Here is a 72089-nt window from a genome sequence, read left to right on the forward strand (position 1 = left end):
AATGAATAATTGCTAGAGGCACTCTGAACAAACACTCAAATAATTTGTCGCATTAAGTGTTTATTCATGCATATTTATACAAAGTACAAACATTCTTTGCCCACCAGTGACTGACGCACAAAGTAAGCTGTTTTCTGGTTGTTTAGGGGTTTAATATTCATCTGAATAGAGCCACGTGAAACAGACTGCTGTATTTCCTCTCTGCTCTTGGGTTTTGTTAGCATATACTCGTTAAAATATGATAACGAGCTTATTGTAGCGCTGTCATGATCTTCTGACTGTGACACAGAGGTTTACGTATGATTTATTGTACGTGCAATTTCCATCCATTATTGAGCCACACTTTGAGAAGGAAGGAAAATATCACTCACAGACTCTCATTTATGTCTTTTTTATTTGAATTATTACTGTTAGTGTTATTATTAGCATCATTAGTATAAGCTTAAGTAAACATCAAGTAAACATGCATTATTTACAGTCGTTCTTTATCCCCTCCATCGTCGATATGCAAATGTTACATTATACACACATATTCACATCAGGATGATCGAGAGCTTCAGAAACCAACATAAACAGTCTGGATCTGTGAGATCAGCCCCAAAGCAGCGTCTGAAATTCACTGGGGTGTCACTGTGATCGATAACATGACGGTGATGGATCTATATAAATAATGGGAGAGTAAGGGGACAGCCTTGCCATCAAATACGGGTCAGTTTGCAGGTTAGAACTGAAATAGAAGAGCTAAACAAATTCTGTTAGTATATTGTTCAGGTAACTGTGGTCTGTTTTAGGTGGATTTCTAGACATATGAAGTCTTTGGCTTACATGTTTGGCCCTGTCATAATCATTCTCTCATCATCCTATTCGCAGGAACAGAGATTATTTATAAGAAATGCATAAAGATTTCACATGGAGTGTGTTAAGCTGCTTTCTAATATTGGTGTAAATATAATTAAACCTTATAGGGATGCTAATAAAATCATGTCACTCAGTACGTTTACATGGACATCAATACTCAGATTTTAATACGATTAAGACAATACTCTGATTACCTGAATCCAGCTAAAATAAACACAAACCGAATTAAGACATGTGTAGTATTCCTATTTTAGTCTCAGTATAGACATGTAAACACCTTAATCACATTATTACCATCGTGTAGGACTTTTCGCCGCATTTTGCGACAGGACACACACACGGCAGTGATCAACCGTAAAAGAGTTTCAACACCGCCGTCGTCTGTATGCGTGTACAAATAATTAACTGCACTTGAAGCTTTCATAAAATTAAAAATTAAACACCCAAAACTGTATATGGCATCATCACGAAGACAAACTATATGTTTATACGTGAAATTCTGGAGGGGACGTCGGACTTTTAATATTTAGAATTTGTTTTTAGATTTACAATTTTATTTTTAATTTTAGCTAAAGTTTTAGTATTTTATCTAGTCAGAATGACTAGATACAAATATATTTTATCTAGTATTTAGTTTATCATTTTATTGTTTTTTAATGTCTATAGTTTTTTTATTTAATACATTTTATTTTTATTTGAGTTATTTTAGGACATCAAGTCAAACTAAATGAAAATGAGAATTATTTTTTTATTTTAACATTTATTTCAAGTACTGAAAATGTTTTTCTTTTTTAAATGTTTTTAGTTTTAGTTAATGGCAATAAGCCTGATATGCATATACAGTAAATGAAGAGTTATTGCATTAATTCTCAACGTGGCAAATTAAAAACAACCTAAGAATAAACGCAAAGTCGTCCCATAAATATAAATTTGCACGTCAATATTAATGTTTTATGACACTGAATATTACCCTAAAGTGGTAAAGTAACATGCATTAAATTGAAAATCAAGCACTTTGTAGTTTTAAATTTTGAACGGAAGGCATTCGACGTGAAATTAAGGATCCGACTGCATGCCGACGACAAACCCTCAAAACATCTAAATGAAGCCAATTAAAAGTTACAAAAATAGCAGATCTATTTGAGAGCATCGACAATCCCAAATTAAAAACCGTTTCAAAAACCTAAACGAGGTCCAGAAAGGAAAATCCATCCATTCTTCTGATCGTTATGACATCAAATGTTAATAAAAAACCAATAGCAAATAAAAGATGAGTATTCACAGCTTAGAAAAGAGATCTGGATCGTGTCAGAAAGGCGCGATAATGTGGCACTGCCTGTGCTTTTAAACAAAACACAAGCGTAATTTCTTAAAATACATCTGTATAACACTACAGTTAAAACCATAACCCAAAGTGTTCAATCCAGTTTAGTACGGGCCATAATGCATCCGACGAGAGCTTAAAGCAAAGATGCACGTCCCAAAGCAATTCAATGTATTCCAGATAGTTTAGCATCAGTCGCCACACGGAGTCCGTGGCCTTTGGTCTGGTCTGTATCCGTCCCGTATAGAGTCCACAAACACCTCTGAATCATTAAAGCCAAGTCGCATAAAGAGTTTACACGGCCCCTGCGATCCATCGATCCCGTAATGTGCAAGACAGCGCCAAGGCCGGAGGATTTATGGAAGCAATAAATGGGGAGCGATGGCTTCTGTCTGCCCTCAACACCATAACTCAAACTCGAGAACCAGATACGCGAGGAAGACGCATTAGAGGCATTACAGCGTGGAAAACACAGACACGAGTGAATAAAAACAGACTGTGATGGACTAAAGGAGAGCAGTCGGTGTGCTTAAAGGGATAGTTCACCTAAAAATCACGATTTACTGGCCCTCATGTATCCAACGACTCTCGAATCTCATTCACACTTGTGTATAATTCAAATATGACGAGTTGCACTGGATTAAATGTCAACTAGGGCTGCAACACACACTTATTTTGATACTAGATTATTAGAATGGTTAATCGACTAATCATTGATTATTTCACCGATTAATCGGTAGGCTTTGATCAATTATTCCTTAAAATATTGAGTTATACTGTACATATTCATATACATATAGAGCTGCTTGATAGCAGAAAATCAAGTTTTAATTCTAACTGAAAGCAAAACTGACACCGTTTTTTCATGTTTAATACTGTAAAGCTGCTAGCAGTCTATTGTAAGTGTTATAAATAAAGGCAACAAATAAACATGCACTACGATCAGATGCTTTTTGTTCAGTCATTTTTGCTGTGCTTATTTTATTATTAAAAGGAAATGCACAGCATATATTTACATATTCATCTAAACACCGCTCTCAGCTAACAAGAAAGTATTGCTTGCGTATATAAAATTTATTTTTACCCCTAAGTGAAGAATGCAAAAGAACTTGGGGCCTTTACACATGACAGCATTTTTCGTTTGTAGTTTTGTAAAACATTTCCATGCTCTACTGGTTCCGTTTCAATTGCATGTCTCATAAGCTTGTCTTCTTCTATTAGACCGATGAATTAAAGACTTACACTACAGTGCCACACTGGTTAAACCGCATTATTGCAGGCCCTTATATTAGGTCATGAGATCAAACGATTCCACAAAACTAAAATATTTAATTGTTGAAGTTGTCGATAATTTCATTAACTATTTCAGCCCTAACGTCAAGGATGAGACCGATTATGTAAAACCTGCAGTCATATTTGAATTGACTGCAAATGGAAGTAAGATTTCGAACAGTCATACAGGTTTTCAGTGGACGTGAGGGTGAGTAAACAACATTGTTTTCCTCTTTAAAGAACTACACCTTCAGGATATCAACTTGTTAGGCCCTTTTTGATAATATTTTACTGCATTGTACTGTTTCATTGACTCCCAGCCAATGATGAACACTCACACACACAAATGCACATAAAAGATGTGAAAACTGACAGTTTATAACAATCACATTCACACAACTTCAAATACTAAAATTTCCCCCTATTTTTTCTCTTGTGATAAAATCTAGTGATTTGGGGATGTTAAAGTCAACAAAGTCCCAGCGATGGTGCTTCTTTATCAAATCATCATTATTTGCTGTAACCGCTATTTCATTAACATTTACCAGCATTAAATGACTCATAATTATGGCCAATATTTCAGAAAAGCTGCATTAGCTACAACAGCAGTCTAAAACAATGATTAAATAGTTACTTGACTACTGGTTAAGATTAACATGATCTAATAGCACACCGCCAAGATGATTTCAATGGAAAAGTTTACTGAATTTTGATTTCATGTTGATTTTGAGTAATCGGATGTTGATTTTGAGATTTCCAGTAATCGGATGCTAAAATTCACGTGCATTTTCCTCAAATTTTCTTTAGTTATTCATAGGATTTAATCATGGGAACCACTGTGGAGATCCAGGGTCAAACATCCACCATCAGCCACAACAAACGCCAAACCTGATGCTGACACTATCAGTGAGATTCATATATGGGACAATACGGATACTGAACACGTCTCCACACTATTTTACAGGTTGTGTTCAATGCAAGTTAATCTCTGTCAACAGCATCTGTAGCACATTAAAGCTGGTAAAACTCCGAATTTCAAACAATAATCAGTCAGACCATTTTCCATGCAGAAAAAGCGACTCACAGGAATTATGTTCCTATTTTTATCCACCTAGAAAAGTAATCCAATCCAAGAATGACAATAATAGGGATTTACTGAATAATCCAAAAAGTTGACATTTCTGCTTTTGCGTGCTGCTCTGTTTACTGCCATTGTAAGTGCTATGGTAAATGTAGTAATGGAGATTATAGCACAAATGATAATTATAGATCTATAGTATTGGCAGATACCATTCTGAATAATCGGTATCAGAATTTGTACCGGTATCAGCAGATATCATTCTGAATAACTGGCTGTCAGTATCTGTATCGGCAGGTATTGTTCTGAACAATCGGTTAGTGGTATTGGTATCTGTGTCAGCAGATATCATTGTGAATAATCTGCTATCGATATTGACAGATATCATTCTGAATAATCGTATCAGCAGATATCCTTCTGAATAATTTGCTATCGGTATCGGCAGATATTCTGAATAATCGTATCGGCACATATCATTCTGAATAATCAGCAATTGGTATCGGCAGATATTATTCTGAATAATCAGCAATTGGTATCGGCAGATATTATTCTGAATAATCAGCAATTGGTATCGGCAGATATTATTCTGAATAATCAGCTATCGGTATCGGCAAACATCATTCTCCATAATCGGCTACTGGTATTGGCTGAGAAATTTAATATCGGTGCACCCCTAATTATTCTCCTTCTCTGTTGGGTCTCTACTGGTCTTTCAGACACACGCGCACACACTGTCGTACTCACTAACACAGAAATTATTCAACATGATGTGCTGCTTAAAAGTACAGGTAGTAGGTCCAGTAGAGCAGATTAACAAGGATGAACGACAGCGGGAAGGTTAACCGTGAGTAGTTGTCTATATAATGTGGGTTTTCCACATGACAGCAGTTAATGGATCTCAGGATCTTCCTCAGGGCGGAGATGTTTTTAGCACAGCGGCTAAAGAGCTCCGCTGGGGCCTCGGCAGTCTTGGGTTCGCTGGCGGTTGGGCTGGAGGGCGCAAGGCCAGACTCTCCGCCGGCGGTGGGTGCTGGAGATGGAGAGTCTTTGCGCCGCTTTAGCCTTGAAGAATTGCTGGCGATGGTGGTGACCATGCCGTTCATCTCCTCCTCGCACTCATGCATGTGATGACCGTACTGACAGAAAGAAAAACAGAGACGAGAGAAAATGAGCTATTAAATTCAACATGAGAATCAGTAAGACCAAAAGTATGATGACATGATGTCAACAATAACAATAAATGATTACAATGATGATGATGATAATAACGATAATGACTATAATTTACATTTAAAAAATTTGTGAGTGGTTCTTATCTATGCAAAAGTCAAATTAAAACAATAGTTTACCAAAAATGTTAATTTGCTGTTAATTTACTCACCCTCAGGCCATCCAAGATGTAGGTGACTTTTTTCTTTAGTAGAACAGTAAAGAAGATTTTTAGCTGAAATTGTGGTCCTTGGTGATTCAAAAAATGCAAGTTAATGGCTGCCATCTTTGAGAATAGAATTAATGCAAAATTAATCCCTGTGGCTCCTGGCAATATATTGAGGTTTTACAAAGAGAAACGATTTGTCTGTGCAAGAAACTGAAAATTATTTACAACATTATTATCTGTAATCCAGAGACTAAGGCAATCGTGTGTCCGGAGTGATGTCAAGTTCATGAACGAATCACTCTTTTGAACTGATTCTTTTAGTGAACTAGTTGAACCGATGAGCCACTGATATGAGCATGTGTGAACTGATTAGGGGTCGACCGATATGTGTTTTTCAGGGCCGATACCGATTATTACAGACCAAGTAGACCGATAACCGATATATTGAACCGATATATATGTCTGGTGTAAAAATGAAAATGAATGTCAAAATTAAGAATAACAAGGGCTCTGACAAAAACGGCCTTCCCTAGTGTTGGTTGCACTTCTTACTCTTGTCTTCCCCCATGCATCCATCTACAATAAGGGTAATATATAAAGAGAGAGTTAAAAGTGGGGCCACTTCTATGCTTCATGATTAAGCCTATGAATACTAAATACTAAAGCTAAACAGCTTGGGGAAATGTAAGTATTTGGCTTCAATAATTTACATGTTAGAAATGTATGTGTAATAGCATAACCTCTCATAATTCTACATTAATTATTTTCGGTTGACTAAATCATAACCTACAAGAGGTGACTATTCAATTCATCATCTAATGCACATCAATTGATTAATTTAAAAAGCGCAATGTATATAATACGTGTAAATAATTTAATTGTCTTCATAGCTCCATTGTAGAAGTTGCGAAGAAGACCGCAACTATTTTAATGAAACTATAACACTAATAGCCTGTTATAGGCTCACTTGGTTCAATAGCCTATTGAAATGTCCCAATTTCCGTCATCCTAATCTTGGCCTATGTGACAGTAACTTAATCTTGGCCTATGTGACAGTAATTTAATCTTGGCCTGTGAGACAGTATCTTAGTCTTGGCCTATGTGACCGTAATTTCCATTAGTTTTCATTTACAGAGCAGTGCAAATGAAGGCATAAAACATTCATTTAATTTATCTTTTAATCAAATGACAGTTGAACTTCATTTAATTTTTTAACACTATTAAAATTAAAACATGTAAGAAAGAGCGTATTGTGTGATTGTTCTTTTAAACAAAAGTTGTAATAATTGTAGTAGCATTAGTAAATAAACCAAACTTTTATTTTGACGGGTTGCCATGAGGACCTCTTAAGTTTCTGTAGCCTATTTATGATATGACGATCGTTTTACTCAAACGAAACAGTCAAATGCTCATGAAGTAACTCTCAGAGCAGTTCTGGGGATGATGTTCATGTATTTATGTCCTCATTTAGTGACATGGCAGATGCGGACTTCAGTGTGTGTGTGTGTGTGTGTGTGTGTGTGTCAAAACCGCGCGTCTGTGCCTTTCACATATACAGAGACACGCCGAACATGCAGAATTCATATTTAAATAGTCTTTTTGCAGCTTAATGTTTACAGATAGTCCATATCATGAGTCGATTTAAGTGTACTGACCTACGTTTGATTAATTCATCCAAACTTTGACTAATTCCGTGACTCCGCGTTATACAGTAAATTCCATATGACTGGATTCCGCGATTCCCCCTGCGTTTCCCCCATCTCGGAAACCATAAATAGATAAAATTGAGGTTTTTACAACTTCAGTGTAGTGGATTGTAATTTATTGCAACTTGTGCAAGGTCTGCTGCTGCCTTTGAGAGAGAACTGATGCGTGATGAAGCAGCACCAGTTAGCAAGCGCTTTCGGTGTGAGAGTGCCTTTAGTCTTCCACATTGATTGGTCGGACTCCTGACTCTACAAATCAGATGCGCGGTGGGCGGAGACTGCTCTAGGCCACAGAGTGGTGAGTTCCGACAGGCTGCATCAGAGCCAAATAGCGCGTTTCAAAATTAAATAATTTTATCGGCACATCGGTTTTGAAAATGACCGATGCCGATTATCATAAAAATGCTTAATATCGGTGCCAATAATCGGCCAGGTCGATAATCGGTCGACCCCTAGAACTGATCACTTGAATGAAGGGGCCAAATAAAAGTTTTTATGGTTTCTCATTGTTTACATAAAAGCGTGAGCTGATGAAGACAAGTTTATTCACTTTATAGGCTTTAGACATGTAGAACAACCGAGTTTCACATCACAATTGGGTGCTTTAAAAATAAAAACAGTGTATACATGATGTCATTGCATGATTATGTAAACAAACTAGTGAATTAATTGAAACGAACGTTCCGAAAGAATCAGTTTGTGGAAAAGAATCAGATATCAGCGTTTGCCTGAGGCTCTGGATTACAGGTAATAATGATGTAAATAATGATCAGTTTCTTGCACAGACTGATTGTTTTGCTTCATAAGACCTCAGTATATTGTCAGGAGCCACTGAGATTCATTTTGCATTTCTTGCTATGCTTTTCTATTCTCAAAGATGAGCAGCCAAAGACTTGCATTTTCTGAAATCACCAAGGCAAATGATTTCAGCTAGTACTCAAGAAAAAAAGTCACCTGCATCTTGGGTGAACTGTTCTTTTAAGACTCAAAGTACAGTATGAGCAGTAATGATGCTTACCTTAGAAAACAGCACAGATGATGATGAACACACTTTGATGTTGATGATGATGATGATGTTCCTCTCTTACCATTAGCAAGTTGTTGCAGTCGGGGTGGTTTAGCGTGCAGAAGTGGGCCACTGCATACTCTATCAGCGCTCCAAAGATGAAGCTGAAGCAGATGCCCAGGTACACGTCAATGGCCTTGATGAAGCAGTTGGCGTTGGGCAGAGATGTCCGCGCGCCCATCATAAGTGTGGTCATAGTCAGGACGGTCGTCACGCCTGTAACACGCACCAATAACACACACAGAGTCAGCTGAGACACTTGTCTGCCCAGTTCTGAATAGGGCTGAAACGTTTAGTCGACATTATCGACAATAAAAAACTGTCGACAAATATGTTTTGTTGTCGAGTAATTGTTTGATCTCATATGACCTAATGTTAGAGCCTGAAATAATGCGGTTTGACCAGTGTGGTGCTGTGTTCGGTACACCAGTAAAGTCCAGTCACATCACACTTAGTACTTTATGCAGAAATATCAAATCAAAGTCTACTGATCAACCAGTGAAATAATCGATGATTTATCGATTAATCGGTCTAATAATCGTTAGATTAATCGATTATCAAAATAATCATTTGTTGCAGTCCTAGTTCTGAACTGTTGAGTGTTTATAAGTCATAACACAATCAGCTTTTGCTGTTATTATATTGTATGTGTGGTTGTTAGGATTTTCTGTGTAGTTACTACACTGAAAAAATGGTGTAGATTTACAAGTCAAGTCACCTTTATTTATATAGCGCTTTTAACAATACAGATTGTGTCAAAGCACTTAACAGTATCAAATTGGAGGATTGAGTGTCAGTAATGTATAATAATAAGATTAAACACTCAATTTTCAGTTAAAGGCATTTCATTATTGAATTCAGTGATGTCATTGTCTAGCTCAGTTTAGTTTAAATAGTATCTGTGCAATCAAACTGATGATAATCGCTAGAAATCAAGTGTCCCCAACTGAGCAAGCCAGAGGCGACAGCAGCAAGGAACCAAAACTCCCTCTGTGACACAATGGAGAAAAAAACCTTGGGAGAAACCAGGCTCAGTCGGGGGGACAGGTCTCCTCTGGCCAGACGAAACCCGCAGTTCGATTCCAACCCCAGCCATGTCAGATTGTGTAAAGGGCTTATCTGATTCCCGTGGTCTTGTCCCGATGGGGCATTTTAATTGCTAATTTAATGTATTTGTTATATTTGTGTTTTATTCATTATTTGAAGTTTTTCATTTATATGATTTATTCATTTGCTATAATTGTAATGTATAGTTTAATGCATTTATTGTTTCTCAGTCTATTTTTAAAATATATATTTGTTTGTTTATTATAATTTTAATTTATAGTTTAATTCATTTAATATAATTCTGTTGTATAATATATATATATATATATATACAACAGTATTTATATACAACAGTATATATAAAATACTATTTATTATTTAAAAATGTATTTATTAATTTTTCATATTTGTATATTATTTTTTTAATTAAAATTGAATGTATTAATGTATAAAATGTGTCACGAATCCGGTCCATGAACTTCCGTTCACTCACCACCAGAGGTCACCCGCTCACCTCATGGACTCTTGCACTACACTACTGTTGCACTTCACCATTGGACTACAGTTCCCATCATCCATTGCACTGATGACACACACACAGCTAACTGCACTGATTACACAGCTGATCACACAATCACACAAGTTTTATAAGCCTTGGACTTCGTCTCTGTCATTGCTGAGTATTGTATAGCGTATATCACTCTCCTAGCAATAGCTACTCTACAGAGCCCATTTAGTTGTCATAGTCTTGCCTTGTGTGTTTTCTAGTGTTTTGATTCTTGCCCGTGTTTCCTGGATTTACCCTTAGCCTTGCCGTTTGGACTCTGTTTGCACCTCTCTTGGACTACTGCTCGTGTACCTGGATTATCTCTCTGCCTTGCCCTGTTGGATATTGTTCGCCAATCATAGACCCATGCTTGCCCTAGGTACTCTTTGCCTTGCCTGTGTTGTACCTGTTTGCCATTGCATGAACCTTGCTTGTTTTGTGACCACATCCCTGAATAAGAGCCTTACAAATGGATCCGCACGTCTCACATCTCGTTCTCCCCGTTACACAATGAAACAATTTTCACTCTGAAATTGTAAGTAAATGTTACTGGCAAGTAGCACACTGAATGTGATGAACATGAAATTTTGAAGTAGAAAACCTGAAATAGTATTTTCTTTTAAAACCAATAATCTTTGTTTTAATTGTATCCAATCAATCGCCATATAAAATGTCTTAGTATAAGGACCTAAATTATGTATATATCTTTCTTCAGTGTAACATTCTAGTGGAATAGTTTGAGCATGTCTCTACACATTTTATTTTTCTAACATATAAATTGCACAGACAATGCAACGCATTACTGTACCTATGCAGATGCGAGCGGGGACAGATGACTGGCTGATCCAGAAAGAGACCCAGGACAGCACCACCAGCAGGCTGGATGGCACGTACGTCTCCAGGATGAAGTACAAGATGCTCCTCTTCAGCTCGAAATGAAAGATCAGCCTGGGATAATTTCCTGGGAAGAGATTCAAAGTAGTTATGTAAAATGTTAATGCTGTCTGTCCAAGTAAAAAATCTTCAAGGCCATCAATAAATCAGAGATTAAGAAGTTATTGCAGTGGTTTCTATGGCCAAGTACACACTGTAAAGTTTCAGGAGTGACAACCTTATCATTAGGGGCCAAACGCCGAAGGTGCGTAGGCACCTATTGTATCTGTTAGCGTTCTTTTTATTTTTCTTCCGCTGTGGAAGTCTATGGCAGCCCATAGAACCGATTGTGAGAAAGTTGTAAAATTTGGCACACTGATAGAAGACCGTCTCAATACTAACCACAGCAAATTTGGAGTCTCTAACTCAAACTCTCTAGCGCCACCACTTGTCCAAACTTTCACTCATGTTTATGCTAATAACTTTTGAACCGTAAGCCACAAAATGAAAATTCCTTTTTCCTCTGAATCCTCAATCAAGGATTCAAGTCGAATCAAGTCCAAAATTCAAAAATTGTAAGGTTTCGTTTTTTTCGCTATTTTCAATTGTTCGTTAAACATACTTTTTTGAACTCGTCCTAGACGGTTCGTTCCGATTTTCACCAAAATTGGCTCAGATCATCTTCAGACAATGCTGGCAAAAAGTTATGGAATTCAAGATGATTCGCTTAGCAGTTTTCGAATAATGAGCGAACAAATTCTATGAAAAGCACGCAAAAATGGATGCAAGGCAATATATCTGCAACGGTTTGGCATATTGAGACCAAACTTGGTGTGTGTTATAACAAGCATGACCTGAGGCTACCTGCAGTGTTTCGGCGCAGTGCCACCTAGTGGTCAGGAGAAATGAAAAATGTCTATTTAATTAATTAACTAATTTACACCCAAATTTAGCTGCAGTGTGTACATAGCCTATGCCACTCTTAAAATAACAGGAATGATGGTAATTTTGAAATATGAGAGCAAATTATTGTTCTGGAGTCACTGCTGAACTCACAAAGCAATAATCTGCCATCAAACAAGAACCATGGCCATTTCAGTGCCATTTCTGATGAAACTGGTGTTATTATCTGGCGTTGTTTAATAAGCTGCTCCACAGACATTAAATGTGTAACTGCAGTGTGTTTGTGGTGTTGTTTACCCGTCTCATATACGGCCTCAGATTCTGAGGTGTAATGATCCTCTATGGTGTACTGAGCCAGTCTCAGCGTGTCCAAACCGCTCACAGAGTCGTTCCCACGTGCCCAGTAAAACATCACGTCATTGACATTATAACCCCCTGTGAACAGACAAACAGCATCAACAGCACATGTAAAAATCACACTTCCATACGTGGGAAACAGTGGCGGCTGCTGGTCTTTCAAAGAGGGGAAGCTCATTTTCGGCCTACATCATAAAAATTGTCCATTTATTTATACGTAAATTCTGCCATCGTGTGCGGTTTGCTAGCTGGCTAGTTCACCGCCTGGCCTACTGTATGAATGAATGAATGAACAAACGATCTAAAAAACATTAAACTCGACGGAGGAAATGTGGGAATTAGGTTAAACTGAAACAAGGAATGTGGTGTATAATTGTGTGAAATGTATAATGAAAACTGGCCAGCAATTTCGCCAAGCAAATATCAAGAAATAGGTTGCAGCAGTTTGTCTTTTGACTACACTTGCAAAGTCCACTATGGGACTGAGCTCGAATCAGTGTTGCCAACTTCTTATTAGACTACTAATTAGCATATCCATTACGTCATCGCGTCATATTGCCTTTTACATTTGTTTGTCTCTCTGTGCTCATACTGTATTTTAATGCAGCAAAATTCTCAATAAAACTGTTCTCCTTTATATATTTCAGTCAACGGGATAAATATGAAATAGTGACTGAAACGCAGCCCTTTAAGAATACATAACCAGCTCTCCCTCCCAAGAAGTTAGTCTGCACAAAAGTCCTAATTTATAATCAAGCCGTCGTCTGATTAAATCAAATAATATACACAAGATAAGACAAGACAATTCCTGTGCTGTGATTTCGGCTATATTTGCATGTAAAACTAGAGAAGCAACATAATATCTATTTGAACTGAACGCGCTGCTCCTCTCAGCCGCTCACTGAACAGAGAAAGAGGTGCGTGCGCGCTGACCTCGCGTCGTTGCGGCAGTACCAGCGATCACAGAGACTCGCTAAGGTTTGTCAAAGAAGTCGCTAGATTTGTCGCTAGTCACTTTTGGGGAAAAAGATCGCTAGGGTGGTCTGAAAAGTCGCCAAGTTGGCAATACTGGCTCGCATAGCTTCAGCATCAGCGACTTCTTATAGGACACAATCGCTGTCAATCAAAAGGAGATGCAGTCTTTCGACAAACCCTCCAATCATCACGCAGAAGCCCGGAGTCCAGCCCCGCCCACTCCTCCATTCACCCCCAGAGACGCTGAGCGTCCGGGGGCGGGACATAATCGCAGCATTTATCCAATGACCATCTAGTTTTGAAGCACTGAAAAAAACTGTTCAAAGCAGCCCCATAGGAGTCAATGGATGCTGGGCTTCAACAGGCAAATACACTGATGCTACGGGAATATATGAGAAGGAAATCAAGTCACCTGCTATATGTAGCTGATTCTGAACGAACTCGTCTTTGAGATGAACGTGTTCTAACGCATTTTTAATCAATAAAATGTTAACACAATAGTACATGTTTGACCATTAATTTTTTGACATTATAGGGGAAGCTGAGCTTCCCTTGCAGTCTTAAAGAAATCCCCACTGGTGGGAAATAAATCAGATATGTCTCATCGTATATTGCATGTTCAAATTACCTTTGAATCATATGATACAAAGACAATTTATGAATTGCAATATAACAGTACAATAAGTATTACACTGAAATGGGCAAAAATATACACTACCGGCCAAAAGCTTGGGGTTGATAAGATTTTTGAATGTTTTTGAAAGTGTCTTCTGCTCACCAGGGTTGTAATAGCATACAAATAAATAGCATTTATTTGAAATATAAATATTTTGTAACATTGTAAATATCTTTACGGTCACTTTTGATCAATTTAATGCATCACTGATAAATAAAAGTATTAATTTCTTTAAAAAAATGAAAATAATAATAATCCCAAACTTTTGAACACTAGTGTATTTGTTTTAACATTAATCAATTCTCACACTTACTTTGATCAGTGAAAACAAAACTTCGAAAGTTAATACTTAAGCAAAGATGCAAGACTAGAAGTCTAATGTTTTTGTAGTTTGAACAGATTAAATTATATTAATACATTTTCTTATGACGTTATTATGAACAAGAGAAGAGACTTTGATGCATGCAGGTCAGTTCTGGAGTGATCTGATAAGGGACACATTGCGAACAAATTGTGAATGCAGTTTAATTAATTCATATATATTTATATATTCAGATATTGAGCATTAGATTTCATATTTTGAAGTGTAGTGACTATCAGATAAATGTCCACATGTATGGGTGTGTAATATCAGTATGTTTGCTCTTGGTGGCACTGTGTGACAGTAATCAGATACTGTGTGTATGTGAGATGTGTTTTCTGGATCCGTGTGACGTTCATTAATGTGTGCTCACTCAGACTCCCTGAGGACAGTAACAGCACGTGACGGAGGAAGATAGGAGTGTCTCTAATCACACACACAACTGTGAGTCACTGTCATCTCACATTATATATCTGTACAGTAAACCGTGATTTAGACTTTGCAATTAAGACATGCAATATGCTGCACTGCAGGGAATGGGTTCTGTCTTGATGTGGTTCACTGCATGGCACGAGAATATAACGTCTAGATAAAGACTTTAGAAAGCCCCATTTGAAACAAAGCCTCCTTTGAACATCTCAATCCACCAATTCTGCATATGAAACCATCAGGCGCAAAGATGGAGAATCTTTCATTGTGCCGGTCTCACAATTTATGTCACATGTCATAAATATTTGAGTTCAATTTCAGAAGCGTTTGACCTGTACATCGACATGAAGCTGAATACTCGACATTTCCAAAAATATATTTTTTTTTTGGAGGAAGTCAGATTGCATGTAATGTCTGCAAAATGCATAGATGGTTTAATGTTCAAAATATGCCATGTGTGTTCAGACAGGTGATGTACAACTTCAGGAAGAAATCTGTGACAGTCTGCTGGATATTGTGTATTGGTATTTACTTCATGCTGCCATTTTTGGCTGTTTTCTTGAAATTGCACAACGCAACTGAAGAGATCAGGGAGCAAAAGCCATTATTTTTAAATTAACTGTGGGAAAAAAAAAACAAACGTAAAAGTGGGGAAGGAGCAGTGCATTATCAAATCAAATCAAATCACTTTTATTGTCACATCACCACAGCACATGTGCCTTCGTGAGTGAAATTCTTGTAAACAACAAAATAACAAATAAAACATAAGAAAAACTGCAGAGTTTTCTTGGAGCTCGCAACACGGCTGCCATGCTCGGCGCCATCTTGGTGCATACATTATGTTCATATAAAAGATTGTGCAGATAATTGTCATTGGAAAATGTGTGCAAAAAACATCTGGTCTTCTACAGTTTGGGACAAAATGTGCTAATATATATATATATATATATATATATATATATACACACACACACACACACACATATAAATAATGCGATAATAATAATAGTGCGAAATAATCTGACCTTTCAGAATTTGGGAGAAAATGTGACAAACCAAAATTAAATAATATTTTCATATAAAATACATTTAAAATTTGCAAAACAAAACAAAGAAACAAACAAATACAATTGTGGGAAAAAAGTATTAAAAAATAATTCACTTTGCAAAATCCCTGGAATTTCTGAGTTTTTGAGAAAATGGGTTTAAATCGTCATTTCATGAAAAACTCAGTTTACACATTTAAAAAAGGCTAAATAATGATGAATTATGTTCACATGATTGTTCAAATAATTCAATAATGTGAAAAATCTAGCCTTTTTAGTATAAATCATATTTTTATGAAAAAAATATATAGCAAAATAACTGCATATTACGTTTATATAAAAATCTTTGCTACTAATTTTCTTTGGAAAACCTGTGCAAAAAAATTACAATTTGGGGCAAAATTGTCATGAAAATAATGCCACAATGCAAAAACAACAATAAAAATGTTAACACTACAATAAGGTTAATTAGTTAATATTAGTTAACTACATAATATATTAACTACATTAGTTTAACATGAACTAAGAATTAAAAATACTTCTACAGCATTTATTAATCTTAGTTCATGTTAATTTCAGCATTTACTAATGCATTATTAAAATCACAACTTGTGTTTGTTAACATTAGTTATAACTGTGAACTAACATGAACAAACCATGAATGACTGCATTTGTATTAACGAACATTAAATTGTTTAAGAAACGTATTGCTCATTGTTAGTTAATATATATATATATATATATATTTGTACATGTAAAATGCATTAAGAAATCGTATTTTGTCTTCAGATTTCTGGAGTGAGATACGACCCAGACATTTCTTGAAATTCACCCATGGGTGTCTGCAAGCAGCTCTCCGTCGTTTCATTAGAGAAAGACTGTGCGGTTTGCGGGTGACAGACTGTGAGACTTCAGAAGCTCCTCTAACCCTCCTACTCTTTATGCTCTGCTCTTGTATAAGCACCTGCAGAAGACCTGGAAGAGATCCACATCCAAAACTCACAGGCAGCTAGAGATGAACGAGAAGATCAGAGAACGGCAGACGGGCGGAGAGATGAAGAGAGAAATATAAAGTCAGCAAGAAGAGAAAGCAGCTTTAGGGGCCAAACGAAAGCAAATCAGGTTCCATGGGAAACTAAATTGACCCAAATCTAGTAGCTGTCACACACACTTCAATACAGGAGCATCTTGGACTGATTTCTGTCTGTCTGTAATATGCATTTATATAAATGATCTTATGCAACCACACATCAGATATCTGCATTGCATGCAAGTGCATGGAAAGTAAACAGTTGTAATGCGGCGTGTTTGGATGCAACCATAAAATGTTGTTATAAAATATGAAACAGCATGAATATGAATCATTGTGCAGTTATACGAGTACAGATGTCACAAACAAGAGCCTAAAAAGACTTTGTTTCCAGAGCAACATTTTGGGGAAGCAAAAGCTGGAAATGCGTGTGTTTTCTTACAGCTCTCCAGTTGTAAGGTGCATGTCTGTTTGTCCATGGGATATTTGGTCAGATCCATGTTACAGGCCACAGTCGTGGTGATCCTACAGAGAAAAACAAACACTCATAAACACTGATATGTTCTCAACATTTCTGATGTTTAATGAAAGGTAAAGAGGCACAGATTGCAAAACATCCCATCTGTAATCAGTATTTTAGTCTTGCTTTCCAGCAGAAATATCTCAACAGCATTAAACCAAGCAATTAAAAAATCCATGTTTTCTGTGCTTGTTTGTAGAGCTGCACAATTTAATAAAAATGTTTTGATTCTATATACACATATGGCTAAAATAATACTAATATTACTACTACTAAAAATAATTATAATTTTTATTATTATTATTATTATGTAAAAATAAACAAATGTATAATAAATAATTTTATAGCATTTATTTTGGTATTTATTATTATTTGTTATTTACTATTTCTAAATAAAAACAACTAAATAAACATCCTCTAAATATTTATATAAGATGCAAAACTGAATTCAGACTTATTTATTCAGATTTTTATTAATAATTTTAAACTAGAATGTTTTATTATTATTATTATTATTCATTATTTCTAAATAAAAACAACTAAACACCCTCAAAACATTTAACTGAATTCAGACATTTATTTTAAAATTATAAATTTTTAACCAGGTTTGAATGTAATATTATTATTATTATTGCTATTACTACTACAACTACTACTACTACTACTACTACTACTAATAATAATAATAATAATAATTACTGTTTATATTAGTATTTTTATAACTTTTAATTTTTTACTTATTATTGTCATTATTAATTATTAATAATATAAAAAACACAAATTAATAATAATACATTATCTTTTAAAATTATTTTAGTTATTTATTATTATTATTATTAAAACATAAAAAATTAAAATATATTGAAAATAACAATAATAATATTTTAAATTATAACGATGATGATGATTATTATTATTATTTTTGTTACCAAATAAAAATGTAAAGATTATTAACTGCATTCAGATTAAATTTCAGTACAGCATATATATATATATATATATATATATATATATATATATATATATATATATATATATATATATATATATATATATATATATATATATATATATATATATATATATATATATATATATATATATATATATATATATATATATATATATATATATATATATATATATATATATATATCTGTGCTACAGACCAGATAAAGCCTCACCGGAGCGCATAGAGAACGGTTCCGTTGGGAAAGATCCGGATCAGCCGGTTCTCCACTGTGATGTCGTGGAGGAAGGACTTCTTGGAGTCCACTATAAAGGTGTCTGGGACCCACAGCAGCTCCACCAGGCGCCCGTCCAGACTTAAGCTCTTATTGCCTTCAAACACCAGCCGCTCATCCGTCCAGCGCTGCCGGAGGAAGATAGTGGCCGTGTAGTCCTGCCCATTCAAGAAAGGAATGAGGTACTTCTAATACAACAGCAGACCATCCGAAACGATTTAGCAAACAATTCAAAAATACATTTTCACATTCTATGAACAGACCAACATTAACTGTGTGAGATGAGCCAAAGTTTAATAGTTGAGGTTAAGAATATGAACAAACCCTTAACTTTAGTACAAACAACAACAACAATAATACATATTCATATTTTGAATTATTATCATTTGTAAAAATTATTATTATCATTATTAATCATGTAAAAACTTTGAAAATATTTTAGTTGATAAATAACAAATATTTTTGTTATTTATTTTTTATTATTATTTTAAAATATTACTACTACTACTACTACTACTACTACTACTACTACTAATAATAATAATACAAATGCATAATTTATAATATTTAATATATATATTTTTAATTATTATTATTAAAAATAAGTATTTAAAAACTGTTTAATTTTATCATTACTATTTGTTTTAAATTATTATCCTTACTAATTGTGCAAAAACAGACTTTAAGAATATTTTAAAAAACTAACAAAAAACTAAAAAAATACTACTACTACAATAATAATAATAATAATAATAATAATAATGATGATTTTTAAACATTAATTGTAATTATTTATTTATTTATCATTTAAAAATATATCACAGTTACACTTTATTTTACAGTACATGTACTTACATTGTGCTAACAGGAAAGTACTGGGAAGTACAAGGTTACTACTTGGGTTAAGCTTACTTGAGGTTACTTGAGGTTAAGAATTTGAACAAAGCCTTAACCCTCAAGTATGAGCAATAACATAATAAATGAATAACACTTATTAACAAGCACATAATTTATTATTCATGTAAACTATAAAATACTATAAAACTATAAGATATTTTCAGTTCAAATCACAGGTGTGGTGTGCGTTTCTCACCATGTTGATCTCTGATATCGTATCAATGCTGGCGATGTCTAAACTCATGCCCACCGTGACGGGACCATCTGCAGAACAGAGACAGAGAAAAGGCATGTAAACACTCACAGCTCTGCAATCCATCATAATTCAGAGAATCGCTGCTAAAGACAGAAACCTTGCGAGTGAACCTGCTCATTAAAGCTGACAAAGCATGTGTTTTACTTCTAAAAATCTTGACAACAGTGATTCAGAATAACGTAGATGATTGGGGTCAAATTAGCGAAAAATAGCAACGACTTCAGTGGAATGCAACAGGATTTTGAATATCTAATCCAACAAGCTCTCCTCATGGTTTTCCTGACACGGCTCTTTCTATGGCTATTTTTACACCTGGTTTGAGCTGGTGTCCACATGCCTCTTTTTACATTACTGTGTCATCAACACGACTCTCTCAGCTGTTTACCGCTGAAACTATGACTCCGGAGTAGACGGCGTGTTATTGAAGTATTTGTCCCTTTGGATTCGCCAGCAGAACTTCACATGCTCGCGTTTGTCTGCTGAGAGATGCGAGTGGAAAGGCAATTTACTCTGAGATGAGCAGCTGTGAGAAATGCATTATGCTGTAGACTGTGCGACAGGGAGCATGCAAAGATACAAACAATTGGACCTCAACAGTGGATTGATTTCATACCAACTACTGGAGTTAACTGCAGGTTTGTCTCATTAAACAGCTCTTACATTTCATGTATTTGGCAGACGCCTTGACCTGCATTGCATTCAAAGTTTAAAGTCAATTAGTTCATGCATTCTTTAGAAATAAAAGCTTTATTTTTTTAAGAACATTTGAGAAACCATCTGGTTAAAGAAAGTTGTTTTTCACATGCATCACACACAATGTGCTCAACATGGTGCAAAGTCAAAACAAATTCACTTGTTAAATATATTTGCAGAAAAGATGCGTTTAAGAACATATCCTAAATGTTCAGAAATAATGTCAAATTAAAGCTGCAAGCAGCTATGAAAGGGTCCTCGCACCCGGGCTCACCGCCATCACGTGGCCATATAGGAAAACAGGGAACAGCGGGCTTTTAAACAGCAATATGCTTTTAAAGTGGTAAATATAGGAGGAATATGTCAGTCATTTATATGTGCCAAATATCCTGCTGCCAACAGGAGGCGCTATGATTATAACTGAATATTGGCATGTAGATGTCTTCAAACCAGGACTCCTACCAAACATGTGAAGTTTAGGGCACATCAGACATTGCATGTTTAAGTTAGTGTGAAACAAGTCATTTCCTGTTGCCAGCAGGTGGCGCTATAACTATAACTGAATCTTGGCATGTAGATTCAGACTCACTCCATCGGTGCTCGGGCCCTAATAAGAAAAATGCTAAATATTTCTTAGCCAAAGTGTAGACTTTCAGTTTTAGAGGTCAACTGAAAGTTAAGACAATTCAACCTCCAAATGATGGTCAAAGAGAGCTGGATGAGGTTCCCCTGGGAGACATCGGATGGTCTCTGCGTTTATGCGTGGTGTCTGGCGTCTGAGACCAGTACGCCCCATTGGAGTTCCTTCTTGGAACTAGTCATCTTTGAGGGTCTAACGGTAGCCCCATTTGAGCCCTTAGAGCCAGTTCCAGAACGGATTCTGACTCGCAAGGTTACTCTTTTGTTGGCGCTAACGTCTTTAAAAAGAGTTGGAGATTTGCAAGCTCTCTCTGTCAGCGAGATGTGTATGGACTTCGCCCCGGGTCTGGTCAAGGTGACCTTATGGCCTAGTCCTGGCTATGTTCCTAAGGTTTAATCCGCATCGTTTCGCTCTCAGGTGGTCACACTTCACTCTTTCCATCCTCCTCCCTTTGCTTCAGGCGAGGATGAAAGGCTTCACATGCTCTGTCCTGTCCGAGCTTTGAAGACCACGGAGCGCTCCAGACATTGGAGGAAATCTTCCCAGTTGTTGGTATGTTTAGGTGCTGGCCGCCGTGGGCTTGCCACATCGAAGCACAGAATTTCTCACTGGGTGAGGGACGCAGTTTCACTGGCTTATGAAGTGCATGGTCTTTCTTCACCTCTCAGCGTTCGGGCGCATTCTACTAGGAGCGTGGCTTCCTCTCAAGCTCTTTTTAGAGGGGTCCCCCTAGAGGATATTTGTGTAGCAGCAGGATGGTCCTCTCCGCACACTTTTATCAGGTTCTATAACTTGGATCTTGACACGGCTCCTGGTTCCCACATTTTATCTGCTTCAACCAGCCGTGTATGCTGTCTGGTTTGTAAACGGGCCAGATAGAGCAGCGTTTTTAGCTTGGCGTGTTTGGTATGTCGTTCCCAAAGCGTCTTAGCTTACGCAGCATTGAGTAAACATATGAAAGAGAACATCTCCGGTTACTCACATAACCCTTGTTCTCTGAATAGGGAACGAGACGCTGCATTTGCTGCCAAGCTCCTCACGCTACCGACAGGGGCCTTTTCGGCAGAAAAATCTTAGGAGCAGATGGCGCGTTCGCCAGTATAAGGAGGCGACGTAAGAACGTCGAAGACGGCATCCGCACCATCAGCCAATGAATTGGCGTGATTCTATAATGGCTTCAGACAATCGGCACGCCTAGGGGCGTTTCCCAAAGCGTCTTAGCTTACGCAGCGTCTCGTTCCCTATTTAAAGAACAAGGGTTACGCAAGTAACCAGAGACGTTTTTTGAACATTAAAGCATTTCAACATATTCTGTCCAAATACACAAAATAATGATCTTTAAAAAAAGCATCATATGACCCCTTTAAATGTAATTGTGCTGTATTTCTTCAAAAACCGGATTGTAAAATTGAAATTTTATAAGACATTTGTACAGACTTTGCATTTTGTCTTCCAAATAAAAATGTTAATCTACCATCTTGAGCATGCTTTGACATTTTATTGAAGGTTTTTAATTGGAATAATTTGTAAAATAACAGTGTTTCTCTGTAGAGCATTTAGTGCTTAAAATATGTAAAATAAGGGGTTTACACCGTAAAAAAACGGTAAAATTAAAGTAAAATATCGTAATTGAAACAAGGAAAATTCTGTAAAATAAAAGTTTTTTCTATATACCCTTTAATGAAAATTTCTGTAAAATTATTGTCTTTGTACTTCATTTCAATAAAGATATTTTACTTTAATTTTACAGTTTTTGTTGGGCAGCCGTATCTGCCAGCCATTTTTTCTACGACTTTTTTTTTTTTTTTTTACAGTGAAATGTTTGCTAATATTTTTTATTTTTATTTTCAAAATTGTGATAAAAAATTAAAATAAAATAAAATTTGTGGCAAAACACAATCTGATAAAATCAGAAAAATCACCCAGCCCTAGTCTAGCTAACTCAAAAGGGTAACTTATGGTAGTTTGACTAATTTAGGTTAAAAAGAGCTTAAGTTATGAGTTGACAAGCTACAGTTTTAAAGTAGTTTCCTCTACACAGAAACAGTGGAGTAGAGAGTGAAGCTACAGAAAACAGCCCTCAACTCATCAATAATTTACAGCAGGAACAACAGTAGGACAGACACACTGACAGACAGAAATGGGTTTACTGCGTTTCTCTGACCTGTGTGTGCTGCTGATTTACTAAAGCCATTAGTCTTGACCTCTGTAGGGTCTCAAGTTTATCTTGTATGAGACAAAGTTATTATCATTAACTGCAACAAAAAAAAAAAAACATTTAAATAATTTATCACGTAAAAAATAACAAAGTTGATGTACTACAATATGAAAGACTGTTTCTGCCACATGATAAAAAGGTAATTGCAACATTTTATCTTACAAATCTTATTTAAATATTTTTTAGAAATGTGATTTATATGGCAAAAATAAATCTTAAAAAAAAAAAGAAAAAAAGAAATGTGATATATAAACAAACACGCAATTGCGAGAACAAACGTCAGACTTGTGAGATAAGTATTTTAGTTTTTATTCCCTGGGTGAAATAAACAAAATAGAATTGCAAGATGTAAACTCAAAATTGTGAGGAAGTCAGAATTCTGAGTTTATATCTCGCAATTCTGAACAAATAGTTAAAAAGTCGTAATTACCTTTTTTATGCTAACTAACTAAAATTAAGTAAACTATAACTAAAAACAAAAAATTATAGACTTTTTTTTTTTTTTTTAAGGCAACAAAGCGCAACAAAGTTACTAAAACTTTAACCAAAACTGAAATGAAAACAGAATATAAAAATACAATCTAATTCAAAATATTAACAAAAAAACTATAATAGTTTCTGTATGTGTATATTTTATTATAGTATGTGTATAATTGTATGCATGTGTGTTTGGGAGCAACACAAGCTTGATTGCATGTTATTGTCTCAGAGAGTGCTATAGTGCTAATTCAATTAAAAAGTCAGTTTTCTCTGTCAGGTCGACTGCGGTCACGGTGGAGAAACAACAGAATCTTGCTGAGAAGGTTAGTTGAACTCTTGACATGTTGTTTATGTACAACGAACATCTTTATTGACTTCTAAGCATCTTTCTCTCACTTTCTGATTGATGATACTGTGGCTCAATCACATTTAGATTCTCATTTCAATGTGTAGCATAACCAGGCATCAATTAATCTGTTTTAAATGAAAATGTGGGAGTGAATCACCGTTCAGCCCACATATACACGCACATGCATTAAACATCCATTATGTCCTTACTGTCAAAGAAAGGCCGGAGGTATTTGTTGTATCCTTTCATCAGCTTATGGATGGTCGGAGGAAGAATCTCTCCCTCTTTCACCTCGGCACTGAGCAGAGAGTTCTCCAGAAACCTGTGGGAGAAAAACAGAGGAATATGAATGAAGAGAAAGAAGTCCTCTGCACTCTCATTATTTCAGGGCATATCGCTGATGAACAGTTTGGTTTCAGTGTGAAATCAGCGGCCCACACTGATAACAGTGTTCAGATCCCACAACAACTTTACATTAAGAGACAGAGACAGAGAGAGAGAGAGAGAGAGAGAAAGAGAGAGACAGAGACAGAGAGAGAGAGAGAGAGAAAGAGAGAGACAGAGACAGAGAGAGAGGGAGAGGGAGAGGGAGAGGGAGAGGGAGAGGGAGAGAGAGAGAGAGAGAGAGAGAGGGGGAGGGAAAAAATAAGCTAATTTTCATAATTGGATTACTTTGATCCGTCAGTGTGGAGGACCTGAAAACATACCATCAGCACTCGGATTTCATCACGTTTCGCTTTTACACACAACAGCAAAAATACACCTGCACCTTCAGCAGAAACTAAAGCGCATTTACGACGCCATAAATGATTTGTGCATGTGTGTGACATGTACAGTAAATATAGCAAAGCACTGAGATGTGCTAAAAACTGGCTACAGAAAAAAAAAACTGTGCTTATCGTTAGTTTCATTATCTGAGAATGTGTTTTCGATTTGAATTGAAAGTTTATTTAAATGTAAACATTTCTAGGACTAGGGCTGCACAATTTTCTTCTGATATAAATCTGTGCTTGTTTGTAGAGCTGCACAGTTTGGCTGAGATGTGATTATATATTATTATGGCTATACTAATATTACTACTACTACTACTACTAATAATAATAATAATAATAATAATAATAATGAACAAAGTAAGAAATATTGCTATTTTAATATAAATAAAAAAATTGTATTTAAACAATTTGGCCACAATGTAGGATTTTATATTAATATAAGAATAAGAAGAATAAGAACAAGAACAAGAAGAAGAACAAGAAGAAGAACAAGAAGGTTATTATTATTGAAAAAAAAAAAGTATATTATTACTATTTTAATATTTGGCTGTAAAAAAAAACACAGTCTGTACAAAATTTTGTGATTTCATATGGCTATAATAATAATAATAATATTATTATTATTATTATTATTATTAAAACAAGTAATATTATTACTATTTTATTATTTCACTGTAAAATTAAAAATAGAGTATTTAAGAAAAATAGGATCATAATCATTATATTTTACATGATAACTATAAAAAACTACATTTATGGCTGTCTTAATTTCTTCATTTTCAAACGTTAAACAATCAAAATTAGACCTTAAAGCGTCTTTTATATAGATAAGCGCTTCTCATTACAAGTTTGTGAAGATGGTTGGTGCTCATGTGTTAAACACAGCGCCGCACTTCACACTGAAACACGCACTGCGTATTTTTATTTCATGAACTCACAGCCTTTGTGATTTGAACATTTTTTAATCAAAGCATGATAAAGATACTGCAGATAAAGGTAAGGCTTAATGCGTTTAAGTTGCTGTTATCAAAAATAATCCAAGTGCTTGTGCTGACAGCCTGAGGGGTAAAGGAAAAAATGCAGAAGACTTAAATGTTTCAGAGCGTATGAGGAGAAAACAGGCTACTGGCTGAAATCAAACATTTATATTTGTTCCAAGACCAAATCATCTCCATATACAACTCACACTACAGTCGCTTACTGTACTCGTTTGTGTCTATATTTAATATCTCCAAAGATAAATTTCAGGACAAACATCAGGACAAAAAGAGAAAGTTGAAACAAATGATAACTCCATCGAGCTGTGGAAGAGCAACATCTGAGAAACAGAGAATTTCCCGTTGTGCAGATAAATACTGGCTGAAAATAAAGTAGGACAGTGTACAAACAGCCAAGAGACACAATCCACATCGCTCTCGTTACAAAACCAACCCTCGTTTGCTCTAGAAGTCTTCTCTGCCTCATTATTCAGGTGTTTAACGGGTGTGACACCTGACAATCCATCCACAGCAGTGTTCAGATGGATGTCTGTGAGTGAGTGAGTGAGTGAGAGAGAGAGAGAGAGTGTGTTTGAGTGAGTGAGTGAGTGAGTGAGTGAGTGAGTGAGTGAGTGAGTGAGTGATAGTGGATACGGAGTGTGTTTTATCACACGTGCAGGAGTGTTTGTGTGTGTGTGTGTGTGTGTGTGTGTGTGTGTGTGTGTGAGTGAGTGAGTGAGTGAGTGAGTGAGTGAGTGAGTGAGTGAGTGAGTGAGTGAGTGTGTGTGTGTGTGTGTGTGTGTGTTTGAGTGAGTGTGTGTGTGTGAGAGTGAGTGAGTGAGTGAGTGAGTGAGTGAGTGAGTGAGTGAGTGTGTGATAGTGGATACGGAGTGTGTTTTATCACACGTGCAGGAGTGTTTGTGTGTGTGTGTGTGTGTGTGTGTGTGTGTGTGTGTGTGTGTGTGTGTGTGTGAGTGAGTGAGTGAGTGAGTGTGTGTGTGTTTGAGTGAGTGTGTGTGTGTGAGAGTGAGTGAGTGAGTGAGTGAGTGAGTGATAGTGGATACGGAGTGTGTTTTATCACACGTGCAGGAGTGTTTGTGTGTGTGTGTGTGTGTGTGTGTGTGTGTGTGTGTGTGTGTGAGTGAGTGAGTGAGTGAGTGAGTGAGTGAGTGAGTGAGTGAGTGAGTGAGTGTGTGTGTGTGTGTTTGAGTGAGTGTGTGTGTGTGTGTGTGAGTGAGTGAGTGAGTGAGTGAGTGTGTGTGTGTGTGTGTGTGTGTTTGAGTGAGTGTGTGTGTGTGAGAGTGAGTGAGTGAGTGAGTGAGTGAGTGAGTGAGTGAGTGAGTGAGTGAGTGAGTGAGTGTGTTTTATCACACGTGCAGGAGTGTTTGTGTGTGTTTCTCTGCCAGGCCTGTAGGTCAGAAGAACCTCTGCAGCTCAGTTTCTGACAGTGATTTGCTTTCATTACACAGTCAAGACTAGGGGTGAGAGAAAATATTGATTCTACAATGCATCGCGATTCTCTCTTCAACGATTCTGAACATTTCACAATCGATTCTGAGCTTGGTTTTTACTTTATATATGCTTCATTTATGCCGTTTGGAATGCAGTACATATTAGATGGTTAAATGCACTTGCATCTCCGAATACTTTTATAATACAAAACTGATGTAAACACAGTCAGTTATGTTTTCAGAACATCTGATATGTGGAAACAGATGCGTGCATTAGTGTGAATGCATCCTATTAAAGCTGCCACTGTGTATGACCTCATCAGTAATAATCAAATGGCAATAATGCGGAGGAAAAAGAACCATAACTATGATTGTCTGTAAACTTAAATCACTCTCAGATACTGAAAGTACTTTTTGTTTATCCCTTTTTTCCCCTTAATTACTTTATATTTGCTAGTATGTTTTGAAGCTATATTTAGTTGGTTAAATTCTTAACAATTGTTCTGATTTATTATTAATTTGTATTAATTTTAAAAAGTAGCCCGCTTATATAATTTAATAAAAATGCCCAAAATAAATTTGATATCAAATGAATATGAAAATGTAGCCATGTGCCGTGATATTGAAAAGTGAGGATGCAACGCATCGTGATATCGAACTGAATTGAATCATTGACACGATTGTCGTAATCAAATCGAATTGTGAAACGGATTCATACCCCTAGTCAAGACGAGAAAACTCAACATGACCTTCGCTTTCCCCATATCATGGTAAACCTTACGAAAACATCCAGGCCAGGGCACATTTCACCTCAAAATCAAAGTAATATGAATAATACAATTAAAAATGCATTTATATTTATAAAAATAAAGAATTAATCAGAAAATGAAGCCTATTTGGCATCAAAAGATTTTTTATTTATTTGTTTGTTTGTATTGTTACCTTCTGCATAATTAGGATTTTTTAGGACAATAGATATAAAAAATAAAGTCACAATGTAGAAAAAAAAATCTAATGGTCCTAAAATAGTCTATTTTCCTCAAGATAAAACTTCTGCTTTTGATTTTGGGTAAAATGAGCCAGACTTCATGACGGTTTTTTTGTAAAGCACTCATTAAAAATAAACACAGCAGCACTTCTAACAGACAATCTGACAGCTCTTGTTTCTTAATGATTAAATTTAGAAAAGAGAGGGATGCAAAAGAGTAACAGCCAATAACTTCAGACATGAAAGGAGCAGTGAAATCCACTCATATCCACTCATATCTGCTCATATCCGTCAGAATGATGAGATTCTGTGGTTGACAGCCGCTCATCTGAGGGTTTGACTGTATGATCACGCTGCAGCATCAATGAAATGCCTTCACTTCTACTGTTAATGCTATCTGAACATCTGAGGTCACACAGGGTCACTTTCACATGTAATTGGGACGGATTCATCTGCAAAAAGGATTCATTCCTCCAGAACCAGTTGGAATGATTTGGCAGACGGCTTTAAGTAGATGCATGCATTTGTATTTGCATCGAAATAAACCTGCCAAAAACAGGGCGGTATGGATGCATTGCAAAAAATGGATCTCTACGATAAATCACTTCAAGAAATGTATAGTATTTAATGGAGGAGTGCATTTATTCTCCATATCTGACCTGAATGTACAGTATTGCTCCAGCACAGACATGTAAAACAGAGCCTCATCCTCCTCACATCATCAGTCTCTTCTGGCTTCCAGTCCTCATCTAACAGGCTGGTTTGATGTTGGAGGTGCTGAGGAGGTCATGAGCATCAGCAGCGACACACTGACAGCCCTTTAAAAACACCTGCGACGCGGCATTTCACACAGAAGCCACAAAACCTGGGGTGATATGTTTTTCTTTAGCAGATGTGTATGGTAAATTATAATATATGTGTGTGTGTGTGTGTGTGCGCATGTATGCATGCATATATATATATATATATATATATATATATATATATATATATATATATATATATATATATATATATATATATACCGGATCGATAAGCAGTATCGGTAAGAGTAGTAATACCGTTAAAACCTTAACGATACCCATCCCTACTCGTGAATAAACCCAACCACCCCTATAGATGAAAGTTTCACATTCCATAATCCCTGACCGATAGAGGAGCATCTTGGCGGCAAGGATTTAATAATAATAATAAATAATTTGTTACATTTATATAGCGCTTTTTCGGGGCACTCAAAGCGCTTTACATAGAAGGGGAGAACCTCCTCAACCACCACCAATGTGCAACATCCACCTGAATGATGCGACGGCAGCCATATTGCGCCAGAACGCCCACCACACACCATCTTATTGGTGGAGAGGAGACAGAGTGATGAAGCCAATCAGTGTATGAGGATGATTAGGAGGCCATGATGGTCAGAGGCCAATGGAGGGAATTTGGCCAGGATGCCGGGGTTACACCCCTACTCTTTTTCGAAGGACATCCTGGGATTTTTAATGACCACAGAGAGTCAGGACCTCGGTTTAACGTCTCATCCGAAGGACGGTGCTTTTTACAGTATGGTGTTCCCGTCACTATACTGGGGTGTTAGGACCCACACAGACCACAGGCTGAGCACCCCCTGCTGGCCTCACTAACACCTCTTCCAGCAGCAACCTAGTTTTCCCAGGAGGTCTCCCATCCAGGTACTGACCAGCTCAACCCTGCTTAGCTTCAGTGGGCAACCAGTCTTGGGCTACAGGGTGATATGGCTGCTGTTAAATCTTTAACAAGACTCAAACTGACAGGATTTTTTTGATCAGGTAGGGTACAAGTGAAGAATGCGTTCATTCAGAGCCACGCAGATACGTTCACTTCTGCATTCAAGGCATTTTGTGCAGATAGCCTATAAGTCGTAATATTAACGTTATGTTGTATAAATAACGAAGCGTATGACTGCGTATGACGAATGACTGTCTCTTGGTAATGTATTTTGCCCCGCCCCCAAAAATATGATCCGACTATCAGTCGACTATCGGCAAGACTCAAAAATACTGATTCGACTTTGTAAATCCTGAGTCGGGGACACTCCTACTTTATTTTATTTCAAGTAACAACTTTATGGTTTTATTTTAAGTTCTGTTTTAGGTTTAAGTAATATATACATGCACTTCTGCATTTTTATGGCCTCTGAATTAAGACCTTTGCAACACAAACACACACAAAATCTTACCATGGTAAAATACCAATCTATTTACTGTTACTGTTTACTACTGTAAAATCATCATAAACTGATGTCAGTAATTAATTACTGACTGGTAATTACTGAAGGCTTGTTACCCAGAATGAGATCATGTGTTTGATGGCAGTAAAAGCTAGTTTTAAATGACCTCAGAAATTGATTACAGATGTTTGTAAGGAAAACAAACACTTCAAAGTTGTACAACTTATTGCTACAAAAAAAAAACGGACCCAATAATGTCTATATATGACCTGGAGAAAAGCTTTAGGCCAGTATTTCCATTCATCTCAATAGAAGAAGCTCATCTGGGGTTTCAAAAAGAAAGAAAAAGCAGCATTAAAGAACTGTGTGAGGAACAAACCGCAGCTTCAGCCTTTACAAACCACACACTGACATTATTCAATAAAAACATTATTCAAACTGATCCACAGAGAATTATCTGTACAAATCGAGTTTGATGTCAAGCATGCTTAAATGTTGTAATGTGACATATCTGACAACGTATATTAGGCAGGAGGAAGGGTCAAACAATACCAAAATCTACAACTCAAGTGTTTTCTCTCATCCTCTTCCTCTCCCATCATTCATCTGATTCACTACAGAAAGCACACGACTCTGTCTGGTTTTCACTGTTCTCAGCAGATTCCCTCGTCCACGAAGAGGACGATGATTGCGTTTTCTCATGATTCCTTTCAGATCTGAACAGAACTCATGTTCCTGTGGTTCTGGATGGATGGATCTGATGAGAACAGCTAATCAATGTAGAGCTGAAGATTCAATCCCACCTGCAGTTAACGCTTCACACACCCTGAATTACAGACCGCAGGCTCTTCTGCCATCACATTACTGACATAAAACAGCCATTATTACTGCTCATTAGGGTGATATATCATTTCATATTCATCCCTGTTGACCCTGAGGATGTTTTACATCCATCTATCCTTCCACCTATCCATCCAGCCGCTGCTAATTAGATTCACAGTGATTTCTGATTCTTCAACAATTCAAACAATATGCATTTGAGTCACTTCAACAGCATTTCATCGTTTCATTTGAGAAAACCAGTGTCATATACACACTGAAAGTCAATGATCTTCACTACAAACCCAAAATAAAAGTTTACATGTTTGGTTTAACCTGAAGAAATTATGACAAGTGTAAAAGTAATAATGATGTGTGTGTGTGATTTATGAAAACAAATTTATGAACACCATTTTTCTTGCATTTAAACTGGAAAACATAAACCTCTATTGTGCAGACCTGTTTTACCAAAAAACAAAAGGAATAGTTAATTTCATTTTATTACAATTTTAAAGCTTGTTTTAACTGTTAAAGTTGTATGCATTCATTACATTAACACCTTTTTTAAAAAAGATAATTTGTATTACATCATAAAACACAGAATCCATTTAAAACGTAAATAAATATATTGTTAAAATTTTTTTTGAAAAAATAAAAACATTTCATAAGGCTTGCACTTCTGAAATGATCACAAATGCACTGATTTGTATTAAATCATAAAACAGAATTCAGACAAATTAAAATATTTCTTAGAGCCTTATTATTATTATTGAAGTCACAGTAAATCATTCAATTGTTTAGAATTTTTTAATTCAACATTAGACATCCCTGATTATTCAATTGAACCATTAAAAAAAACGGAAATCACAATTTAGAATCTCAAACAGATTTCATAAGGCTCTATTATTGTTAATTGTTAAAGTTTTATGAATTTAATAGATTTTTTGATTATTAAATTAAAATTAAACCATTAAAGCAGAATCCACAAATGAAAATGGATATAAACAGTACAGCAAACTCTCCACCGATTAACACATTTCTATTTTTATCCTGCTCAACATTCATACATTCACTCTGCTCTTGGCATCATAAATGACCACACATGTGATCTGAACATCTACAGCTCAGACCTCTGCTGTATAACAAACACTCTCAGGACATGCGCTCAAGAGCGCTTCTGTAAGTCAACAGGCTCAGAAACATCTCTCAAGGGCGACAGCTATGAAATTAAATCTGAATGGCCTGGAATCAGTGAACAAACAGACACAGATAAGAATACACCTGCTGCGAATGCACTCAGACAGCTGCAGTGGATTGATTACGCCTCGTTTGTGCATTCTGATGTGTGTGAGCTGTTTGCGGACGCCCTCGCGTTTGCCTGTGCTGTCGTTATCCTCCGATACCATTCAGACACTCCTTGAGGACTCGTAGATTAGAGAAGATTACTGTCGCTCCTCTAAAATGGCTAAAAACACTGACAAACCATGTGAAGTGTTCAGCATGTCACTTCATTCTCATTTGTCCGGATGTGATAAATGTCTCTTACTGTCATGCATTTTAATCTGAACATCTAGTTTTGTGTCTCTCTGAGCAGCTAAATATAAACACGTGGCTGCAGACCTTCAGACATTTAGATGAGAATCAGCAACATCGGTGTCTTACATGACAGTGATTCTCAACAGAAATGGGCCACTTATTCTATAAACACAGACGAAATCATGGAGTCCAGTAATTTACTTATAACACTGAATTAGATTGAATAAATTCAGTGCTGTTCGCTGTACAATGTAAAACCCTGCAACAGTTGTTTTTTTGTTTTTTTACTGTTGCACAGTTGAATGTTCTTCTTTAATAATAACAATAATACTAATACAGTTTATTAAAACATTATTGATTCAAGGATATCAATTTTTTTCTTCCATGTTTTATTTTATTTTAGTTATTTATTTTTTGCCAAACAATGAAAGGAATTGTTTAAATTTAATTTGACTACATTTTAAATGATTAATTAAACTGTTAAAGTTTTATGCATTCATTTGATTAACACAGTTTTTAATCTTTATTAAATCATAAAACACAGAATCTAGAATTGAAATTTGAAATTGGGGAAACAAAATTTCTGGAAAAAAAAAAATCAGGGTGCTGTTATTTTTACAAATTTATTAAAATGTTACAATTTACATTTAATTAAACCATAAAACTTAATCTAGAAAATTTAAAAAAGAAAACATGGAATTTGGGGAAAAAACTAATAATTTCAGAAAAAATAAAATATTTAATAGCTCACTACTATTTTTAAAATTGTAATACATTATTAAATTGTTAAAGTTTAGACATCATTTTGGTTATTAACATTTAGCCTAATTACACCATAAAAAAACTAAGTCTAGAAAAATTAAAATGGATAAAATGGAATTTGGGGAAAACTGAAGAATTTCAGGAAAACAAATTCTTACAATTTTGTAAATTTAATTGATTAGACATCTTATTGATAATCACATTTTAATTAAACTGAATAAAATTAAAACTTCATTAAAACTGAATCAAGTTAAAATGGAAAACATGAAATTTAGGGAAAAGAATAAAACTGATTTTATAAGGCCCTACTTCTAATATGATCACAAACTGATTACAGCTACGTTCCCAGATTAATGCATTTAAATCTCCTCTAATGGCACCAGATAAAACTATGAGAACTAAAGTTAGAGAAGAGTTCAGAGTGTTTGGCTGTTCAAAGAGATTGATCTCTAATGTCTCTCCATTTACAATGAGGTTAGAATAAAGCATGAGTGATGAGCGAGAGTGAATTCCTGCCTGTTTCTCACAGCGTGTCAGAGCTTCTCGGACTGTGTGGGAATCCAGCTCTTCTGCTGATGGCCGAGACGAGTCTCCTGCAATATTACACATGTCCTTGAGGACACAGACAGCCAGTGCAGGAACGAGACGGCTCCTCAGGACAGAGAAGAGCAGGAAGACTCTCAAATCTGCTGGGAAATATCTAAAGATTGCACTCGGTAGACGAATAATGACACGGCATGAATCATCTGAATATTTTAATGAGTCTTGAAGCAATATTGTGTGGATTCACGTACTTAAGTACAGGTATCTCCTCACTTCTGGTTTGCTGTATTTAGTAGCGCTGCATCACTATATTACTATTGCTTATGTTCTTAACTAGGGATGCACGATATGAAACCGATACCGATAACCGATAATTAAGTCCTTCTCGTGGCCGATGTTCATATTTTTATATTATAATTTTCATATAATCTGCAGTTTGTGCACCCAGGAGAATATAAAATCTAAGATTCACTGATTAAACTGATATTTTAGTAGCTCTGGCCTAACTATAGCAAACATCAGTCCTGACTCTTCAAATGTTTTTATTTTTTGTGTAAGGCACCACAATACTTTGTAACAGAAATGGTTTAACAGAATTATGACAGAACTATGGTTTATCTGCAATTAACAACTCATTAACAACAAATTGATATTCAAATATTTCATGCATAAAGAAATGCATCTATTCAACGTTTTTAGTGCACAAGGATGAGAAAGTTATATAGTCTTTAAGCAGTGTTGGGAGTAAGGCGTTACAAAAGTAATGCATTACAGTAACGTATTACTTTTTGCTGTAACGCAGTAGTGTAAGGCATTACTAATCAATTTTCAGTAATATTTTACTCTGTACATGTTCAGTAATGCTTGCATTACAACACACTTTTAGCCCCCAATTATTATTATTATTATTTGAAATTTAATTTAAAGTCGGGCTCCTACTTTATGTCCCTAGGGCCGGGCCAATATTCATATCATAGTTCAGACGCGGGCCGGGCCTCGGGCCTGTTTTAGGCTTCTCCTTATCTTTATATTTTAGACATTCATCAATTATTGATGAAAAAAAACTGCTACGCTGGTGGAAACAACATGAGTCTGTGCTGCCGCGACTGTCAAGAGTGACTCGACGGTGTTTAGTGTCCCACAGCAGCAGTGAGTCGTCAGCACAGATGAAGAGTTCTGCTTCAAATACACGCAATAAAGCAAAAGTAATTACCATGAATGTGTCCGTGGGAAATAGTAAGGATTCGCCATCTCCTCGTTAGACGTGCCTTTAGAGAGAAGTGCATCTTCACGGATAACGATTGTATTAAATAGTTTTTGTTTTTATTTATTTTGTTAAGTAGCAATTTAAAGCTTTCTTTGGATATATTTATCATGTCTGTGAGGCATGTATTTCGGTTCATTTTTGTGTATGCAGTCCGTGCCTCAAAACTTTCCATCTCACTAATAAACATTCTACGTTTTATAATTATTTGTTCCTCAGTCTTTACTGATTTTCAGTTTTGTATAGGCCTACCATATTTAAAATTTGTAAGTTATCTGTTATTTTATATTAGGCATATAGCATGGTGAATTTGTATTTATTTTGTTAATAAAAGTTAGCTATATGTTCTATGTTGTATTTTGTTGTTGCTTGAATTGAATTGAATTAGTTAATTTAAAAGTGAAAATAAAATGCGCCCGGTGCTTTTACAAGCTATTTAAGCAAAGGAAAGTGAGAAAACAAGCGAACTAAAAACAAACAACTGCTTGACGCCGAATTGCCACTAATTTAAAAGTGAAAATAAAAACGCGCACAGAGCTTACAAGCTATTTAAAACCGAAGAAAAGCGAGGAAAAGAGAGAAGACTCAAACGACGCCCAAATTGTCCTCCTCTGCCACCGAGAAAAACTTCCAGACCGGCGAAGACATGTTCGCAAATGATGACGTAATGAGCACAACACATGCTGAGAGTCACTGCAGTTTAAAGCTGCAATCACTTGCACTCGGAAATATGAATCTCAGATAAATCAGACTGATTGATTGATTTGCCAGCAAGCATACTTTATCGGATGTAGTTATCGGATTTAATTTATTTATCGGAGCAATAAAAATGACGTCATTTTCTCTCATATCGGTCGATAAATATCGTGCATCCCTATTCTTAACAAATGAAAAAAAACAAAAATCTAATTGAGCATGCAACTATGAAAAGCAGCGCAATATCCAAAAAACACATGCAACACTTTAGCAACGCACTGACAACCACTTCATGAAACTCAGACAGCATCCAACCTCCAAATGACATTTGCTGGTTAAGGAACATCACACAATATTTCTTCCACGTTTTATGTTGTTTGCCAAAAAATGAAAGTAATTGTTTACATTTAATTTAAATAATTTTAAAAGATCAATTAAATTGTTAAAGTGTTATGCATTCATATTTATGCAGTTTTGATTATTAACATTTGATAAAACTATAAAAAACAATCTAGAAAAATTTTAGAAAATCTAGAAACAGCATTTCTGAAATAAATAAATAAATAAATACATTTTACATGGCACTGTTATAAAAAAAAAAAAAAAAAACGCAAATTATTCAAAGTTTTATTAATTCAATTGATTAAACATCCCTTTTTATTTTTAGCATTTGATCAAACCATAATAACTAAATCTAGAAAATATAGGAACACCAAATTTCTGAGGGAAAAATTTATAATTGATAAAATTGTAATACATTAAGTATGTCACTAATTATTATTTTGGTAATCTAGTAGTCGATAATTCTGATGATTAATCAAGTAATTGGATCTTTTTTGTGATAATAAATATAGACCTACACCAACAATAGACTTTAAAATGACTTAAAAGCAATGAGGCAATAATAACTGGTTCAAATAAAATATCAAAAGCAAGTAATCATATGGTTTCACTGAATATGTTAATATTCCTAACTTATTTACATTATGTATTGTATCAAATGCCTGTGCCAACGGCCTAACAATTGTTTTTACATTTTAAAGGGTGATCTAATCCTTGTTTAATATTGACTAAACATTTAATTGCCCACTTAATCGTTAATATTTGGCCATTTCTTTATGATAGAAATGCTACAGTCATTGGTGGGATGTATGCAACCTCCAAGTCACATTTACTACAAGTAATGAATAAAAAAAAAATAACAATGCAATTTAGACGCTCTGTTAGTGAGCATTCAACTAAAAGTCTATTAAGCGAACCCAGCAGGAGTGTGGCGCAAAATAACCCCTTTGTGATTCACAATATAGGAAACAATAGCCGCCTGAATGCGTTTCTGAACACGCTGAGAGCGCTGAGTTTGGACACACGACAGCTCATTTTTACAGAGGCAAATGAAAGATGGTGTGCAAGAGAGGTCAAGCATTCAGTGGGAATATGTTCTGCTTATTAATTCAGCAATAACTGCCTCCTTTATGTCAGTAAGTGCTCCTGAGAGAAATCATTACTACATTCAGCAGTGTAAATATCCACCAAGTGCTGTTCATAGGGGAAAACGGCTGACGATTTGTCTTTATGGTTGGACTGCATTCGTGAGTTTATTTATGGATTTTTTTTAAGCTGAGGGAATGTTTTCTGGGAAGTTGTGCTCAAATCATGTGGAGAAACGTTTGTGGTGGTAGACAAAAAAAAAGTATATATATTAAAAATACAGAACATATCTAAGTAATATACATGTCAAATACATTTAAACCCTGAAACAAGCATCTATAGCAGTGAAAACACACCACACCTTGTCCTCTTTTCACACCATCTGCCTTAAGAAATCACGGAAAAATAATAACAGCAACTTTTGTGAAGTGAGTAAATGAGAACCATCTATGTTTGGCTGCATTTGTGCGGTGCATTAGAATCCCTCAGGATGGTTGCTATGGCAACTGCTCTCATTTTAAAACTTTCTGAGGGGAAAAAAAGTTACATATTTGAGGATCATTTATAGAAACGGGAGCTTGGAACGGTTCGGATCAATTTGGTACAAACCTCGCAGAAACAGGCAATTAAGTTAGCATCGCTTGCCAAGTCAAGCTTCACGGTTACTGACTGAGTTACTGAGAGTTAAGTGATAATAAACCTCCTGTATAAAGTTCATCAGGTATATTTAGTACCAGAATAATCAGATGACATTAAAAGATCACAGCGCAGCACCAAAATTATCATTAATTGTAATTTTGTCATTATGCTTCAAACCACTAGGTTTTAGCTATTTGTCAGAAATATTTTAATTACTTAAAATATGATTAAAATTTAGGATGAGCACTTTATTCTTTTATATATTTTATTAAGTGCAGGTCGGAAAAAGTATGTTATTTCATTTTTACATAAATATATCTATTGCACTAAATGACGATGGAACATTATTTCTCCCATATTTTGACATTTAAATTTCACAAAAGGTATTTGAAACATTAAAATAGACACTTTACTTGATTTAATATGCTTTCTATGTATATAAAATCATTTTTGTAAATTTAATTGGATGTGGACTTCTTGTCTTTGACCCGTTTACATACAATAATAATAATATCGGATTTATACAATAATGATCTATACAATAATAATGATATTATATGTAACAATCATGTTAACAATACATATTCTCTGCATCTTTATCAAAAACAACATATATACAAAATACAGTATGTTTTTATTTTTTGCTGTAATTTAAAAAAAAAAATCATATATTTATTTATATACACACATCACTTGTAAATGAGTCCCTTCAGCAAGTGTTCAAGTAACACACAGAAGAGCTTAATATAAGAATACAGAGGCTTTGCAGGTCAAAATGTGATGAAAACCTATTGCATCATGAAACCCTGTGAGAAGGAAACACTAGTAACAATAAATCATCATGTATAATCTCAGAGAGCGCCTTGATGCAAAGCCATATGAGTTTCACTTCAATATGCCTGTTTAAAATTCTCAAGGTGCCTATAGAAATTGGTTTCTGGTTAATTTAAGACGTATGTAAGAGGGTCAAAGTCTGCTAATCTAGTGAAGAGCTTCATGTCTTAGATCACTTAACAAGAAGTTAATCCATGACTTCATGCGTGTAGTGAATTGAGCCGCTCTCATGTGCGTATGCTCGTATGTGAGCGAGTGTATGTTCATGTCTTTGAGTGTTACGCCGCACATGAGTAGCTTTTAAGATTTCATTTCACATTAATCCACCTTATCTTTGTTGGCGTGTGTCTGAATCCCTCGCTGAGGCCGCAGGCAGTATTTGAGAAGCTCGTTCTCGGCCTGCGGGGAAACTCGCTCATGATGTTCTTCGGTCTCATTTAGTTTGGTTTTACAATGTTCATGATTTTACTGCACCAACGATAATGTATGACAAAGATCGGCTGACTGAAGCACTGAAGGAGATGTAGTTAAAAAAATATTAATTTTGTTTTTCCTACAGAGAACGAAACATTCGTCTGTGGCCACCAAGCCATGGTATCCATCCTCAACTATTACATTTATTCAAAACGACTTACATAAGAGAAACAAAAGCAATTCATGCTAATCTAGTAATACAGATGGTGCTAAAAAAGAAAACAAACCTGTGAAACATGGAAAAAAATTCAAACTTTGAACTTTGTTTTCACAAAACAATTTTATAAAAAAAGAAAAGTAATCAATCAAATTAAACCATGTCCTGTAACCAAAACTACGCTTAATTCATATAAATCGTATCATTCCTTCTACACTACTATTCAAAGGTTTGGGGTCAGTGAGATTTTAAGAAACTTCCACTCATTAAATTGATGAAAAGTGACAGTAAAGACATTTGTAATGTTACAAAAGATTTCTATTTCTATTCATCTGTGAATCCTGGAAAAAAATGCATCATGGTTTCCACAAAAATATTGTGCAGCACAACTGTGTTCAACATTGATAATAATCAGAAATGTTTGTTGAGCAGTAAATCAGTATATTAGAATGATTTCTGAAGATCATGTGACACTGAAGACTGGAGTAATGATGCTGAAAATACAGATTTGATCACAGAAATAAATTCCAGTTTAACAGATATTCACGTAGAAAACAGCTGTTTTAAATTGTAATAATATTTCACATTTTTTCCCTGTATTTCTGATCAAATAAATGCATCCTTGGTGAGCAGAAGAGACTTCTGTCAAAAACTTAAAAACAAAATCTTACCAAGCCCAGTTTTGAATCTCCTGTAACCGCATCATGACCCACTATAAATGAAAGTTTCTTAGTGTTTTACCCAATATAAAATTTCACACTGTTATAAACAATATATATATATACCATGGCAGGCCTACCACTACAAACCCACACCACACGAGACCTATATAAAATATTCCTCTACACACCCTTTCACACAGTTCTCATGTTTTCTAGTTCGTCGTGTGGTTGCATCTGTCTGGGTGTTTTAAACAAGACTGTGTGTTGTGACGTTTCTGCTACTCTTGGATCTTCTCTTGCTTTGTTCTTTCCAAGCAAATGGAAAATGGAAGATGAAAAAGAAGGAAACATTTATCATTCTGTCCCAGAAGAGTGAGAGAGGTAGATGTGAAACAAGACACAGCCAAGGACAAGGACAGCCTCCATAACCTCATATACATACGCATACGCAACACTTAATGCCTCTCACACCACCTGCGTCTCTCAAACACACCAGACTTACAGCATTACAAAATATAACATTACAAAACATAAATTACTAAATAAATGTACCTTACAAAATATAAATATACTTAAAATAAACAGTAACTGAAAAATTTAGTTACAGCTATCACTATATTGACAAAATCAGCACAACACAACACAAGGGGCAGTTCTGAATCTACATTTAACACCAGCATAAAAGATGCATTTAACCAAAACTATGTAAACTGCAAAATAACTAAAAATAATGCAAACAGTTCACTATAAACATGACCATGCAAGTCTACACATCAATGAATTCACAGCACACCAAGTCTTCTTTCTGTTGTATGATGTAACGACGTGCATGATAAGCGAGATACTAATGCTTTTCTTTGAGAGTCTTTCTCGGTTTAGCACCCAAATCAACTGGCAAATGACGCAAGACGTGCTGAAGATAAAAGACACCCGTTTCTTTAATCTCACACAGCCTTTTTCTGATAATCAGCGGATGAAATGACACATGCAGCTCAGTTTTTGTTTTTGTCTGCAAGCATGTGTCCATAATATGTTTTCCTGCAATACGCGGATGACAACAAAACACATGAGGCTGTATTTCATTAGAGTTGAGACCTGACGCTCTGAAGTGATTGTAATGAGATAAACAAGATAAATAAGAATCAATAAACAATTTTTTTCTATTGCATTGTGCTTTGTTCTTGCATGGAATAACAAACGAGCAGCATGGCCAATGTAGACTGATTCACAATCAAATAGCTCTGAGTCGATTCCTTTAATAAATCAGTAAACACAAAACTCACAAATCAATCACTAACTCATGAGTTACATTTCACAAAAGCATCATATGCATAAGAACAATTCCATGCAAATGTCAACCTTACCATGAAAAAATGAAGTTTTTACCAAAAAGAACAAAACCCTGTTTAAGTTGTGCTTTTAGGTCTGTATTTTACTGCATTAACGTGCTTTAATAGAAATTTGAAGGAAATCGCTATGTTTATCCACCACATATGAGGGGTGGACCTATAGTAAAAATACATTTTCATTCGACTGTATTTCATATTTTCAAATGAGATCTCAAAGACTGCCCATTTTTAAATGTATGTCAACAGTAAGTATTTTGTAGAAAGATGGAGGCTTGTCTGAAAAGTAAATACACTCACTTAGTCTAAACAGCGATGATTTTTGGATCTATAAGGTCTAGATTTATGACGTCAGGACGCTTCAGCGCTGTGTCACGTCCGTAACGTTTTAAAGATTAAGTTAATTTCATATAGTAATTATTAATGCAATTAACTTGAAACTTTCTGTACAAAGCCAACTTATGGCCATGCTAATTATGATCAACAGCTCATCTCCATTATTTGCTCTTATCAACCATAATAATGCGTTACGGACGTGACCGTTACAGATGCTTCATATTAAATCATATGCATACTGGCACGCATGTTTACCACGTTGCTGATGACTGATAGCCTGTGTATGGCTATACTGCTGTGATCGGTTTCAAGCTTTCCATATCATAACATTTTAGAAATTAATTCATTGTAATATTTCAGAAATTGCATATTTAACGAGAACATCGCGGAGATTTAGACTGCTTTGCTGTTTGCGATCACTTGCATTTTTTCCTGATAATGAAACAACTTAAAATAATTAAAAAAAAAGAAATCTTAAAATTGGGGCGCCTCACATACATGAGAAATATATCTAAGTAAAGTCTATTTTTAAACGAACCAATTCAAAATTAAATCAAATACTCTCTGATTAGGCTATGTAATCTGTGAATGCATTTCTCTCCAAAGGAACATCCAGTGGAGATTTCATGAATTTCATTTTTGCAGCCATCAAGGACTCAAGAAACATTAGTATATTATTAAATAATTAAAATGTCTAATTTCTTTCAGAATCATTAGGCTATCGCCTGTGATTTGTGGCAAACTTTATGCGTGTGCTTGAACACAAAAACAAAAATTAAAAGGGTTGAATAACCAACCCTTCTCCTTTCGGCAGATATTGTTGCTTCTGGTTTGTGCATTGTAAATCTATTGTAGTCTACGGACGCTTCATATTAAATCATAATATGAAGTTTATTAATAAACCATTAACTATGACTTTTGCCTCAAAAACTCCTAATTTGCTGTTTATTAATGTTAGTAAGGTAGTTGTTGCGTTTAGGTATTGGGTAGGATTAGGGATGTAGAATATGGTCATACAGAATACGTGCTTTATTAGTACTAATAAACAGCCAATATGTTAATAACAGGCATGCTAATAAGCAACTAGTTAATAGTGAGAATTGGTCCCTATACTAAAGTGTTAACAAATATATATACACATGTACACTGTACAATATATAACTGTACAGTTATACTTGTTTTGTTTACGGTCAGAAATTACCTCCATAGAACATGTATTGGTCAGAAGTCAGAAAGAGCTTTATTGCCAAGTATGTTTGTGTATGTGTATATATATATATATATATATATATATATATATATATATATATATATATATATATATATATATATATATATATATATATATATATATATATATATATATATATATATATAATTATGGTCTCCAGTTTGTTTTGACCAAGACTGTGACTCCTAAACGAACAATCCCAGATGGTTAAATCATAGATCTTTAAAGTAAATAATCCCATTAGTCTGTAAATAATTTAATGAAACTCATTTTATCATGTTCATGATTCCTTTCCAAAATTTAAAACCTCTTTAAAATGATAATGAAGATGTTTGTTTTACAGTTTCAGATATTTAAGACTTTTTAAATACGTGCAGTGATTTGGTTCATTCGCACACAGGGCACCTAAAAATACTTTGCATCTATTTTTAGTCTGAAATGCGAGTGAAATGCTTGCACTGTCATGTTGATACTTAGGCTTGTGATGTGGCTGAATAATGTGTGATGCATGTGTGTGTGTGTGTGTACAGAAGAAGATTTCGTAAGGCCATCACATGTGAAAGCATGCATACGCTCACTCGTCTCCATTATTGATGATAATCAGAGGAGCCACTGGGGGAACGACAGGCACACGAACCATGAAAGCGTCAGATTCAAAGCGCTGCAGGAACGAGGCGAGTGTCAGAATGCATCAATCTCTTGCTTCCTGTATCGGACCCAGAGACGATTACATGCACCGCAAGCTCATGCACATGTATGTTTGCGTGCATGGGTATATGTTCATCACAGCATGCACTTTTCAGGGAAGCAGACTGTGAAAACACTCCCATCATTTTCACTACTTGCGTCAGTTCACAAAGCACATTTACAGAGTTCACTGACACCAACAACCATCTGGAATAAATTATAAGCCTTTGTTTCAGTCTAACTTTCAAGTAATAAATCCACACGATAGACTGCACTAAGGTTGCATGATTAATCAAAATAAAACCAAAATCTCAATATGGCTTACTGCAATTCTCAAATCAAAACTCATAAGTTTATAGATGCAATATAAGTTTATAGATTCTACAGTGAATATTACAATAGTAATATTTTCTGAGACTGAGATATATTGCAAAAAAAAAAAAAAAAAAAAAAAAAGTGGATTTCCTTGAGCATGAAAAATAAAATATAACAAAAATGTCCTGTTTTCATTTATTTATTTTATTATTATTATTATTATTATTTCATAGCCATATTAATATACAGTCTAAACAATTTAGCACAATTGTGCATCCCTAGAAACAGAGCAAACGTAGATATTTTAAAAAATGCCATTTAAAATCACAACAACAAATCTTATTTTTTAACACTTGATTTTTTTACAGTGAAATATTAAAATTTTTAAATACAATTTTCATATTTTAGTATTGTTATTATTATGAGTATTATTATTATTATTATGCCATAGCCATATTGATACTGTATAATATAATCACAACATTTTAGTCAAATTGTGCAGCCCTAAAAAAAAAACAAGCAAGCCTTTAACACAATTGCAATATTTATCAGAAAAATCACAATTCGATTCCCCCCCAAAACATGCAGCCATACATTGCACTATACAGTATAAATGTGTTTAAACCTAATATCCAAATATCCTTCTATTCGTTTTATTGGTCTCCAGACTCTTTACAAACATTTCCCAAGAGGAATAGTTTGCCCAAAGACCGCTATGAAATTATGCCTTTCTTTCTTGAAATGAAACACCAAGAAATGTGGGTGAATATTCGACAATGAACTATTCCTTTAATGAAATGTGGAAAAATTACACCATTTAACTGTAAACATAGTATTCCAGCAGCACATTCATCACAGTCTGATTCAGAAACATCAAGATTCAGTGAGTTCAGGACGCAATCCTCTTACCTGCTGATGAAGAGGAGGGCAAATAAAGAGCTGAAGAAGGTCATGGTGAGACGGTGAGAGCTTCAGTCCGCTGGAGTCAATCTGGAGGAGAACAGAAGCAGGTCATTGAAACGGGTCAAGATATGCTTTGGCAGCAGAACGACTATAAAAGAGTCCTTTGAACTAACTATTTTTAGTCGTTTTGTCAGACAACCACATACTGTATAACACTTAATTTCAACATTTACTCTCCTAATCCAGCCATATGCAAAGCATGCTGGGAATTAACAATGCACTGCCCAGTTTCAGTTAATGCAAAAAATAAAATAAAAAAAAGATTCAGGTCATCCCAACATGAATGGATTAAATAAACTTCTATTTTACACATTTAAGTAGATTCAACACAATAAAATTAGGTAGTGACAGACTGATCAGCAATTGTGGTACTTTTGCTTATTTTAATTAAATACATTGTGGAAGCAGAAAAAATTATTATTTCAGTGTCGATCCAAGGCTGCTTCATTATGGCAAAAAAAACAACAACAACATATGATTACGATTGACATTAATACTAAGACCGCCATTATTTCACAATTACACATTCTAAATAAAGTGGATTTCTTTAAACCTTAAATATAATTCAACTAGAAAACAAATAGAAATGTAAATAAATAGTTACATTATAAAAAATAAAAATAAAAAGTTAAATTGATGTTAAATAAATAAAACAAATGTTAAATAAATTAACAAAATCAAATCAATCGATCAATTTCCAGAAATCAACTGAAAAAAGTAAAATAGTAATAAAATGAAAATTATACTTTAAAAAAAAAAAAAATCAACTGAAAAACAAAAAAAAATTTAATTAACAGAAAAAAAAAATCCTTAAATGGTTCATATAATTCAACAGAAAAAAGGCAAATAAATTATATATACACAAGCGTACACACATTTAAATAATGTAAAAAAAAAAAAAATTAATTAGATATAAATAAGATCAACTATGATGTGGAAGAACTTAACACTTAGGGAAGGATGAAAGTGCACCACTGTGAAGGACGAAATGTGCTGGATTCCTAACACAAACAAAAGTAAGCCGAAAACGCACATGGTCATGTTTTCTTTTATCAGAGTAAGGTCATAAACTGGTCGACACAGGTAGTTTTTTGCCTCTTACCCTGATTGTGCGTGGCATGTAAACGCAATAACCTGCTTTCCGTCGGTTTATTGAAGTGCGCATATGTGATACATGACTGTCACGAATCATGTCCATGAACTTCTTTTCAGTCACCACGTAAGGTCATTCATCACCATAAGGACTCTCACACTTTACATACCGTCACACTACACCCCGGACTACATTTCCCATCATCCACTGCACTGATCACACACAAGTGTAACTCATCAGACACCCTTTATAAGCCAAGCACTTCCCCTTTTTGATCGCGGAGTATTGTTAGCCTTTATGCTGTTTAGCGTAGCTACTTTACGGAACCAACGTCTCTGGTCTTAGTTCTTGTCTTTTCACTAGTCTAGTTCTTAGCCGTGTTTTGCATTGCCTGTCTTCCTGTGTCTTGATCTTTGCCTGTGTTTGGACTTACACGTTGTCACGCCCTGTCTGGATACTGTTTGCCACTTTATGTACTATTGCCTGTGTTTCTCAGAGTACCCCTTTGCTTAGCCCTTCTGGATTAAGTTTGCCGATGATCGACCCATGCCTGCCTTTGGAATACTCTTTTGCCTAGCCCGTGTTATTCCTGTTTGCTGTACACTGCCCTCCAAAAGTTTGGAAACACCCTAGAAAAGCGGGGTTTTGGACAATATTGGCATGAATCCTTTTTAATTTGTGATAATTTTGCACTGATAAGTGACAACACAAACTACGAAAACATTTTATTACATAAACAGTTTATACATAGAAAAAAAAACTTAAATTTTCGATTCATCAAAATATCCACCATTAGCAGCTATTACAGCTCTGCATAATCTGGGCATCTGAGCTGTCAGTTTATTCAAACATTGACTTGATATATTACTCCAAGCCTCCTGAAGGATTGCCCAAAGATGATTCACACTGGTTGGACACTTCTTATGGACATCACGGTCCAGTTCCTCCCATAGTACAGTAGCTCAATTGGGTTGAGGTCGGGTGATTGGGGAGGCCATTCCATGACAGACATGATGCCAGCTGAATTTCCTCTCCAAATAGGATTTGCACAGCTTGGAAGTGTGCTTGGGGTCATTTTCTTGTTGGAAGGTGAAGCCAAAACCACACTTTGCCAGGGGTGTTTCCAAACTTTGGGAGGGCAGTGTATGTTTGACCCATGCCTGTGTATTTGACCACGTCTTAAAGAAAGAATATATCTCAAAAGCAGACTCTTTCATGACTCAAGTGTTCTCATCTCGTGCAGCAGAAGTAGAAGTGGTTTCGTCAAAACGCTGCATTTATAACTGCATGAGAGGATAAAATGAGCTGTACGTTTTGCGCTGACATGTTGTAAGCTTTATTTAACATCAAATCTGACAAACATATGGAATACTCGGAGTCAGATACGCAAATGATTATATTTTGACGTCACTAAAGGGAATTAACTTGATTATTATTACATGACTTTAAAGTCATGTAATAATAAAGTCATGTAAACGCAGCTTACTTGTGTTGTCAGGTTCCTGATGTACATGTAAACGGGAGAAAACTGGTTATTTTAATAAGCTGATATTTGTGAGTTATCAGCTTGCTAGTGTGCATGTAAACATGCTCACTGTGAAACAGAATTCGGCACAATCGTAATTGAAACGTAATCGCTTTGGACAAAAGAGTCTGCTAAATGACAAAAGTAAAGAGTGTAAAGACCATCAACTCTACCGTGCGACTCCACCGGGCAGGGACATCGGCAAGGGATAGAAGTATCGCTTTTTATTTTATTTTTTTCATTTATATGTTTATTATTGAAATGTTGTTATATGTGTCAATTTTATTTAATTTCTTTATTTTCTTAAATATGTGGGTATATAGTATTTATAGAGTTGTAACTTAGTTTTAGTTTGTTTTTTTTATTTGTAAGTCGCTTTGGACAAAAGCGTCTGCTAAATGACAAAAGTAAAGTAAAAGTAAGAAACAGTGCAACACAATGACAGTAACAGTGTATGAGATGCAATAATTCATCAGATCAAATGAGATCAGATCATCAACTTCCGTGCGAGTTCAGACGCATGACTGTACAGCTTTAAGCCGATTTCCTACATATGGAACAATTGGCTGAAAACCAGTGAAACCAATTCAGAAACTTCTTATGTGCCATTTCCAAACTTTCTCTCCCAGCGGGCATCACAGATGGCATCAGTCGCCTGTGGCCTGTCTTCTTCAGATAAAATACTCAGTGTTTGAGGGAACTACTCACTCTTGAGAGAAACAGACGTATTATTTATGCTCCAGGCCAGTGAAATCTGCTCACCTTATAAACAGCAGCCTAACAATCCAGCTGCTGATACAAACACAAGTTATTCCCAATCAAGCCCAAGTCATTCCATCGTAATGACTCTCCCAGAAACACTAATCTTCAGATTAAAAGAAATCATATCTCTAGCTTCGTGAAACCGCTGCCTTGCGCTAGATTAGTTTTCTCTTTTTTCGAATGCACCTCACTGGGAGGATGAAATCACAAAAAAAACGTTGTCAGAGATATCAAACATCCAGATGGCTCATCCAGAAGGGTTCGGCTCTTGCGGTTTGTCAACTAGGGAAGCAAAACGCTGCTTACGACATACTGAGTGAGCAGCAGAAATCTGCAAAATAAAGATGCTATGATATGACTACAGAATAGAGAACATATATGGCTGGGGATCCTTTGATATCTCATAGGGCTGAGCGATAAAATTTTTCATATCAGTCGACATCCATAATTATCACGACCAATATCAAATCTTTATTTCTTTCAAGTTTAAAGGGGTCATTTGATTCTTTTTTAAAGATCATTATTTTGTGTATTTGGTGTAACAGAATATATTGACATGACTTAATGTAAAAAATAAAATATTATTTTTCAAATACTGTACATTATTGTAAGTCCTTTACGCCCCGCCTCTCTCAAACGCTTCGTTTTCTACAAAGTCCCTCCTTCCGACAAGCACAGTCTGCTCTGATTGGCCAACTGACACAGAGCATTTTGATTGGCCGAACACCACAAGCACGAGTCAGAAATGTAATGCCCCTTTCCATAATCGCGAGCTTTAGCTTGCAAAATAAATGTAGACAGATAATAATGTCGTTAGTTTTACCATCAATTCAAGCCTGAGAGGGGAACAGTCGCGTGACAGACACAGTGATGAAGCTTGTATGTGTTTGTAGTACACAAGCCACGGTTGTGTGACCGTGTCTCCCTCTCTCACACACACACAAACACGACGCGCAGAACTCCGCATTTGAACAGTCAATAGCAAATACTTAAACTAATAACAAAACATACTTGCAGTCGCTCATTCAGAAGCACCAGATTGTCATAGCAAAGTCAGAATTACCTCCTCTCCTAGGTTCACGAAACTGTCGCCCATAAAATGCGTTGTGATAACATCTGGGTTGTGCTGTTCTGTTGTAAGTAATCTTAATGATTCCTAAATGCATCTGCTTTCTGAAGGCCAAATAAAGTGCTTTTGTTTTCGCCTAGAAACACCCAGCGTCTCCCTGACATGGCTTCATCAACACTAATGTGGTTACTGAAACCACACCTTTCTTTGCGTGAACATTTGGGCGGCATTACGCAAATATTTCCACATTGTGATGTAGACGTGGGGCGTGTTGGAATGAGCCGTTTTAGGAGGGCGTGGCAGAGTCTTAACTTTGATAAAGAATCTCTCTTTGGTTTTGAGACTTTAGTCTTTGCAACTTCAGGGATCTTATCTATGCACAAACAGCTTGTAACACTCCAAAGAGAAAAGAAAACTTGAAATCGCATCATATGACCCCTTTAAAGGCAGATTTTTGCTTCTTAGTGAAAGGTGTAGAAACCAGGTGAATATTTTGTCTCTTAATGTTCGGTCTCTTAAAGGGGTCATCGGATGCCCATTTTACACAAGTTGATATGATTCTTTAGGGTCTTAATGAAAAGTCTATAACATACTTTGGTTCAAATTTCTCAATGGTAGTGTAAAAAACACCTTCTTTACCCTGTCAAAATCAGCTCTGTTTTCAGCAAGCTTGTTTTTAGTCCATGTTGCTTTGAATGCTAGTGAGCTCTGCTGACCCCGCCCCTCTCTTCCGTGGAGTGACGAGCAGACCATAGATATGTGTAGATTCCCTATTCGACCACTCCAGATACGTTTGACGCGTCAGCCATCTCGAATTCACCATAATAATCAATGAATATTCAAAGATATACATGTGTATAACTTACTGTTGTAGATGCACACGGTCAATGCACTCAAAGATTTGCAGACCATCCCAAAAATGGCAGATAAACAGTCGATAATGAGGCATCTAGGTTAGGGTTGGGCCGATAGACGATGCCATCGGCCATCGCCGATGACTGGTAGACATTACGATGTTGAGTCAGGATCTGCAAATCAGTCGCCATCGTCCTCAGTCATCTCTTCTTAATCTGTTTATGTGGTAAGTTAAATTTTATGTACTGTAATGTAACAGGCAACCATTAACAATTGCTATTGTTTTCTGTGCCTTTCTGAATACGGATTTCACACTTCGGGCACACTCAGGTCGGGTCTAAGGTAAGACGGTCTTGTCAATCAACTATTGTGGGAACGGTCTGTACAGAACTACATCATTCTGACAGGAACCTCAGAGCAGCCTGATTTGAGTAAGGGATTTTTAAAATAGGTATTTTAAAAAAACAACTGGGTGGATTTTTATCATTATAGGATGGATGTGTACACACACTTCCAACACACATTTATGTTCAAACAACTTGTAAAGTGAATTTTGCATCCGATGACCCCTTTAAAAATGCTAATTTGACAGTGGATGCACATGCAAATTAATCTTCATTAACAAAAACAGTAACATCTATCAAATTTGTAACCTCATTTTTATACGGTAAAATGTAAATCTTCTGACTGTGAGTTATTAGCATTAAATTAATGTTCTATAGTATTTAGATCACTTGGTAAAACCACACACTGTACCTCACTACCATGGTAAAAAAGTAACTATATTGTTTCAATTCATGAAAAACTGTAGCCTAAAGTATTTAGTATAATAAAAATGAGTATAATAGAAGTACACAAAACTGTTATAGCTTATTAACATAAGATTCTGTAATTATATTCCATTTATCCTGTAATTCAAATATTCTCTACATTAAAAACATAAAATTTTATGTGACATTTTTGCCACAATACCATGGTTAATGTTTCTGTTACTACAGTAAATCTGTGGTAAATGTTGGTGATTTGTGGATTGACAAAGCTTCTGGAACTGGAACTGAAAAATTCTCTCTTGTTTTCCGTCAGTTGATTGAATTGAATTTATTTATTTGATCAGGGACAATGCACAAAAAAAACATTAGTCTAAAAAAGAAGAGATGTCATGTGCCAGGTTATAGCAAAAAATGCTAATTTCCACCCGCAGTCCCTGGACAGGTTGATATTATACTTACACAAATTCATAAAATCAAATTAAATTAAATTAAAAATAAATTTTCGGTTTTGAATCAAATTTCAAATCGTTATATGCATACGATCAATTTATGAGTCCTTTTTCGTGGCTTATTGTGATTAAGAATTCATTTTTTAACATCAGGCACGTTCCACTATTTTCATCACACCGTCAATACGTTTAAGTAATACGATGAAGTTAAAGAAATATTAAACGTTAAAAATTGAAATTTATGAATCAAATTTTTTTATTTTTTAAATTTATTTTGCATTGTGCTTTGAAAACGACACCAAATAGTCTAGATTTATGCATTCAGTTTAAATGGAAATCTTATTATAATTAGTCGATCTTAAATGGTAAATATGCATTAACAGCTATCAGCGAAGCAAGTTCGCAAATGAGCGGTCTGAACTTATTTACAGAGTGCATTTTTAATTTTGGTCATGCATACGCACCACTTCTGTGCACCCCTGTATATGTCAAATCCATGTCATTAACCTCATGAATATCCAAAAAGATTAAAACAGGGTTTATAAATATAAATTGTTAAAATCACTCAGAATTAAGTGACCCAAGGTTATGTATGAACAATTGAACCATTTTTGCCATTTTAACTATTTTAAAGGTGAAAAGGCCAAGTAATTCTATATCTCCTCTTAGTTACAAGCATAACGACTACACAATATGAATCATAATCCATAACTTCAAAGAACTGTAATCCACATCCTCAAACACTCTCTCATATCAATGTTTGTTCCAGATGAAATCAAAAAACACTCAGGAATCACTGAAGCTTAACCTGATGAAGTACATCATTATGGTATATATGCAAAACAAAATTATGAAGTAGAAATAGATAATACTGTACATAAATTGGCATATTTTGCATATCTTTTCTAATTATTTTATTAATATTTTCTAAAGAAATATTAAACGTTAAAAATTGAAATTTATGAATAATTTTTTTAAATTTATGAATCAAATAATTATTTTATGAATTATTCAGAAGCTTTTAAAATACAGTGTGAATCCAAAAGGAAATAATTAATTGCCTGATACTGACAGTCATTCAGGAGTATTGGAGTTTGGTTACTGGCACAAAAAGGAGAAATGTAAAATTAAAGTGTGATCTTCAGATGATGATGCACTGAGCTATTTCTATTTCCTGTTAAAATGGCCCATTCATTAGAACACTTCCTGTGTGGAGCATCTGCTTGTACATCTTGACGTGTTATCAGTCACACATGCTCATATAACATTATAAAGTATCATATGAAGACGCCTGATGCAAATGCTGTTTAGTAAGACAGTCACTTTGTCTAAGATACTTTATTTTAGCCTAATTCAAAAGTAGTATCACATATCTTTTTGCAGAAAATACAATAGTGACAAGTTCAGAAAACCATTTATCCATAAGATACTACATAAATTGCATTTATACATTTTTATTTTGCTTTTTATTGTAATTTTATTTCTTATACATCTTATGATAATTGTCTGATCATTTTTAATCATTTTTCATGTAAATCACTTTGAATTACTGTGTATGAAATGTGCTTCAGTATATAAATAAGCTTGCCTTGCCCAAATTATCCATTTCATTCAATACCAAAAAGTATCAATTAAATTGCAAACAATTACAAAAAAATACAATTTCAGTCTTTACTTAAAAATGTCAAGTTTAATTAATTAAAATGTGCTACTGTGAGTCCATAAACCAGAGAATCCATAATAACGCTTCCTCCAGTGAAAAAAGTGTTCTGGTCTGAATCAGGAGAGAAATCTGCACAGATCAAGCAGCGTTTACAAGACAAAACAGCTCTAAACAAATATGTGGCTGGATTTTGATGTGAGAGACAACAGGAGATGGACTTTTTCACTGGAGGAAGCGTTATTATGGACTCGTATTTTAGTTAAAAACATCTTGATGGGTTTGTTTCAGCTTTAGTCTTCTCCAGATGTTAACTGATGGACTGGAGTGGTGTGGATTATTGTGATGTTTTTATCAGCGGTTTGGACTCTCATTCTGACGGCACCCATTCACTGCAGAGCATCCATTGCTGAGACACTGATGCAATGCTACATTTCTACAAATCTGATAAAGAAACAAACATCCTAATCTTGGATGGCCTGAGAGGGAGCACATTATCAGCACATTTTCTTTTTGAGTTAACTATTCCTTTAACCTATTATATGTTCGCACTGCATATTGTTAACTTTGCTATATGTGAACATCAAACTCTACTGAGCCGATTGTGAATTGATTCTACGTTGTACACATGACGAGCACTATTTGTGTGGCATGTAGAGTTGCTGCCTACGCAGAGCGTTTCAAATCAGTCACAACTGTAAATTCTTATGCAGACATAGAGCAAAAAGTGTTTGGGAATAGAGCTAGAGAGCCTCATTATCACACCCACATACACACAGACAGACACAGTGAGGCAGATCTGATGCACAGATGCAGCAGATACTGGCAGAGAAAGTCACCCATGTCTCTGCGGTCATCTAGCCAGAAGCTCCACATATAGATAGCGCAGAAATCCTGCCATATCTGCGTCCTCGGACACAATCACACAGTAATCAGATCTGGGCTGATGTGCGTCCATCTGGCTCAACAGGAGTTTGCAGTGGATTGCGGCCAGCGCCTGAGGAAATTGGATTGGTGCAAGTGTGACTTTTGAGTTTGAGTCAACATGAAAAGGGCGAAAGGAGGGAAAAAGTGTGGCATCCTGTGACATGGCTTGATCTAATGTCCTGTCTTCTTCTTTTCATCAAAGAACAAGTGAATATGACTCACGCCATTATACTTCTTCACTTAAACACACACAGTCCAGAAAACCAAGCACATTTCTTCATGAGCTTTGACTCACACCTGTCTAGCTCATGCGGCTGGATGCAGAAATAGCAGAATAGATAATCGTCTGGTTTTCAGGCCCAAAACAGATGCTCGGTCTTCAAAACTTTATACAAAGGGATTAAAATGTATACAAAAAAAGTATAACGATTGCTTTTATATTATAAGTAATGGAAAGGCAAACATTATAATACTTTCTCGTTTGCCGTCAGCATTCAGCAAATACACATTTATATCATTTAAACAAATCTTTGAATGGCTAATGAACATTTAATTTCACAAACCTTGCAAACTTAGTTGAATCCAGCTGTGAGATCTTGTGAAGTGTGCATGTGTATCCTGCATTATCTTGTGTTCACTGTGTGACTTTCGGTGCAAATTGAATGCTTTAAACTAGGGCTGAACAATTTTGGAAAATAATCCAATTGCACTTTTTTTTACCAATATTCCGAATGCGATTTAATATGCAATTATTTTTTAAAGCTCTTTATGTTCTGTATTGTTCAGCAAAGACAAGCAATAAATCATTGTATAGTATGACCAGAACAATAATAGATAGATTAAACATACATGTTCTTTTCTGTAGGCCAGGCCTATATGTTATGATGAAATTAGGTGATGCATGAATTGATATGAATGACATTTTTATTTAACAACTACAATCACAGTAGGGGTGGGCGATATGGGGAAAATATCATATCACGATTCACGATTTTATCACGATTCTTTGTCATGTTAGTTTTACTATTTTGGTTTTACATGTCTGAGCATTACAGCCAAACTAGAAAGACAAAGATGCATGGCAGATATTTAGGCCAAAGTGGGCGAAGATAAAACATCTGTCATTATTTTATCTTTCTTATTAAAAAATAAGAACAAAGATACACATTACAAATACACATAATATACAAATAAAACAAACAGTGCTTTATTTCCAGGTACAATAGGTGTATTTAGCAGAGAATTCAATGAAATTGAATGAACAAGTATAAAAATAAAACACTACATAGACTGATTCCTAAAGCAACTGTATTAAAGTTTTTCAGTCAAGAATAGTGAATGATTTTTCTCTTTGCGTTTTGTTGTTGTTAACGTTAAATGAATAGTTCCCCCAAAAATAAATATTCTGTCATCTGTCTGTCAATTCTGTCATAATGTTTCATCATTTACTGCCAATGTCACCATCATTTACTCAAAAGTTGTTTTAAACCTGAATGAGTTTCTTTCTTCTGCTGAACATAAATGCTATTTTAAAGAAGGTGGAAAACCAAACAATAGAGTTAATGTAGATTATGCATTACAACAAAGGCCTGCAGGAGCGCCGACGGCCTGATGATTGTTTTTACACATTACTGTTTAATATTGACCAAGCACCATTTAATTCAAACGTACACTTAATCTTTAATATTTGTCCATTTCTTTAGGACAGAAATGCTATAGCCACTGTAATTAAATGAATATGTGGACATCAAACCGTGTAAACTCTGGGTTTGAGCTTTTATTTTGAAATCGCGATGTATTCTCCTGTGTTTGTGTAGAGTTATAAATGTTATAAATTTACCTTACAAATCTGATGAAATGGCACGTGTTGCGTTCCCAGATGAACGTTATAATAAACCCAAACTCACAACAACATGCAGAGATGAGTTTGAGACGCTCCACATGTAAATGATAACAGCTACTGTGAACGGAGCTGCTGCGAGACGCACGTGCTTAACCTACACGCATGGAAATAATTAAAGCGCATATGTGAACTACATCGCATATAATTATTTAATTAAATCATAGCCTTTGTGAATTCACAATTATGCTTAATTATGATTTTTAAATGGGTTTAATATATCATGCAGCCTTGGAAAATAGTCTAAAAATGTGTTTTATGGATTCTCGTCCGTGAAATGCATATTTTGCCGGTTAGTTGACGTGAGCAAAATGAAGTCGCTGATTTTTTAAAATAGACTAGCCGACTAAAAAAAAAAAGTAAAAATGGAATTGGGGGGGGGGGGGGGGGTTCAAGAAAACTGGAAGTCTTACATTTAGACATAATTACCTTCTTAGGATTTATAACAAAATAAATCACCAAAAATCTGAGTCAATCTGTATTATTTCTCAGTTGTCATCTTTACAGAATTACGGGAACACCTCAATCCAGAAACTTAGCCTCTTCCAACAGAGCAAAATCCCAGAGGATCTTTCATTGAAGTGAGGGCTTATACACATGGGAGGACGTATGAGTAGAAATAATGGATCAGCTGTCACACTTTCTGCTAGATTTGTCACTCAAGTTTGCAAAGAACCCAAAAGGTCAAGACAGAGGAGCTAGAAAACTGAAATCAAGATGAGTCCCACACAGCTAAAAATGGAGAAAGAGCCAAAGAGAATCATCCTCTGCTCGGTGAGATATGGAGAGATGGTCACGTAGAGCAACATGACAACCTCCCACCGAGCCGTCTGGAGAAAACGTGATTGATGGCCAATCAAGCCTGTAAGACTGATGGAGTTAGTGCTTTACAGAGGCCACCAATGATGATAGCTTGCGTCCCTGGGGTGGCTTCATTGTTATCTTGTTTCTGTCCTTCAGTAGGAAAGAATACAGACATCATTCAACACAACTATTACTCAGGATTCAGTTATTATGTCTTTACTAGAGTTCTGGTTTGCCCTATAACACCCCAGCAGGTAAAAATGCTGTAATTAGATTGCCAAGCATCCCTCTATTCAATGTTAATATTTAAGGGTTACAGTATAATAAACTGCTCCAGACATGAATGATTCCTGAAATCATGGGTTTTGTTGAGTAACAGGTGCTTTACTAAGAGATGAAATGCACTGTGCTGGGCAATGAACTATTAAAAGGCCTTCAAGTGGATTCGGAAATATTGTACGTTTTAAAAATACTGAACTAGGGCTGGGAGATAAAATAATAATTATCTCAATATAATGTTCCTTGATAAAACAATATCAAGAGTAAAATTAATGTTAAATATAATGTTTATGTGCAAAACGCGGAACGAAACCACGCGACTCATTTGAATCACGGTGCCACGCAGACCATTTATCCGCTCGGCTCAAAGTTCAAGTGGCAGCGCAGCGGTTGTGAGATCAATAGAGCAGATGAGTTTACTCGCTGATGAGTCACGGTCACGCAAGCAGTAAACAACGCTGCGAGATCCAGTGTGACGCGCTTGAATTCAGCGAACAACACAAATGACTATTTAAACTAGTAAACCTGATGAAACCGTGCTGACAAACAGGAGAAACACTGTGCGCAACGAGGCTTTTCAAGCTACAGATCACCATCATTTACCAAGAATTTTCTGTAGTAACACTAACTGCACCATGTTATTGTGGCAGAAATATGGAATATTCATATCGAATTTTAGAATAGTATTAATGTATACATATATTAAAAATTTGCTGAAGAGATGCATCAAAGTCAGGCAACAAAAGCCTGTTTCTTGATTTGAAACAATATCACTCATGACAACATGAAGAAAAATAAGAAACAAATTTTTGTATTAGGATATTTATAAAGAATTAAGAAACATGAAGTGTTGTCATGTACTGACCATAAAGAGTCGTTTAAAACCACATCTACAACTTTCACATAGGAGCAAAAATCTGCCTTTAAACTCAAAACTTTGAGCTTTAAAACAGCTCAAAACAAATATGTGGGTGGATTGATTTTGATGTGTGACACCTCAGGAGATGGACTTTTTCACTGGAGGAAGTGCTTTAAGGATAATGGACTTGTATTTTAGTTAAAATGTCTTGATGGATTTGTTTCAGCTTTTGTCTTCTCCAGATGTTAACTGATGGACTGGAGTGGTGTGGATTATTGTGATGTTTTTATCAGCTGTTTGGACTCTCATTCTGACGGCACCCATTCACTGCAGATTATCCATTTATCCAAATCTGATGAAGAAACAAACTCATCTACATCTTGGATGACCTGAGGAGTAGTCTACATTTTCAGCAAATTTTCATTTTTGTTGGAACTATTCCTTTAATAGTTGCACTAAATGTGCAAAACTCCACTAAATGTATACCACTGCCCTGATTCAAACTCTCTCTCTATATAAATCTCTATATGATGTGTTCCACTCTACTTTTTCCAGAAGTAGTAAATCCAGGTCCAATATGAGAATTCAAGCAATTTTCAAGCAAACCTCTCCATCCTCACACAGTCAATCTCTCCGGATGTGACGGGGGAATGTGACAACTCTCAAAATCCCAGTTCTGGAATTTTGATGATAAATTGAGACGATGTTCCCTACAGCTCAAAAAAAACACCATTTATGTTAATCCTGTTCATTCCCACTCCTCCATTTGCTCTGAATGTCATGCTTGACTCAAGAGCCACTGAGGGACCGACTTCAGCACATACACGACTACAACTCTATCTTATCCCTGGCCATATACTACTACAAACAATGTGATCTGCTAAATTATAGGATGAACTGCTCCTTGCCAATTTGGGAGGAAAAAATAAATCTGTCCCAAAAGCACTGGAAATGTACTAATAATTCATATGTCGACAGAACACATTATCTGTCGACATGCAAGATTAACACTTCTCACAGTGCAATTATAATAACATGGAATGCACTAAAAGATAATAATACAAGAAAACCAATCACATTATCCAAATCTAATGAAACACCCAACTGCATAATGTGCCATTAAAGTGCCAAACCACTTTAACGCCCAAATTAACGAGTTTCTTTCTGCTTTAATAACATATATGACACATAGGCATATTTACATTATATATCAATATACAACAACATATGGACACATATTGCTCTGCAAGCCACATGTATTCAGTCTGAAATAGATAACCGAATAAAACTGCGATTAAACTGCTCAAAAAACTGTTGTATGAATTCAATATTACACATTTGTGTTTACGTTGGATAAGACTACAAGACATCAAAACATAATTTAGGAATATGTAACTTGCTGATTTGAATTAAAAACGTACTATTTTAACGGTAAAAGTAACTGCGTAACACAAGCGTCCGGTTCACCGGAAACATCAGGAATCCTGTCAGAATCTCAAGCGCTTCTCTTACCTGTAGATCCGTGTATAAACGGGCATTTCTCACAAATATGAGGATGAGCTGACCAACCGAGTCCACAGAGACATTGATCTTCACTTAACATCCGATAAAAGTAGATAAAAGCAGTATTTCACTCCGGTTTCTGGAGGTGCGTTTGGAGCCAGCGTCTGCAGCAGCGCGAGAGCAACTGAATCCCCCGCGCGCGCTCTGAGCGGGAGAGATTTACGCGCCAATCACGCGCCTCCCGCTTTTCTGTCGCTTCACGAGAGATCCGTTCAGTCGGTGTTTGTGATTGACAGCTCAGCAGTGTTTACTATCAAGGGTGACTACTACTAGTGCACAAGAGCGGGTGCTGTCTGTGATGATCAGGTAACCAAGTTAACCAGCTTTCAGTTAACGCCTGTTACCATAGTGACAGTGACAGATACAACCATAGCAAATATCGGTATTATTATCGAAAGGATTGCAATTTTATTTCAAACTGAGCAGCACCTGCTGCTTTCATCATCTGCATGTGTTCAGAAACTCTGTATAAATGTGTAAAGGTTGAAACTAGTTGTTATTCCCGCCTAACAAGGAACGATCTGGCAAGGTTTTCTCAAAATTATTATCAAACTAACCCTAACCCTTCCAGAAATTTTAATATAACGTTTGATTAATGTTAACAATGGTGTGTTTTACTAATGTATACTAATATTGTCAAAACAATACCACACACGCACACAGACAAACACACAGACAAACGCACACACAGACACACGCACACACAGACACACGCACACACAGACACACACACACACAGACACACACACACACAGAGACAAACACACGCACACAGACAAACACACACAGACACACACACACACACAGAGACAAACACACGCACACAGACACACGCACACACAGACAGACACAGAGACAAACACACGCACACAGACAAACACACAGACACACGCACACACAGACACACGCACACACAGACACACACAGACACACACACACACACACACACACACACACAGAGACAAACACACGCACACAGACAAACACACAGACACACGCACACACAGACACACGCACACACAGACACACGCACACACAGACACACACACACACACACACACACAGAGACAAACACACGCACACAGACAAACACACAGACACACGCACAGACAGACACACACACACACAGACACACACGCACACACAGACACACGCACACACAGACACACACAGACACAGAGACAAACACACGCACACAGACAAACACACAGACACACGCACACACAGACACACGCACACACAGACACACACACACACAGACACACACACACACAGAGACAAACACACGCACACACACACACACACAGAGACAAACACACGCACACAGACAAACACACAGACAAACGCACACACAGACACACGCACACACAGACACACACACACACAGAGACAAACACACGCACACAGACAAACACACAGACACACGCACACACAGACACACACAGACACACACAGACACACACACACACACACACACAGAGACAAACACACGCACACAGACAAACACACAGACACACGCACACACAGACACACGCACACACAGACACACACACACACACACACACACACACACAGAGACAAACACACGCACACAGACAAACACACAGACACACGCACAGACAGACACACACACACACAGACACACACGCACACACACACACACACACACAAACATCCATGCATTGTCTATGGAATGTTTTATTTATGAAAGGTTTTAGTGGGATGTTCCTCTAATGGTTTATTTATTTATTTTAGGTTTCAGAATGTTCAGAGTAGTAACATTCCTTAAAGTTTAACAAAAACAGTTTTTAAAACGTAAAAAAACTGAACATTTTGTACATTCATAGAACGTTCAGAAATGTTTTCATAACTTCATGGGAACTTTGGCAAACATTACTAGAATATATTTTTGTCATCACACGTCAGCCAGACTCACTCTCAAAATGTGTTTTTATCTGCTAAACATTCAGGTCACTTTTAGTTATAGAATAGTGTTTGTCTTTTGTAAACAAGCTGTGTGTGAACATCTATTTCTTTAGTTCAACATTAGATCATAAAGCAACACCAAGGTCATGGGCTCGACTCCCAGGGAATACGTGAACTGATCAAATTGTTACCTTGAATTCAGTGTAAGTCGCCTTTGATCAAAGTTTCTGCCACAAATGCACTGAAAAGTGTATTTTCTGCTGTGTAAGCAGGTTCTTCAGATTTAGTTTTCTTAAAATGTGTCCTTCATGCAGTATAGAAGAAAACTTTCGATACTCTAAATATCATTTATCATTTGATTTCAGTAAATGTCAAACTCATAAATGAAAGCGAGGCTGTGAGGGATATAGGTACAGTATGTTCAGTGAGTTTCAGTGACTCTCTCTCTCGTCCACACACACGCTATCGTTAATCAAACTGTAACCTTAATTAATGAAATGAGATTCATGCAGGAATTGAAACTCACTCTGCGCTTCCTTTGTGGTTTCTGATTACTTCTTAATAATGTCCATGAGTCTTCAGGCATGTTTAATTTAAGCGGTATGTTTTGACATCATATGTAGATAAATTACGGTTTATTGTCACCGTTGCTGTCTAATTAAGTGTTTGCAATCAGTGTTGTTTTGTTATTACTCTGAGGTTAATCAAGTGACATTAATTCTGTCGTTGTGTGTTTAACGCTTAACAGAAACTCTAGAGATTATTATTTAAGAACAAACGTGGATGAGCAAGAAATTAGCGTCTTTTCAATGCTTTAGTTACAGTTTCTTCTTACACAAATAATGCTTTCCTAAATTGATGTTAAGCAAAAACACATGTTTTTGTGTGCTATTTGCATTTTTAAGTTTATTTATGCTACTATAATTTGTACTGCAAAATAGAATAATATGCATGAATATTTTGAATTAGGCTAGTAAACTGGATCCATAAATGCAGGTTTCAAACTATATTAAAGCGAGAGTAAAATGTCAAAGCTGGTGGTCTCTGTTCTGTATTCAATGCATCTTCGGCCTCAGTTTGCACACAGCATGAATATGAAGATTTCTTTGTCACTGATAAATACATCACATCCGATCCAGTCCCACGCACTAATCCGGACTGTATCCCCCTCACTCTCTCGACAGACTAGTCCTCTTTATCCCCAGGCACAAGGCATCCCTATGCATTAAACATCAAAGACACTTGAGATCTCTGCTCAGATGCTGCTAAGGGGATATTTTTTGGGGAAAGGCAGAAAATGAAGTGTCTACCCTCCATCTGCCTCTGCTGTGACAAGAGTTTCATGAATTCAACATCACACCGTATCCACCACAACAACAGCATCTAGTAGCGCTGAATTATGCAACACAAAGGAATCTGGATTTATTGACGGAGGAGACGCTGGTAAAATCAAGTGCTGGTGGCTGACCTTGCATAGATGTTCATAATATAATATGGGTTTAAGTAGTGCTTGACTGATGAGGATTTTAGTTCATGCATCATGATTGCTTCTGTTCATCCACTTATCTCCAGCTGTAATTTCATATCTGAATGATGTGTTACAGCTATGCAATGTTACATTCTATTCTCCTAGATCATAAAAGTTCATAACACCATTGTTGATGATATAATGTCAAATATGTAAGATACAATATCATAAATGCAACATACGCAAAATAATCTCAAGATCTGACTAATGTATCATTCTTAAAATGCATGTTTCATGTTTAAAATAATAGCTCAAGCAAAAAAAAATACATTTGTTAAAATGTGCTCTGCCTCAGGCCATCCGTGATATAGATGAGTGTGTTTCTTCATCAGGTTTGTAGAAATGTGTCTCTGCATCAGTGTCTCAGCAATGGATGCTCTGCAGTGAATGGGTGCCGTCAGAATGAGAGTCCAAACAGCTGATAAAAACATCACAATAATCCACACCACTCCAGTCCATCAGTTAACATCTGGAGAAGACAAAAGCTGAGACAAATCCAGCATTAAGATGTGTTTTAACTAAAATACAAGTCTATAATCCATAATAACTCTTCCTCCAGTGAAAAAGTCCATCTCTTGTTGTCTCTCACGTCAAAATCCAGCCACATATTTGTTTAGAGCTGCTTTGGCTTGTAAACGCTGCTTGATCTGCAGATTTCTCTCCTGATTCAGACCAGAACACTTTTTCACTGGAGGAAGAGTTATTATGGATTATGGACTCAGATTTTAGCTGAAAATAAAGGTTTGAAAGTATAAATGTCTTAATGATGGGTTTGTTTCAGCTTTTGTCTTCTCTAGATGTTAACTGATGGACTGGAGTGGTGTGGATTATTGTGATGTTTTTATCAGCTGTTTGGACTCTCATTCTGACGGCACCCATTCACTGCAGAGCATCCATTGCTGAGACACTGATGCAGAGACACATTTCTACAAACCTGATGAAGGAACAAACACATGGTGATCTTGTATGGCCTGAGGGGGAGTGCATTTTCAGCGATTTTCCATTTTTTGCTGAACTATTCCTTTAAGGTGATTCATCTGTCTGAAAATTGTAATCTAAAGATATGAATAGAGATATAAATATGACTTCCTTAAGTGTCAAAAAAAAGATGCAGTTTGATGTCAAATAGTGTAGTCAAGATATTGACCAGCAGGGGCTAACTGGACCAGCTAAACCTTGACATAGCAAGATTTGAAAACAAAAGGATGCCTACACAGTGGAAAATGGTGCATAATTGTAAAAGAATACAAGATTATTCTCCTTTGACCATCAACACTTGTTTAAATAGTTCTTTATAGAGTTAATTGTGTGTAGTTTATTTCAGTGAAGAAATACATTCTAGTTTGTTAGTTTAATGTTCAGAGTCACAAATCATGTGAAACAGAAATTAAAGAATGATATCATCTTCAAATGGGGAATTCATTAATGTGATACAAGACTCAGAAGTCCAGTCGCCAATAACAGCAGCATTTTTTTTTTAAGTACGGTTGAGAAAACCTCAGCGAGGCCCAAACTGAGAGCATCAGGACTGATGGAGAAGCTGCACCGCATGCATAATGCAAGCACACTTTCCACCGAGAGTCTTTGCCAAATAATTGGCTCCACATTGTCAATTGTCTGTGTTTTTTCGATTCGATCTCCTCCATCTCTCGCTCTCTGTTCTCCCTGGCTTCTTTTATTGATGATTAATCTTCCATATCTGCTTCTCTCCTTCTCATCATCCTCTCCGAATCACTTGCACCTCTTTGGTTCTGTCTCTCCCTGGTATAAATTCTATTTTCTCTCTCCTGCATCCTCCTTTATCCCTGTGTTTGTTTTCCAAGCTCTCGCTCTCTGTAACACCATCTCATTCCCCGAGGTTAAGAGGTTTGTCATTCCCTGTCGAAGAATTGGAGCTCATTTCATCCTGTGGCCTCACATGCTGCAAAGATACCGATAGATTAACAAAGAGACACAGAAGAACAAACAGTTCTTTGTGTGAGATGATTGTCGACACAGGAGAAAAGCTGAAATGTAATTTAATATCCTCAATTACAGCTTCTGTTTGTTAGCGACTGAGTGGGCAGGGAACTGATATCATTCAGAAGAGATACAAACAGTTACATAGATATAGGGTGCAAGACTCTATTTCAGAGGCCTTTGTTCAAAAAGTTTTTCACACAGAGGTTTTTAAAAGTTTTCATTAAAACAAAATGAACCTAATCAACCAGCTACAAGGTGAATCACAACATTACAAACTTTGATTTGATGCAAAAATGTATTTGAAAATTGGTCGACAAGACAAAGGAACGACCGCTTAACAGCTTTAATTGAGAATGACAATCAAATGACAAACTATTGATTTAAAGGAACTGTTTTATTGCAAAACACACAAACATCTAAATAGTTTGAGAACATAAAACTGACTGTATTAAGTAATTTGCAGTGATTCGTGAGTGGGCGGAGCTAAAGAGTTATTTGCCACAATTTGCTTGTTTTCATTCTCTGATTGGTGGAGATTTCTCTCCAGAATTATAGGTAATGTATCACTGTGAATTCTGCTGTAAGACATGATTATTTAAATAATAAAAAAAAAGGTTTAAATAGGCCTAATGCAAACTGATTGTTTCCATCAGTTAACAACCTTATAGCTCACCTTTGGTCTGCCTTTAATGGTGTATAAATTGTTGTTTAAACAAATCCCCATCTGAAAGCGGAATAAATAATCTTTCCATACAACTATTTGAAAATCTGGAATCTGAGGGTGCAAAAAAAAAAAAGGAGAAAATCATCTTTAAAGTTGTCCAAATGAAGTTCTTAGCAATGCATATTACTAATCAAAGGTTTTGATATATTTACAGTAGGAAATTTACAAAATATCTTCATAAAACATGATCTTTGCTTAATATCCTAATGATTTTGGCATAAAAGAAAAATGTACTGCTTTTGTGCTCCGGGGTCACATATATTAAAAATAAAATTTCTTCATTGGCATTGATGGTTCCATGAAGTACCTTTAACAATAATGGAACCTTTCCATCCACATAAGGTTCTTTATAGTGGAAAAAGATTCTTTAGATTATTCAAATGTACTTCACACACACAAAAAGTGTTTCTCTTAAGAACTGGTCACTGAAAGGTTCTTTGGCATTGCTGCAAAAAAACTAATTATGAATTATTTTCAAACGTTCTGGAACCCAACTTTCACTGTTTCAAAACCTGTAGTGACCTTTTTTTGGTCTGCTGTCTACATAGGCAGCACCCTAAAGAAATGGACCTCACCTCATATGTGACTGATTTGAAACAATCTCCATAGCCAGTCTATTGTATTACTGAGTTTTATTACTAAAATGATATTACTGAGTTTTTCACATTTATTTCAGTATAAGGAGAGATGGAAAGCAATGGGCAGGAGTCGGGACGTGAACTCGGGTCACCGGAGGCACAGCAACATATGTCAGAGCAAACAAGAGGCTGACATTCATCTCTTTAGGACCTTCCACTGATATTCTTCTCTCTTTAGGCTCATTGTTGTTTTAGTATCATAATATTTTTTATTAATTATTTGAATAGTTAAAGTTTTAGAATCTTTTGATGTGTTTTTGTTAGTTTTTGCACACAGTTTACTTGCCCAGGCATATGGATGAGCTTGTAGTTGTTTTACTGATGTTTTGTGTTTTAAATGGTTGTTGGATTTTGTTATTTAAGCTGTTGAAATGTTGTTCCAATGGCCGACTCTAGTTGTTTTTAAATGTGCTATTCAAATAAACTAACTTGTTTAAAAAAATAAATAATAATAATTTTTATATATTTGTACTCATCTTTATTTCATTATTAGTTTTAGTTATTTTAGTGCATCAGGTTTTTTAAAGTATTTTATTTATTATCAAATAATATTTAAAATTTCAATAATTAAATGTAATAAGATTTTACGTGATACTTTAAAAGATTTTTTATATTTATTTCAATTAACAATTTTTTAGGCTACCTTTTTTGTTTTTTGCTCTTGGCTTTTATGTATCTAAAAACGAAAAGATAGAGAGATCATAACTGGTGTTTGCTATTTGACTTCTGTCTTCATGAGAAGAGACCTCTGTCTAAAAACACAGAGCTGAATCCTAATATCTGGCATGTTAAAGACACTTACTCATCATCCCTCTGGAAATGTTTCTGCCTCATTCAGATTGGCATAAAAACAGAGCGCTGCGCCCGTGAGAATGATTTTATGACAAACTTAATTCAGTTTATTTAAAAAGTATTTGATCAAAGACCATATTTTTAAAGATTTGTATTCATTACTCATCATCTTATTTGAATAATATTTTTGTTATTTGTTACTGTTATATTGTATATGTTTCTTTCTTGGCATTACTTGTTTTGTGTGAAATTTACTTTATGTAAACACAATCATGCCGATCAAATATTTTAAAATTGAAATTGAAAATTGTATTAAAGTTAAAATAATGTGTTGAGTTAAGACACCTACAGTAAAGCCACTCAAAACAATAAAAGTTACATTGAATCCGCACCCATAACTCACTACAGCATCATCACCTTCTTAGACCACAATAACAGATCTGTGAAGAACTATTGACTAGATTTGAGTGTTAACAGGCAATTAGCAGAAGCCTTTCATCCGCAGCACTGCACGCTTCATTGAATGCACAGACTCTCTGAAGTAACCTGAGGTTAATTGTCTTTCTGTGCTTACAGAGCAGTAACTTGAATGAATGAATGATGCATTTATATAGCGCTTTATTATGTATCGCTGTACACCCAAAGCGCTTTACAATCATGTGGGGGGGGGGGGGGGGGGGGTCTCTCCTCAACCACCACCAGTGTGCAGCATCCACTTGGATGATGCGACGGCAGCCACACTACAACGGCGCCAGTGCGCTCACCACACACCAGCTACAGGTGGAGAGGAGAGAAAGTCATAGAGCCAATCAAGTGTATGGGGATTATTAGGAGGCCATGATAGACAAGGGCCAGTAGAGGGAATTTGGCCAGGACACCGGGGTTACACCCCTACTCTTTACGAGAAGTGCCATGGGATTTTTAATGACCACAGAGAGTCAGGACCTCGGTTTAACGTCTCATCCGAAAAAACTTCATAGATCATTCCCAACAAGCTCACATCCGTAACCATCTGATCACCAATGCATCTCTGATCACAAGCCACCAATCAAATGATTTTAGACTGCATTGTGACGGTTGAACACAAGATATTTTGAAGCACATTGGGGACCACATTGGGGACAGTTGCCGCAAGCCACTGACTTCCATAGTAAAGAAAAAATACTATGGAAGGCAATGGGGACCAGAAACTGTTTGGTTATTCTTCAAAATATTATCTTTTGTGTTCAGCAGAACACTAACCTGTTTTTAAAATGAATATTGTGGTGAAAAACCTTCTAAACGGACAATTATATATAAATCATATCCACAAGGGTCATTGTTGGAGGAATCTGTAACTGAAGCACAAAATGTCTGAAATATGAAGCTAAACGTATTATTGATTCTACTACTAAGAATCCACCAGAGCATTGCTACAACATCAATAAAAGCACTTACAGACTAATTATACTCTATTTTAAGAGCAGTTCATTTTGAAGGGAAGTTATGGAGAAAGAAATCCATAGAATAGAAACAGAAAATGAGCTTAGGAGGAGGACAGGAATCAGATAGCAGCCATAAACGCCTCTGTTGTCTTTCTTCAGAAGAGTTTTGCTCCTGTGTGTCTTCAGACGACCGCCTGACTGGCTCTTTATGGCTTATTCAGAGACATGTTCGTCTGATGCATGTGTTACATAAGCAGTGACATGACAGCAGCTCTCTGACGACTCATTAGGGACAAAACCTGGAGCAGGACTCATCTGTGTCGTCTGATGTGAGAGGACATTCCCAACACTTTAACCTGGTTTATGAGAACTGATAAAGAGAATAAATCAAAACATAATCATTCAGAACAATTCACTAATCAATCATTCAGACTGAGTCACCATATGGCAAAAATATACAGTGGGTACGGAAAGTATTCAGACCCCCTTCAATTTTTCACTCTTTGTTATATTGCAGCAATTTGCTAAAATCATTTAAGTTCTTTTTTTTTCTCATTAATGTACACACAGCACCCCATATTGACAGAAAAACACAGAATTGTTGACATTTTTGCAGATTTATTAAAAAAGAAAAACTGAAATATCACATGGTCCTAAGTATTCACATGGTAATAAGTATATATTGCTGTGACACTCATATATTTAACTCAGGTGCTGTTCATTTCTTCGGATCATCCTTGAGATGGTTCTACACCTTCATTTGAGTCCAGCTGTGTTTGATTATACTGACTGGACTTGATTAGGAAAGCCACACACCTGTCTATATAAGACCTTACAGCTCACAGTGCATGTCAGAGCAAATGAGAATCATGAGGTCAAAGGAACTGCCTGAAGAGCTCAGAGACAGAATTGTGGCAAGGCACAGATCTGGCCAAGGTTACAAAAAAATGTCTGCTGCACTTAAGGTTCCTAAGAGCACAGTGACATCCATAATCCTTAAATGGAAGACGTTTGGGACGACCAGAACCCTTCTTAGAGCTGGCCGTCCGGCCAAACTGAGCTATCGGGGGAGAAGAGCCTTGGTGAGAGAGGTAAAGAAGAACCCAAAGATCACTGTGGCTGAGCTCCAGAGATGCAGTCGGGAGATGGGAGAAAGTTGTAGAAAGTCAACCATCACTGCAGCCCTCCACCAGTCGGGGCTTTATGGCAGAGTGGCCCGACGGAAGCCTCTCCTCAGTGCAAGACACAAAAAAGCCCGCATGGAGTTTGCTAAAAAACACCTGAAGGACCACAAGATGGTGAGAAATAAGATTCTCTGGTCTGATGAGACCAAGATAGAACTTTTTGGCCTTAATTCTAAGCGGTATGTGTGAGAAAACCAGGCACTGCTCATCACCTGTTCAATACAGTCCCAACAGTGAAGCATGGTGGTGGCAGCATCATGCTGTGGGGGTGTTTTTCAGCTGCAGGGACAGGACGACTGGTTGCAATTGAAGGAAAGATGAATGCGGCCAAGTACAGGGATATCCTGGACGAATACCTTCTCCAGAGTGCTCAGGACCTCAGACTGGGCCGAAGGTTTACCTTCCAACAAGACAATGACCCTAAGCACACAGCTAAAATAACGAAGGAGTGGCTTCACAACAACTCCGTGACTGTTCTTGAATGGCCCAGCCAGAGCCCTGACTTAAACACAATTGAGCATCTCTGGAGAGACCTAAAAATGGCTGACCTCCAACGTTTACCATCCAACCTGACAGAACTGGAGAGGATCTGCAAGGAGGAATGGCAGAGGATCCCCAAATCCAGGAGTGAAAAACTTGTTGCATCTTTCCCAAAAAGACTCATGGCTGTACTAGATCAAAAGGGTGCTTCTACTAAATGCTGAGCAAAGGGTCTGAATACTTAGGACCACGTGATATTTCAGTTTTTCTTTTTTAATAAATCTGCAAAAATGTCAACAATTCTGTGTTTTTCTGTCAATATGGGGTGTTGTGTGTACATTAATGAGAACAAAAATTAACTTAAATGATTTTAGCAAATGGCTGCAATATAACAAAGAGTGAAACATTGAAGGGGGTCTGAATACTTTCCGTACCCACTGTATATATTTGAAATGCATACAAAACACAGCCAAAAATTTATATTTGCTAAAATGTACTGTATTTCAAAATATATTTATATAACTATATTTTATACCTAAACATTTTTGGGCATTAAAATATATATACAAATTTTCTTGCCCCTGAAATAAATTGTAAAATATAATTTGATATATGAATGTTGAAACTAAATATATTTTCAATTTCAAAAATATAATTCATTGGGCTTTTTTGCCATATTTTTTTGCCTTATTTTTAGGTTTTCTATGCAAAAATGTACACTATAAAACTCACACAGGTACTGTATAATAAATTAAACATATTAAACCATATAACTGGGAGCACCAAACATCTACTTAATGGTCTGATGAAATTGGAAATAAAGATTATTCCAATTTACATAAATACATTTCAGTCTTTCAGTCTACTTCAAAATTTCACATTTAATTCAGTGTGTTGCTTGTCATTTCTTTAATTATATTTTCAAAATTTACTAGCAATTTCTGTGTGGAAACTGTTTCAAAGTAAAACCTACCTCATTTATTTAGTGTACTACATCAGACAGTCCTGTGTAATGTGTTCAACACAAAACAACTTATAATCTATTCATCTTGAGATATTACAGTCATCAAACAAGATGCAGTGATGGACAGATTTGATGGACAGTTGAGAACCTTTCCCAAATAAACCTAATCCTGTAAATAAACGAAGTCTGTCCTGAATGCTGTGCTCTGCCCAAGAGCCGGTAATATCAGACCTATTTGATTTGGGGGCTGTAATGAGGACATTTGCATCGGTGCCGTCATGGAGCATCATGGGAACTCGGTCAGGTCTCTGGCAGCTCAGAGCGAGCACCTTCACACACCATCACAGAGCTGTCAATCACTCACACAACACATGCATCTGCATACTTAAACCACTCACGCAATCGCCAGATCTTCATATACAGCATATGGCTCGTGATGAGATTTTCTTCATATATATGGATCTGTGACAAATCTATATTGCTTTAATACTTCACTAAAACTACCAGAAAGTAGAATGGTAGTACAACAGTATTCTTGGACATACCATGCAAATGCTACATGAATATGATAAATATTCAGTGCAATGCTTTGCCATTACCATTAGATCCTTTTCCTATACTATAGTACTGCCACTAAATATAAGA

At 36.0% G+C, this 72089-nt stretch overlaps 1 protein-coding gene across 1 annotated transcript; it reads right to left on the minus strand.

Annotated features, from left to right (window-relative positions):
* Window positions 1–4259: 4259 nt before the first annotated feature.
* LOC306884765 (gamma-aminobutyric acid receptor subunit pi) lies at window positions 4260–59975 on the minus strand. Its single transcript, XM_079440950.1, has 10 exons — window positions 59772–59975; window positions 45254–45334; window positions 24433–24545; window positions 19784–19851; window positions 18631–18848; window positions 17369–17451; window positions 12350–12487; window positions 11085–11237; window positions 8705–8898; window positions 4260–5668 (listed from the first exon to the last, which is right to left on the minus strand). The coding sequence occupies exons 2-10, from the start codon at window positions 45295–45297 to the stop codon at window positions 5309–5311; spliced, it is 1371 nt and encodes a 456-aa protein (XP_079297076.1). The 5' UTR covers window positions 45298–45334; window positions 59772–59975; the 3' UTR covers window positions 4260–5308.
* Window positions 59976–72089: the final 12114 nt, after the last annotated feature.

The sequence above is a fragment of the Barbus barbus genome (genome assembly GCF_936440315.1).
Source record: "Barbus barbus genome assembly, chromosome: 18".
NCBI classification, from domain to species: domain Eukaryota; kingdom Metazoa; phylum Chordata; class Actinopteri; order Cypriniformes; family Cyprinidae; genus Barbus; species Barbus barbus.

What these genes read in the sequence shown, in the direction of transcription:
- LOC306884765 (XM_079440950.1), bottom strand. Translation starts at nt 45,297, where the DNA reads ATGACCTTCTTCAGCTCTTTATTTGCCCTCCTCTTCATCAGCAG. An exon ending in CACCTTACAACTGGAGAGCT is followed by an intron (nt 12,488 to 17,368) that starts GTAAGAAAACAC and finishes GTCTGTTCACAG; the next exon opens with GGGGTTATAATGTCAATGAC. An exon ending in CCCCGCTCGCATCTGCATAG is followed by an intron (nt 8,899 to 11,084) that starts GTACAGTAATGC and finishes TGCGTGTTACAG; the next exon opens with GCGTGACGACCGTCCTGACT.